Source organism: Protopterus annectens, chromosome 1.part0 (genome assembly GCF_019279795.1).
Source record: "Protopterus annectens isolate FY-2018-M chromosome 1.part0, PAN1.0, whole genome shotgun sequence".
NCBI classification, from domain to species: domain Eukaryota; kingdom Metazoa; phylum Chordata; order Ceratodontiformes; family Protopteridae; genus Protopterus; species Protopterus annectens.
Window position 1 is genome coordinate 626,758,414 of NC_056725.1, and position 72,089 is coordinate 626,830,502.

The window sequence follows — 72,089 nt, forward strand, 5'->3', positions numbered from 1 at the left end:
TATATATACAGCATTATGTAATGCTGTATCTGCTTACCCTTGGAGCTTTTCTCCCCGGGCCTCCGCTGAAAATGGACATGCATCCAGTCGGACTATCCCGGTCAACAAATATAAAATAAAAATAAATAAATAGAATATATATATATATATATATATATATATATATATATATATATATATATATATATATATATATATATATATATATATATATATATATATATATATACATAATATATTTATTGATATACCATTTTAAAAGAGAGTGTTTGCTTGATACCAGTGTAGTAATGTAGTAATTAATTTGTAAGTAAATGTTTTTAACTAGATATGAAGTCATTCAGAACTATGTTTAGTTTGTCACTATTAAGTATAGAATACATAGGTTCATAGGTTCATACTAGGCTATCTGCCCTAGGGCATTTATAAGCCTAGCCAGAGTGTGTTTGGCTTTCGCCACCCATTTTAAATGAATTTTGCTATGCCCTTTTTCGAGGTTAGTATACTGTGCCTCTGTCTAACAGTGACACAGAAGTGATACCCGGGGTAAACCTACTATCTCCCATCCACTCATCAAGATTCCTCTTGAAGAGAGTCAATGAGGGACTCTGCCTAACCTGGACTGGGATTTTATTCCAGGGTGAAGGGAGCCTCTGGGTTATGAATCTGTCCCTCCAGCATGTCCTATTTATTTCAGTGCTGAGGTTCAAGTCTCACGAGCGCGTAGCTCGATGGGATTTGGATTTTCTGAGGTGCAGCATGTCCATTAATTCCGGGTTGGACATGGCTTTATACGTCAGGCACAGATCGCCTCTGAGCAGGCGGAATGCCACTGAGTAGAGCTGGAGTTTCTTTAACCGGGCAGCATATGGCATCTGTTTGAGCCCTTTGATCCTCTTGGTGAGGTACTTTTAGGGTCTTTCCAGTTGCTGCAGGTGTCTGGTAAGGTACATCCCAAAAGGAGCATTGTACTCAATTATGGGCCTGATGAGGGATGAGTAAAGAGGCACGATGACCTCCCCTGATCTAGATGTGAATCCCTTCATGATTAGGTGGGCTATATAAAATGTTTTTCTAACCACTTTGGCCACGTGGTTGTCAAATGAGAGATTGCTATCAACTTGGGTCCCCAGGTCCCTAATTACTTCTTCCATACTTAATGGATTGCCACCTATGTGGTAATTTGTGGGCACTTTGTTTTTGCCAAAGGGGATGACTATACACTTTTTGGCGTTTAGCTTGAGGCTGTGGCTCTGGCACCAGTTGTCTGTTTCTATGAGGCCCTTTTGTAGGATGCTTGTGTCGGCTGGAGAGTCAATTATGGCATCCAGTTTGCAGTCATCTGTGAACTTGGTCAGCCACAGTCCTTCCGTGTTAGCCTGTACCTCCGAGAAATATATACAGAACAAGAGAGGTCCCCGGACTGAGGCTTGTGGGACACCACTTGTAACTGGTTTGGAGTCTGACATGGCTCCAGCAATTCTAACCATGTGGGATCTGTCCTTGAGCCAGTTTGCAACCCATCTAGTGACATAGGGGTTTATATTTAAGCTGGTGAGCTTATCTATAATGCCCGAGTGGGGTATTGAAGGCTTTTGCAAGGTCCAGGTAGGCTGTGTGGACTACCTTCCCCTCATCAATGGCCTTGGTGACTGTTTCAAAGAAATCACCCAGGTTTAAGAGGCAGGATCTGCCCTTAACAAAGCCAAACTGGGTAGGATCCAGTGTCTGTAGGTCCCCAATATCTTTATTTATGAGGTCCATGATGATCCTTTCCATAGCTTTGCAGACCAAGCTAGTCAGGCTTATGGAGCAATAGTTTCCAGGATCCGTTGAGGCACCACTTTTGTGGAGAGGGACCACTGTTGCTGTACGCCACTCTTTGGGTACATATCCTGTAGTAAGGCTGAGATTGAACAGTAGTTTTATGTTTGGGTTTAGTTCTTCTTGGAGTTCATGTAGGATGCAGCCCGGGACACCGTCTGGTCCCATTAATGCTGTGTTTTTTGCTTTGGAGAGGGCGGCTCTTACCTGAGCATCTGAGATGTCAGGGGGGCAGCACTCTGCTAGGATAGATATTTGCCCTTTTGGTGGGGAAGGGGGGAGAAGTTTGCACTGAACCTGTCAGCTAGGATGTTGGCAATGTCTGTGGGTTCGGTGTATTTTTTGTCATTTTGGACTAATTCTGAGCATATCTGGGAATTCCCACCCAGGTTCCTAACATAACTAAAGAAAGCCTTGTGATTATCCTTAGTGTCCTGTGCAATTTTTCTCTCGAAGCTGGCCTTAGATGATTTTATGAGTGCCCGTAGTTTTTTGCTAATACTGATCAGAGATGCCTTCCCTTTTTGGGATTTTGCTCTGTCACGTAGTAGCTTCCTCCTTCTATTGTATAGTTTGTTTATGGCTGGGGTCCACCAGACAGGATGCCTAACTTTGGAGGATTGGGTCTTGGTTTTATTTGAGATTGCATGATCCATGCATTCCTGAAGGTGTTCATAGAATGCGTTTATAAAGGATTCTGCCGTCTGGGCCATATTTTCCACAGACCCGGGGTTTTGAAGGATTCCACCTCGGTTTTGAGGAGTGTGAAATTTACTTTAGAGAAGTTTTTCACTGTGTTTTTCTGGGCAGGGGCTGGGGTCGGGATGTGAATATCTAGTGAGATTAGTTTATGGTCTGATCTTACCAGTGAGGGATACACTTCTGGTCTGGAGCATAGAGTCCCCATGTTGGTGATGATCAGGTCCAGTATATTTTCCCCTCTTGTGGGAGTGGCAACAAGTTGTTCCATAGCATTTGAGTTTATAAATTCTAGGAACCTTCGGGCTAGGGTGTTGGAGCTAGAGTAATGCTCCCAGTCTATGTTAGGGTAGTTGAAGTTGCCCAATATAATGGTGTTTGGAGAGACCTTCATATTTTCCAGTGTTCTCAGGAAGGCCAAGTGGGGTTCGTGGGTTTGGGAGGGTGGTCTGTAGCAGGCTATAAACTGGAAGGCAGTTTTACCCACTGTTAGTTGCACATGGATAGTCTCTGATGCTTCGTGCTGTGCCACCATGCTGCAGGTGTGGGTATCTTTGATGAATATTGATACTCCCCCTCCTTTTGTGGTTTGGTCCAAGTTTTGGGGCCGAAAAACATGGTATGAGGTATAACCTGGTAGTGCTGGGGTGCTCTTGGGAGCCTTGAACCAGGTTTCTGTTACTGCACAGATATCGATGTTCTCCATGCTAAGGAGAGTTTCGAAACGTGCATCTTGAGGTTTAGACTTCTGGCGTTGAGTAGCATTACTCTTAGTTTCTTATACCTTGTGATACCTATGGAGGTGGGTTTGTCTTTTGAGTCTTGCCTAAAAAAGGCACCATGGGGGTGGCAAGAGCCTTTGCCAATATCCGAAAGCCCAGGGGTGACAGGTGCAAGCCGTCCCTAGCGAAGCATCGTGGCTTGTCGAGCATGTCATCCAAGGCAGACAGGCATTGGATCCCCTTTGAATGACACCAATACTTAAGCCAATTGTTGAAATTGATCATCTTGTCTTCATATTGTGGCATCATTCTTGGTGAGGGTAAGATGCTACTCAAGGTCAGGGTCATACAGGCCTGGGCTACATGCTCAGAGAGCTCCTCTATGTCTCTTTTCATGTAGTCCAGGGAGGAACGTCTCAGGTCATTCACACCAGCATGGACAATGACTGAGTCATATTTGTACTTTTCTTGGAGTGACCTGAGTGCTTGTGTTATGTGGCGGATCCTAGTGCCCGACAGGCAGCTCACCGTGACCTTCTCCTTGTTCAGCCTGGTGAGCGGGACGTCAGTGTGCCTGATGATAGAGCCACCTATTACAAGTGTATCAGGTGTGTTGTTTAGCCTTAAGGGCTGTGACTGTTCAGCACACTGGCTTTGTGAGCTATGTGTTGCACGTGTTTTGTTTTGGGGTAGCGGTTGCTTGGGTGTCTGCTTTGGAGATCTCTGCTGCTTAGGCAGATTTTTATTTAGAGCCTCCGAGTATGTTTTTGTGTGTTTATGTGTTTGGTTTGCTGTCTTGGTAGGTCTATGTGAGACTGGAATTGTAGTGAGTGTGGTTTCCTTCTCCTCCTGACTGGTTACACCACTACTGAGTTGAGAGAGCTTAGCCTCCAATTTGGCTATATGGTTGCATCTCTCACATGTGTTGGAATTTGTTGGAAGGAGGAGAGGGTTGTCTGTGTACATGAGGCAGTTGTAACATTGCCTCAAGATTCCCAGATTCACCAGCTGGACCGGAGAGGAGATTGACAACTGACCTTTGGACATGCTAGAATAGTATTGGGAATTCCTTTATAATTGAAAAAAGGGCCAATGGGGAACAAAGTACTCAAGGGGAGTTTGTGAGGGTGTAGTGCTTTTAATTTTTAGTGCTGACTTATATAATTGCTTTAGTGAGCAAGTGCCAGGCTTTAGAGTGGGAATAGGGTGTTTATTATGAGAACTAGATCAGTTCTAAGGGAAAAAGTGAAGAGCAGACTTTGTGGAGCCGAGAATGGTTTAAACCCAATTAAGCAGCACTGCCCGATGCTGCGCTATCATGAAAATCCACGCTAAAGCCGCTTTTATACAGGGGACTTGAAAGAGCTAGAAATTGGCCCAAAACGGCCAATAGACTACCAGATTCTTGTGCTGGGAACACTCCTCCAGGGATAGATAGGCTGCTCCAAGCTCCCCACTGCCACTGGTGAACAAAGAAGCCTCCCTTTATCCAAGAAAGGAAATGGGCAACACAGGAACTTTCCAAAAGTCCAGAATACAGCAAAGCCTGTATTTGGACTACTCTAGGTCAGGAAAGATGGGAAACAAGGAATTTTTTTTCTTTTTTGCAACAAACAGCAGGAAAATGCAATAAATATGTAACACAGCCTAGCGCACTTGAGTGTGTAGCCTCAACAGGAAAATGCAACAAACAGGACAAACTTTAAAAGTGCAGGTGCAAAAACAACTTTAAACAGTTTAAAACAGTTCCAGAAGCAGAAATACTTGCAGTTTAGCTAGATCGGACAGTCGCCCAGGTAGTAGTAGGAAAACAAACACTTTTATCAAGTTAGCAGTCACTCTTTTAGCCTCTCTGCTGCTAGCACCACTCTGTAGGACCACAAGGAGCTTGGCTGAGTAGTAACAAGCGCAAAACCCGCGCCAAAGTGGGTTTTATACAGGGGGACTTGAAAGAGCTATAAATTGGCCCAAAACAGCCAATAGACTACCAGATTCTTGTGCTGGGAACACTCCTCCAGGGATAGATAGGCTGCTCCAAGCTCCCCACTGCCACTGGTGAACAAAGAAGCCTCCCTTTTTCCAAGAAAGGAAATGGGCAACACAGGAACTTTCCAAAAGTCCAGAATACAGCAAAGCCTGTATTTGGACTACTCTAGGTCAGGAAAGATGGGAAACAAGGATAATTTTTTTTTTTTAGAAACCTCCTTTTATAAAAATGTTCTGGAAGTTGGCTTTAACTGTGTACCCAATATGTTAATATGAATTTCATTCATAGTTTATCATAAACTTGACAGTAATAACAGTGACAGGCAGGTAATTTAGAATATATGTGTTACATTCTTGAGATGAATTGTTCAAGTCTTATTAATATTTTTGAGTGAATTTACCAATCAATGTTACAGTAAGCTTATATAGGAAGTGATTTTAAAAGTATTAACTGTCTGATGAAGTTTAACATATGGTTTAAATGAAAGTGCTAACTTGATTTTTTTATTTTCAGCAAATAAAGGATTTTATGTGATTATTTAACACTTTGGGTTCATTCCTTAACCTAAGTTTGCTGCCGGTGGAATCCGTGAACTGCTTTTGCTTTTGTTCTGAGTTTATACTGTGTTTTTTTCGTTTCTTGAGTATGGCGTCTGGTAGTTTGATGGATCTCTTTTCAGCTGCTCTTCCACCAGGACAAGATCAATAGGATTCAACAGAAAAGAGTATAGGCAATTTAACTGCCTTAATCTTGCAACTTTTCCAAAGAGTCAATGGATTATATCAACGTTTCAGTGAGCAGTGTGCTTCAGGAGCTCCTTTCACCATCCAACCACCGGGAGGAGCTGTTTCTTCAGTTACAGACTTTTCCAGCACTCTGCTTTGCCTAGCTACTACAGAACAACATTATTCACGAGAACAAATGGATTCTCTTAACAGAAGTGAATCATTACAGCCAGCAAAAGATGTTAACAGGCCAGCAGGGAGACTACTTACTAACCACAATGCTGGAGGGATTGGTTTTGCTTTCAGAAATGAAGTCCCTCAACTTAATGACTGGTTGGATGCAACTACAACTGATGGTAAGCTAAACAAATATTATCTAAAATTAATGAGATGCAAAAAGCTCAAACTAGAAAATGCTTATCTTAGGGAATGCATTAATTTAAAAATTATCCCTAAAGGCTTACGGCTATGAAAGTACCCAACAGGTTTAGTACTTGACTCGCCTTTACACGTTGACTTGCTCAAATTGTTTGATAGGTTTGGATTTGAGTTGCTAGAGTAGTTGATAAAATATAATGATAACGAAATCAGCACTCTGAGCAATGCGTCGACTTTACTAGATAAAAGTATATGAGATGATGTTTTATATGATAACTTTAAGTATGAATATCTACGCATCTTTAACAGTATTGACCACTAGATAGACAACTTTAAAAAAGGAAAGACTAATAAATAAAATAGAGACCTGAATGACTACGCTAGTGGGTTGGCATACCCTAAACCACCTGGTTCTCAGTTCAAAAGAAAAAAAATTAGATTTGCTCAAAAAAAAAAAAAAAAACATCCCTTTGACAACTTAAGACAAGACACTGAGTGTGCACTGGACATTGACTCCAATGGTGGCGGTGAGCCCATACATTCTGATTTAGAATATGCTGGTCCAAGAAGGCCTGAGAGACTCAGAAATAAATCTGACTCCCAGCCAAAGCAGAGTCCACAAGGTGGCTATAAAGAGATGGTTTATCAGGGCCCGGGCCCAAGAGGAAGAACTGGAGGACATACATGTGGCATTGGGCTTGCACCCCAGTGAGACCTGCCTCCCTTATTTTCACCAAAAGGGAGAACCTCACTTTCCAGAATTCACAAATAATGACTGCACCATTGTTTTTAATAATGAGAAAGATTTTAAAGTGTATAATTACTCTGATGTGAATAGTGACATAGAAATGGCAGACTTATTAGCTAGAGGCATGACTTTTGTGCCGAGTAGACCTTTTGACTTTACTACCTCTGTCATAGATCTGAAATTGTTATTGAGGAAGGTGAATTCTTCCCTATTATACCATGATAATTTGCACAGAGTTAGTGACAACTTATGGAGCATAAGGTCAATTCATAATCCTCCCCTCCACGCCAACCTTGTCTTGTATGAGAAACTATGTGAATTAGACCTTAAGAGTTTGCAGAAACACAAAAAGGGACACTCCATGAATAATTTGAAAGAAAGTGAGTTAGCCATTCTAGAATCACTGCAAAGAGAAAAAATAAGGGTCATGAAGCCTGACAAGGGGGTGGGGTGGTAATCATGAGAGTGGAGATGCACCAGAAAAAGATGCAGGAGATTTTAGATACTGTCACATGCAAGAAAGTCTCGTTAAACAAATTGAATGGTGCATATAAGAAGATCCACTCACAATTGAGCGACATTTTCATGGAAAAGAGAATTGATATCCACCTTTACAATTACTTAAACATTATCAGACCTAGAGTACCTGTGTTCTTCAGCATTCAAAAAATTCACAAAGGTCTCTCTAATCCCCCTATGAGACATCTTGTGGATGGTAGGGACTCCATTACTTCATTCTGTGCACAATATTTAGGCTATGAACTAAAGAAAATTATAGCGAAGGAACAACAGATTTGCAAACATTTGTGTTGTTTTTTAGCACATCAGTGGAATTCCCTATGATGCCAGTGACATTTTAGTAACCATCGATGTTAAAGGTCTTTATACCATCATTCCACAAGATATTGGCCTGGAATGGGTGAATGAGATGCTGTTAGAGCACAAGGTAACTCATGACACTACCACTTTAATATTAGAACTTTTAGAATTGGTAACCAGTAACAACTTTATCTCTTTTGACAGCAACTACTATCTACAGAGCAGAGGGGTGGCCATGGGGTTGCCATGTGGTGGAGCTTTCGCCAACATTGTATTGGTGTATTGGGAGAAAAAGTTTGTGTTTCAGTCTAGGTATTTCTCAAACATTGGGTTATTTCTCATTTCAAGATGACGTGTTTAATCTGGAAAGGTTCAAATACTGAATTGGAGAATTTTTTGAAACACATTAATGAAACCACCACTTTCCTTCAATTTACTTGGAAACATAGCACCCAATCTATTGATTATTTAGACATTTCTTTATGCAAAGATCAACTTAACAACAGGTATGTGGCTGGAATTTTCAGGAAGGAAAACTACTCCAGTTCCTTCCTTCACTTTAGTAGCTCACATCCATTTCATCAAAAGAGGTCTGTTGTCAAGGGACAACTTGCTCTAGCAGCTTGGGTGACCACCACTTTTGAGGATTTGTTAGATGAGTGCGATTTTATTAAGTCCCATGTTTCTTAGAAGGACCTACCCAGGCAAACTCATTGATAAATTGGTAGAAGAAGTCAAAACAAAGAGACTGAATGGCCACTTTAAAGCAATACTGAACAAGCAGTATACACCTTTGGAACTGAATGACAGAACTGATTGACTCCCACATAGAGGTAGGGTCCAATGAGGTTAGCCCCCTGAATGTTTGTCTGAGTAGAACAAAAGAGGTTCCATCAGATTTCTCTAAGGCACTTGTCATTACTTATAGCAAGGAAGCCTATGCTTTAAAATCTATTTTTGAGAAAAACTGGCCCATATTGCTAGAAGATTCCTACATAAGACAACATGTGGGAGATAAACTCATGATTATATATAGGAAAGGGCTTAACGTTAAAGATTTACTTAAAAAGAAACAATCAATTGAAACCCAAAATAGACAGGGAATGATTAAGTGTGGGGCATGCTCATCATGCTATAAAGTCTAAGTAGCCAACAGCTTTACAGTGAGAAACACCACATATTATGTGAACAGTAAATATTCTTGTTGTTCTAAAGCAGTGGTTAACTTGTCATCTTGTACTTCCTGCCCATGTTTCTACGCTGGCAAAATGGAAAGAAAACTCTGGCAGAGAATCTACGAGCATGACTATGATGTAAAGAAACAAAACTTAAATAATGCTTTGGCTAAGCACATCAACTGTAAGATCGATCACAAATTTAGCTTTATGCCCATAGATTCAGTGCTTGTACAGGACAACAAACCATGGAAGCTTCTTTTAGAATTAAAAGAATTAAAGTGGCATATCCGTCTACAAGTGGACAGTTGGCCAGGATTGAATGAGCGGAGCTCAATTGCCCCAGTGTTGAAGTTGAAAGCTCTTGAAAGGAAAAAAGTCAACATAGCAGTATCTAAATAAACTAAACTTATTGTCCTTTATTCACATTTTATATACATACTTTTCACATACATATTTTTAACATGTATTTTTCATACACATTTTTTATACATATTTATTATATACAGCTTATTTAATATACATATAATATATTTATATTTATTGATGTACCATTTTAAAAGAGTGTATGCTTGATACCGGTGTAGTAATTAATTTGTAAGTAAATGTTTTTAACTAGGTGTGAAGTCATTCAGAACTATGTTTAGTTTGTCACTATTGAGTATAGAATACATTGTTTTTAGAAACCTGTTTTTATAAAAATGTTCTGGTAGTGGTCTTTAACTGTGTACCCAATAAGCTAATATGAATTTCATTCATAGTTTATCATAAACCTGACTAATAACAGTGGCAGGCAGATACATTAGACTATATGTGTTACATTCTTGAGATCAATTGTTCAAGTCTTATTAATATTCATAAGTGAATTTACCAATCAATGTTACAGGAAGCTTATATAGGAAGTGATTTTAAAAGTATTAACTGTGTGATGAAGTTTAGCATATGGTTTAAACGAAAGCGCTACCTTGATTTTTTTATTTTCAGCAAACAAGGATTTTATGTGATTGTTTAATACTTTGGGTTCGTTCCTTAACCTAAGTTTGCTGCCGGTGGAATCTATGAACTGATTTTGCTTTTGTTCTGAGTTTATAATGAAATCTGTTTCTGCTTAACTTAATGAGACCTATTTCTGCTTAACTCTAGCACCTTTCAATAAAAGCTGCAAGAAAAACCCAAGTCATGGACATTCAGAAGCCATGTAGCTGATAGGTTTGATGTCCTTAAGGGGTCATTTGCATATATCAAACGGGCCTTCATTACATAGGTTTAAGGTATCACACAGTGAAACATCTAGCTTGGCTGGATTTGTCTTGTATTTTTTACTGAAGGGCTTGTCTGTGTGACTTTTTTCCCCTTTGGGTTTTTTATTCCAGTACCAGATATCAGTAAAATGCTTCATAATATTCCATAACATTGTTTCATATTGTTACCTTATAGCGGGTAACTTCATAGGTGTTTTGTTAATATAAAGAGCAGTAAAGCAGATTTTCTCTTTCACAGTCAGCATGATACTGTTTTTCTTAAGGCACACTACATGACAGAACAAACACAGAGCAATATCAATGCATGCTGGAGACTGTCTACAAGGTTCGCATGAGCAAAATAATAGCATGCTGCTCAAGAAAAAGACTGGAATACCGAGCAAGTCACTCATAGACACAATAAAGTAAAGTAGACGCAATATTGTCCAGGGTTTTATAATATGGAGAGGGCAGTGAGTCATTGTGAAAATGTTTTATTTCTTCTAAAAAGTACTGATAACATGTACACAAAGTCATAACACCCATGGGAACTTTGTTGAAGAGCTAATACATACATAAATACCAGAAAGGGCACACTTGGCCTGCATCAAGTATGTTTATAATTTTGTTCTGTAAAGCATTTATGCTCGTATCATCTTTACTCTGTTTTAGTAGCATTATATAGAATAGCCAGTAATACACAAAGGAATACTCTTTAGTTTATATTATTTTGACTCTTAAAAAGCAAGGAAAACAATGCAGCATTCAATATCATTGAAATCAATGGGTGACTACAGACCAAAGGGGAGGCAAGCTAGATGCTTTTACCTTAAAAAGGAGGCATAGCTTCAGCATGCAGGTGGGAGCTGGAAAGAATTTCTGGGAATTCTATCTAAGGCACAGGAAAGGAATACTGGCCTGGGCTGAGGTAATGCAGACAAGAAAAAGTCAAAGAAAGGTATTACCTCTAGCTAAGGAACATGGCTATAGATTACTAACCTTGAATATAGAAGGATTTTCCCACTCTATCAAAAGAAAGGGCTTACTTCACAAAATAAACAGGGAGAAGGAGCAGATAATTCTATACTTATAATTGGTAAAGCAATACGCTAAACTATGGAACTATAGACCCATTTTTTATTATTTTATTATTAGATATGAAAAACTTTAGTTCTAACTAATGGTTCGGATTTCTATCACAGTGAAGGTCCACAGGGCACAAACAAAGATGCCAGATTCTTGTGCTGGGAACACTCCTCCAGGGATAGATAGGCTGCTCCAAGCTCCCCACTGCCACTGGTGAACAAAGAAGCCTCCCTTTTTCCAAGAAAGGAAATGGGCAACACAGGAACTTTCCAAAAGTCCAGAATACAGCAAAGCCTGTATTTGGACTACTCTAGGTCAGGAAAGATGGGAAACAAGGATAATTTTTTTTTTTTTTAGAAACCTCTTTTTATAAAAATGTTCTGGAAGTTGGCTTTAACTGTGTACCCAATATGTTAATATGAATTTCATTCATAGTTTATCATAAACTTGACAGTAATAACAGTGACAGGCAGGTAATTTAGAATATATGTGTTACATTCTTGAGATGAATTGTTCAAGTCTTATTAATATTTTTGAGTGAATTTACCAATCAATGTTACAGTAAGCTTATATAGGAAGTGATTTTAAAAGTATTAACTGTCTGATGAAGTTTAACATATGGTTTAAATGAAAGTGCTAACTTGATTTTTTATTTTCAGCAAACAAGGATTTTATGTGATTATTTAACACTTTGGGTTCGTTCCTTAAGCTAAGTTTGCTGCCGGTGGAATCCGTGAACTGCTTTTGCTTTTGTTCTGAGTTTATACTGTGTTTTTTTCGTTTCTTGAGTATGGCGTCTGGTAGCTTGATGGATCTCTTTTCAGCTGCTCTTCCACCAGGACAAGATCAATAGGAATCAACAGAAAAGAGTATAGGCAATTTAACTGCCTTAATCTTGCAACTTTCCCAAAGAGTCGATGGATTATATCAACATTTCAGTGAGCAGTGTGCTTCAGGAGCTCCTGTCACCATCCAACCACTGGGAGGAGCTGTTTCTTCAGTTACAGACTTTTCCAGCACTCTGCTTTGCCTAGCTACTACAGAATAACATTATTCACGAGAACAAATGGATTCTCTTAACAGAAGTGAATCATTACAGCCAGCAAAAGATGTTAACAGGCCAGCAGGGAGACTACTTACTAACCACAATGCTGGAGGGATTGGTTTTGCTTTCAGAAACAAAGTCCCTCAACTTAATGACTGGTTGGATGCAACTACAACTGATGGTAAGCTAAACAAATATTATCTAAAATTAATGAGATGCAAAAAGCTCAAACTAGAAAATGCTTATCTTAGGGAATGCATTAATTTAAAAATTATCCCTAAAGGCTTACGGCTATGGAAGTACCCAACAGGTTTAGTCCTTGACTCGCCTTTACACGTTGACTTGCTCAAATTGTTTGATAGGTTTGGATTTGAGTTGCTAGAGTAGTTGATAAAATATAATGATAACGAAATCAGCACTCTGAGCAATGCGTTGACTTTACTAGATAAAAGTATATGAGATGATGTTTTATATGAGAACTTTAAGTATGAATATCTACGCATCTTTAACAGTATTGACCACTAGATAGACAACTTTAAAAAAGGAAAGACTAATAAATAAAATAGAGACCTGAATGACTACGCTAGTGGGTTGGCATACCCTAAACCACCTGGTTCTCAGTTCAAAAGAAAAAAAATTAGATTTGCTCAAAAAAAAAAAAAAAAACATCCCTTTGACAACTTAAGACAAGACACTGAGTGTGCACTGGACATTGACTCCAATGGTGGCGGTGAGCCCATACATTCTGATTTAGAATATGCTGGTCCAAGAAGGTCTGAGAGACTCAGAAATAATTCTGACTCCCAGCCAAAGCAGAGTCCACAAGGTGGCTATAAAGAGATGGTTTATCAGGGCCCAGGCCCAAGAGGAAGAACTGGAGGACATACATGTGGCATTGGGCTTGCAACCCAGTGAGACCTGCCTCCCTTATTTTCACCAAAAGGGAGAACCTCACTTTCCAGAATTCACAAATAATGATGCACCATTGTTTTTAATAATGAGAAAGATTTTAAAGTGTATAATTACTCTGATGTGAATAGTGACATAGAAATGGCAGACTTATTAGCTAGAGGCATGACTTTTGTGCCGAGTAGACCTTTTGACTTTACTACCTCTGTCATAGATCTGAAATTGTTTTTGAGGAAGGTGAATTCTTCCCTATTATACCATGATAATTTGCACAGAGTTAGTGACAACTTATGGAGCATAAGGTCAATTCATAATCCTCCCCTCCACGCCAACATTGTCTTGTATGAGAAACTATGTGAATTAGACCTTAAGAGTTTGCAGAAACACAAAAAGGGACACTCCATGAATAATTTGAAAGAAAGTGAGTTAGCCATTCTAGAATCACTGCAAAGAGAAAAAATAAGGGTCATGAAGCCTGACAAGGGGGTGGGGTGGTAATCATGAGAGTGGAGATGCACCAGAAAAAGATGCAGGAGATTTTATATACTGTCACATGCAAGAAAGTCTCGTTAAACGAATTGAATGGTGCATATAAGAAGATCCACTCACAATTGAGCGACATTTTCATGGAAAGGAGAATTGATATCCACCTTTACAATTACTTAAACATTATCAGACCTAGAGTACCTGTGTTCTTCAGCATTCAAAAAATTCACAAAGGTCTCTCTAATCCCCCTATGAGACCTCTTGTGGATGGTAGGGACTCCATTAATTCATCCTGTGCACAATATTTAGGCTATGAACTAAAGAAAATTATAGAGAAGGAACAACCGATTTGCAAACATTCGTGTTGTTTTTTAGCACATCAGTGGAATTCCCTAGGATGCCAATGACATTTTAGTAACCGTCGATGTTAAAGGTCTTTATACCATCATTCCACAAGATATTGGCCTGGAATGGGTGAATGAGATGCTGTTAGAGCACAAGGTAACTCATGACACTACCACTTTAATTTTAGAACTTTTAGAATTGGTAACCAGTAACAACTTTATCTGTTTTGACAGCAACTACTATCTACAGAGCAGAGGGGTGGCCATGGGGTTGCCATGTGGTGGAGCTTTTGCCAACATTGTATTGGTGTTATGGGAGAAAAAGTTTGTGTTTCAGTCTAGGTATTTCTCAAACATTGGGTTATTTCTCATTTCAAGATGACGTGTTTAATTTGGAAAGGTTCAAATACTGAATTGGAGAATTTTTTGAAACACATTAATGAAACCACCACTTTCCTTCAATTTACTTGGAAACATAGCACCCAATCTATTGATTATTTAGACATTTCTTTATGCAAAGATCACCTTAACAACAGGTATGTGGCTGGAATTTTCAGGAAGGAAAACTACTCCAGTTCCTTCCTTCACTTTAGTAGCTCACATCCATTTCACCAAAAGAGGTCTGTTGTAAAGGGACAACTTGCTCTAACAGCTTGGGTGACCACCACTTTTGAGGATTTGTTAGATGAGTGCGATTTTATTAAGTCCCATGTTTCTTAGAAGGGCCTACCCAGGCAAACTCATTGATAAATTGGTAGAAGAAGTCAAAACAAAGAGACTGAATGGCCACTTTAAAGCAATACTGAACAAGCAGTATACACCTTTGGAACTGAATGACAGAACTGATTGACTCCCACATAGAGGTAGGGTCCAATGAGGTTAGCCCCCTGAATGTTTGTCTGAGTGGAACAAAAGAGGTTCCATCAGATTTCTCTAAGGCACTTGTCATTACTTATAGCAAGGAAGCCTATGCTTTAAAATCTATTTTTGAGAAAAACTGGCCCATATTGCTAGAAGATTCCTACATAAGACAACATGTGGGAGATAAACTCATGATTATATATAGGAAAGGGCTTAACGTTAAAGATTTACTTAAAAGAAACAATCAATTGAAACCCAAAATAGACAGGGAATGATTAAGTGTGGGGCATGCTCATCATGCTATAAAGTCTAAGTAGCCAACAGCTTTACAGTGAGAAACACCACATATTATGTGAACAGTAAATATTCTTGTTGTTCTAAAGCAGTGGTTAACTTGTCATCTTGTACTTCCTACCCATGTTTCTACGCTGGCAAAATGGAAAGAAAACTCTGGCAGAGAATCTACGAGCATGACTATGATGTAAAGAAACAAAACTTAAATAATGCTTTGGCTAAGCACATCAACTGTAAGATCGATCACAAATTTAGCTTTATGCCCATAGATTCAGTGCTTGTACAGGACAGCAAACCATGGAAGCTTCTTTTAGAATTAAAAGAATTAAAGTGGCATATCCGTCTACAAGTGGACAGTTGGCCAGGATTGAATGAGCAGAGCTCAATTGCCCCAGTGTTGAAGTTGAAAGCTCTTGAAAGGAAAAAAGTCAAGATAGCAGTATCTAAATAAACTAAACTTATTGTCCTTTATTCACATTTTATATACATACTTTTCACATACATATTTTTAACATGTATTTTTCATACACATTTTTTATACATATTTATTATATACAGCTTATTTAATATACATATAATATATTTATATTTATTGATGTACCATTTTAAAAGAGTGTATGCTTGATATCGGTGTAGTAATTAATTTGTAAGTAAATGTTTTTAACTAGGTATGAAGTCATTCAGAACTATGTTTAGTTTGTCACTATTGAGTATAGAATACATTGTTTTTAGAAACCTGTTTTTATAAAAATGTTCTGGTAGTGGTCTTTAACTGTGTACCCAATAAGCTAATATGAATTTCATTCATAGTTTATCATAAACCTGACTAATAACAGTGGCAGGCAGATACATTAGAATATATGTGTTACATTCTTGAGATGAATTGTTCAAGTCTTATTAATATTCATAAGTGAATTTACCAATCAATGTTACAGGAAGCTTATATAGGAAGTGATTTTAAAAGTATTAACTGTGTGATGAAGTTTAGCATATGGTTTAAACGAAAGCGCTACCTTGATTTTTTTATTTTCAGCAAATAAAGGATTTTATGAGATTATTTAACACTTTGGGTTCGTTCCTTAACCTAAGTTTGCTGCCGGTGGAATCTGTGAACTGATTTTGCTTTTGTTCTGAGTTTATAATGAAATCTGTTTCTGCTTAACTTAATGAGACCTATTTCTGCTTAACTCTAGCACCTTTCAACAAGCTGCAAGAAAAACCCAAGTCATGGACATTCAGAAGCCATGTAGCTGATAGGTTTGATGTCCTTAAGGGGTCATTTGCATATATCAAACGGGCCTTCATTACATAGGTTTAAGGTATCACACAGTGAAACATCTAGCTTGGCTGGATTTGTCTTGTATTTTTTACTGAAGGGCTTGTCTGTGTGACTTTTTTCCCCTTTGGGTTTTTTATTCCAGTACCAGATATCAGTAAAATGCTTCATAATATTCCATAACATTGTTTCATATTGTTACCTTATAGCGGGTAACTTCATAGGTGTTTTGTTAATATAAAGAGCAGTAAAGCAGATTTTCTCTTTCACAGTCAGCATGATACTGTTTTTCTTAAGGCACACTACATGACAGAACAAACACAGAGCAATATCAATGCATGCTGGAGACTGTCTACAAGGTTTGCATGAGCAAAATAATAGCATGCTGCTCAAGAAAAAGACTGGAATACCGAGCAAGTCACTCATAGACACAATAATGTAAAGTAGACGCAATACTGTCCAGGGTTTATAATATGGAGGGGGCAGTGAGTCATTGTGAAAATGTTTTATTTCTTCTAAAAAGTACTGATAACATGTACACAAAGTCATAACACCCATGGGAAATTTGTTGAAGAGCTAATAAGTAGATAAACACCAGAAAGGGCACACTTGGCCTGCATCAAGTATGTTTATAATTTTGTTCTGTAAAGCATTTATGCTCGTATCATCTTTACTCTGTTTTAGTAGCATTATATAGAATAGTCAGTAATACACAAAGGAATACTCTTTAGTTTATATTATTTTGACTCTTAAAAAGCATGGAAAACAATGCAGCATTCAATATCATTGAGATCAATGGGTAACTACAGACCAAAGGGGAGGCAAGCTAGATGCTTTTACCTTAAAAAAGAGGCATAGCTTCAGCATGCAGGTGGGAGCTGGAAAGAATTTCTGGGAATTCTATCTAAGGCACAGGAAAGGAATACTGGCCTGGGCTGAGGTAATGCAGACAAGAAAAAGTCAAAGAAAGGTATTACCTCTAGCTAAGGAACATGGCTATAGATTACTAACCTTGAATATAGAAGGATTTTCCCACTCTATCAAAAGAAAGGGCTTACTTCACAAAATAAACAGGGAGAAGGAGCAGATAATTCTATACTTATAATTGGTAAAGCAATACGCTAAACTATAGAACTATAGACCCATTTTTTATTATTTTATTATTAGATATGAAAAACTTTAGTTCTAACTAATGGTTCGGATTTCTATCACAGTGAAGGTCCACAGGGGCACAAACAAAGATGCCCTTAATCTTCTAGTTTACTTCTTTTGGTAGTAGAAGAATAAATCCTAAGAATTAAAAGTGACCTGAAAGGAATGTATGATCAAAAATGAAATAATACGTAAGATCTGTGGATATACAGGAATAAAAACAGAGTTTCAAGTCTCATATGCAGATCATAGGCCAGGAGGTGGTGAGAAAGTACTTTACTGTTTGCCATAAATGAGTATCTGTATGTACATTAGAGGCATTGAGTACATATTCAAAGAGTATTTCAGAAAGAACAACGAAAATACAAATTCTCAAGAAATTCAAGAAATGTAGCAATTCAAGCAAGCAGACTGTACTACTTTGTTTGTATAACAGAAAAATGTATAGACAAGCTTTCAGGGATAATACACACATGCACACACACATACTCACACACACCCACATGCACACACACTTCTATAAAACTATATTTAATTTGGTCTAAAGTTCATTTTATCAACAAAAAAAAGAACAGAAACATTGTTTCATTTGATCAAAAACTAATTTCATCTAAACCACAAAACATCGAAACTTATTTTATTGAAAATACCACTTACACTAACTATATATCCAAAAGCTTTTGTTGCATGGGGCAAGCCCCCTGCACACGTCCCACACCCCTGAACTTAAATATACTAATTCCACAGTCACACAACAGTGGATAAAGGTGAATACTCCTGACACACTGAATTACTGCTTACACACATACCCAACCTTCTAGGCATGGAGGTAAAACTTAACAGTCGGCAATAAAAAGGAACTAATACTGATTAACATTAATTTGCATTTTGATTTCTGTTCTCCAAAACCAATCCAGCAGTAATTTTCTACAAGCTAAGATAGTTTTCAATCAAATACAATTCAGTCACTTGGTGTTTAGATCAAATGAACAACTGTTTTTTTTGTTTTAAATCAAATGAACCATGTATTCATTTCACATCAGAGAGAGACAGAGAGAGTGAGCTGATCATTCATTCAATTTGGATATAAAGATAATGAATCAGTATAACCAGAAAACATGGAAGTAAAGCCACTACAAATGTAGAACTCAGGGCAAACAAATCCGATTAAAAGAAATAATAATGCAGGTAATCCAAGATAATAAACACTACAAAAAATAAATGGGAGTCATCTGGTAGGATGGAGTTAAGGCAGCCTTTAGCTTTCAAATGATGACAAAGGCAGGGGAAAAAAATATATAATATAGAATATGGTGTCTGAAAAAATGAAAATATGAAAGAATATATGAAAAGAACTTGGATGACTGAAACAACATACACAAAAAACACTTGAATCAAATAAGTTAAAATGTGAATTAGAGTAGCTTATACTTTCACAAGTGGAAGCAGAATGTCTAAGCAGCAGAAACAACTTCTGGGTAGCTTCAGGATGAAAAATCTGCCAAATATATGATGTGAAAAAGGAAAACAGCACAAAAAAATAAGACAGGCATTCAAATAATTCTATCTAGAATAGAGACAGAAAGAGAAAAGGCATATATAGTTCACATTATAATTCTGACAAAATACAATAGATACTGCACACGGGAAATTTGAATAAACCAATTACAAAGCTAAACGTTTTGAGGCATAGAACACAAAAATGGTAAATCCCCCAGACTGGATGGTTTCTCTCAGAATTCTACAAATGGTCTGGATACACAGTATTGGAAACATTGGCTTATCTCTTTAATTATGTAAATAAAAGTCAAACTCTTACCTCCTCTGTGGAACATGGATAAATCACTATAATTCCAGTTGGTAAAAGGCAATAAGTGTAGTCTAGGAGACTACAGGCCCATTTTGTTATTATTTTATAATTACATACAGAACACTGGAGTTCTAGCTAATGGTCTGGATATCTATTTCAGTGAAGATATAAAGAGGTACAAACAAGGATTCCCATTCTTACACAGTTTACTTCTCTTGGTAGTAGAGGAGTAAGTCCTAAGAGCTGAAAGTCAGTTGAAGGAAATGTAGAACCAAAAATGAAACAAAGTTTAGTTTAGACTTCACGGTGACAATTGTTTCTTCATAGCAGACAAAATATATTTTATGAACCATCGATTTATTAAATGTTTTAGGGAATTTTTGTAAGGCTCATGTTAATTTGCAATGAAAAGAAACTGGTGTTTGTAAGAAAATGCTCAGACAAAAAGGATCTTCATTTGTGGAATAAAAGCAGCTAACACTATGGTAGCACCCATATTAGGGTCTACATTAGAACATCAAAGTTTTAAAACTTCGAATGTTCTAATATCGAACCCTATTTAGCGAAAGCTGAAAATATCAAAGCAACAGAAAACCAAATGTTTTCCTAGGGAAAGAATTCGGTTGTCCGTTTCTGTTGCTTTGGTATTTTCAGCGCTGTGGTGGAAAGTTACGGGTCGAGTTCAGGTAATTGTGTGATTGAGTGCAGATAGTTAGGGTTAGGGTGCGGGTTAGGTATGTATGCGATTGTGTGGATGTGAGTGTTAGGGCGGGTTAGGTGAGTTAGGGTTAGGGCATGGGTTAGGTATGTGTGTGATTGTGTGGATGTGAGGGTTAGGGCGGGTTAGGTGATTTAGGGTTAGGGCGTGGGTCAGGTACGTGTGCAATTGTGTGGACGTGATGGTTAGGGTGGGGTAGGTGAGTTAGGGTTAGGGCGTGGGTGAGTGTGCAATAGCATTAGGGTTTGGGTTAAGGTAAGTGGATAGTTAGTAGTGTGTGTATAGTTTAGTGTAAGGTTAGGTGTACGATTTTAGGTGTATGTGTGTGGATTGCTGTTTGTTTGGTGTGCTTGTGTTGTGTGTATGTATTTTGGAACAGCAAATTTTTTCCCTAGGAAAAAAATCACTGTTTTGTATGTTCCATGTTTTCAGCTTTCGCTGAATAGGGTTCAATATTAGAACATTCGAAGTTTTGAAACTCCGATGTTCTAATATAGACCCCCCCATATTATTACACTTAATATTGAATATCACTATGCCCTAAGACAATCTAGGATTAGTTGTTTTACAACAAATGATCCAGGAATATGTAGTAAGTAAAAGGAAGCAAGGATAGTGAAACAAATAATTTGTATAGCACAAAATTATGGGAGATGAGGCTTAGTACATATGTCAAAAGTATTACAACTGCTACCTTGTGACATAGTACAATGCAATGGACTGAAGAAAGTAGGTGGGGGAATTGGGTGCTACTGAGATTCTATCAACAAGCAAGCAGAGGCAAAAAGAAGACTGGCTCACTAATGGCAAGTGCAACCTTTTGTACACAAGGAAGTAGTTTTGGGGGAAAACACAATTATCATCAATATGACAGTATAGCTGCAGTCAAAAAACAAGCACAGAATAAGGCAAAGGGCTGTAATTAAAGAATACAGCTTCTCAGATAGCCAGTGGTTCACTATATATAATCAGACAGCAAAGCAAACAGCACAATGTTACAATGTTACTTACAAGGATCAGGACCTCAGAAAAGATCAAAGTAAGCCATAGTCCATGTAAAATAAGTCATGTAAGCTTCTTCATCAAAGTATCACTATGGCTTTCAAAAAATGCTCAGGCAAGATGACTTCATAACAGAGAAAAGTAACGAATTCCCTGCCCTGGCACGCCTACTTTTGAAGTATCTTTTCTTACTTTTGAGCAGTCTGTCTGTGACAATTATGCTGATAACATGCAAAGAGAATCTAATACGAATTGTCACTTTCAAAATGATGTCTTGAGAATATTTATTTGCCCAAATCAGATCACCTCTAAATAAATTGTATAAAAACAAAAAAATGTATCATTTGACCCTTCAATTTTTATACAGAATCTAATCACCTGACGAATGGCATTTGTTTTGGATAACACTGCTGGAGCCACTGTTCAAAAAACAGCCCCATACTCCATCACTGGTCTAATAAAGTTCTTAAACAAGGGGGGAAGGACATCTCTGTGTTTAAAGAAACAGATTTCCAAATATATTTGATGATGCAGTAACCCCTTTAAAGCACCATGGTAAATGCCAAAGTTTAGTTGATGGTTGACTGTAGCCCCACTGTCTGTAAACTCAATGAATCCATCAAAGAGTCTGTGCTTAAGAAAATATGGATTCTGGTTGCTAAAACACCCTAGACGCAATACTTTGCTTTTGCAAGAATTAAAGCATCCTTGGTGATTACTTGACCACTAGTGTAGCTTATCCACATAAGACAGAAGTTTTTTTTTTCTTTCATAGTTCATGCCCAGGTACCACTCTGTAGGTATTGGCCCCTTCTGTCACATTCCATTTAAGTGGTCAAAGTTGCATATTGGAAAATGCACAGGCATTATACATTTTCTAAGTTCTGACAACAATGTTTACTACAGTAATGACTGAGTCTTGGCCAATAATATTTAATGAAATAACTTCTGAGTTATTGCTGTTATAAAACAGAATAGAGAATATTTCTTGTCTCATAATAGCACCTGACCTTGTTCACTCTTCTGCTAACTGAGAACTTGGAATGGAGAGGCATAGCTGGAGTAAACACTAAACAAAGAAGGGCACCCTGAAAAAATTGAGTAGCTTAAAGAAAGTAAGGAGAGGTACCATACTTCAGGAATTAAGTTCTAACAAGAGTCTGCATGTCCTCCCCGCGGTCAAGTGGCCTCCGAAAGACATGCATGAATGGGCTTGCCTTCGCTGAAGGTTGGACATCGGGCTGGCAACTCGGCACCATAAAAATCGTCTGCCAATCATTAGAGGACTGGAGTTCCGCTGTGGCGACCCTAACCGGAAAAAGCCAAAAAAGACAAAGTGGAAACATCTGTAATATAACAGGAAATATGATGCAGATGAAATGTGTAATATAACACAGACAGCAACCACAGCAGGTATGGTCCTGGTGTTTAACACTTAAGAAAAGGACTTATCTCCGGGATCAGTAAATGTGAATACCTCACTTTTGGTATCTTACCACAGATGTGTGAATTCTGTAGACTGAAGATAGGAGAGGAAAAAGAGATTTGGCATGAAGAAGAAAATCTTATAAGGATCGTACTGTCATTTGTTTCTAAAATTATGTTATCCATGGAATGAAAATCTTCAACAAATAACACTTTATATGACATTAAACTTCATTTCAAATTGTTAAGAAGGTTAGCCACATTCTTTAAAGTGTATCCCAACTATGAAAGAACTTAAACATAACAAAACATGATTTCATATTTTGCATGCAAACTATATGATTAAATAATTAAATGCATTTTACAAAATACTGTTTAAGTGCATTTGTATATCACAGCTACATCAGTGCTTTGATATGTATAAATAATTACTTCAGGTGATTTGTTTGTTACTTTCATTGTCCTCAGTTGTTATACTTTGTGCAGTATTTATATTTAAATAATATGTTTTAAACCAAAAAGCTACACAACCAAAGGTCTCTTCAGAGCTCTTGTATATCACCAAAAGGCTCCCCAAAAGTTAGAGTTTACCAAGGGGATACCTTGGATTGGGAAACAGCTGAAGTGTCCTGTGCATATGGCATACAACAAAAATCCCTAGTGGTAATAACTTACTCTTAGCATAGTCTACAAAGAAAGGTTACACTTTTCTAATAGTTTCCTGGATTGTATAATTGTATGTTCTAGATATAGGTAATTGGAAAATAATGTAAGGACACCCTCACACACACCCTTATACTGCATAGCTGCAATTTGCCCTTCCTAGCCTCTAAATAGGGCCACTACCTTGAGAACTGGCATGCCTGACCTAAGCTGAATGACTACTCATCTCCATTCCCAATTACATTAAGCCAAACATATCCAGCAGGTATAAAGATTCATAACTACACTATTTTTTCAGGAACTATTTCACTGAATCCAAGTTGAAATATATATACATGGATCCCTATTAGCCCATTGAATGTTCGGAGTGAAACAGCACAATACTGAAGTGCTGTAATACTGAGAATTAAAAAGATTGTACAGTGCAGGTGGGTGATTGTGAGATATAGCAGTTCATCTGGGTTTGGGGATTTGCCCACTCCCAGCTGTAGTGCAGTCTCAGAGTTAGTATTTATAATTAGTAGGGTGTACAGAGGAGCCCCCCCTCTCCAAAATGTATGCATTTGATGTTTTGTATGTTAGTGCATCAATACTTCAGTTTTGTGCTGTTTCACTGTTTTGGGGTCGCTGTTATGAATGTCGATGTTCTGAACATTTGGCATTCTAAATTAGACCAATATAATATATACACACACACACACACACATATATATATGTATATATATATATATATATATATATATATATATATATATATATATATATATATATATCAATATGGATCTACTTCAGAAGCTCAAAGTTTTGAAACTTTGAAAACCTAATAAAAGAATACAAACAAAAACCATTTTTTTTACATTTTTGCATGGGGGCAAGTCCCCCTGCACTGCCCACACCCCATGCTAACTAAATATACCAACTCCAAGATCACACTACAGTGTAACATTCAAAGTTTCAAAACTTCGATCTTATGGTCTCGGCCTTTTGAAGTTAGAAATTTTGAAACTTTGAGGTTCTAAAGGTGATCCATATATCTCTATATAAATATGTATATATATATATATATATATATATATATATATATATATCACAACACCGACACGCCACAAACCCGACACTCAAAACAACGACACCAAAACACCGAAAACACACAAAAGCGGCAACTCACAAAACCGAACACCATAACACCGACACCCAAAACACTGACACACAAAACGTAAACTACACATAACACACAACTGTACATGCACTAACCCTAACCCAAACCCTAACCCTATGTTCCGACACTACTGCACACTTACCCTAACCACACCCTAACCCTAACTCTAACTCACTTAACCCGCCACTAAACCTACATTCCGTCACTATCGCACACTTACCCTACCCGTACCCTAACCCTAACTCACTTAACCCGCCACTACACCTAAAGTCCGTCACTACCGCACACTCACCTTTCCCACACCCTAACCCTAACTATCTGACACTTACCTGTCCGCTCCCTAATGCTAAATCCCTCACTATCGCACACTTACCGACTCACGCTCACATGTTGCCCATGTCGGTGTTTCGGCTGTTGGGATTTCACATTGTCGATCATCTGTCTCGTCGGTCTTCTCGTGTCGGTCTTCTTAGCGTCGGTGTTTCGGCATGTTGATGAAGTCAAGGGGACCCATATATATATATATATATATATATATATATATATATATATATATATATATATATATGGATTCACTTTAGAAGCTCGAAATACTGAAACATCGAATTTCAGTATTTTGAGCCAATAAAGTGGAAACCTGAAAAGAACGAAAACTCAGAAGCACGAAATTCAAAATCTCACATACCGGAGATTTTGAATTAGTGCTGCTGGTGTTTCGCTGTGGTTATGGATTCAGGTAAGTGTTTATGTGTTAAGGGTTTTGGGTAGGGGCTGTGGTGTGTGTTGGTGTGCTTTGTTACTGTGATGTGTGTGTGCGAGGAGAATGTAGCTTGTGTGGTGGAGTTGTGTGTGTTTTTGAATGTAGTGCAACCTCAGAGCTAGAATATTTAAGTAGGGGGGTATGGGGGGGGGGCGCCTCTGCTTTTATGTAGGACAGAGCTTGTGTTTGTGTGTGGGGAGGAAGATGTGTATTTGTGTAGACCAGAAGCGGTAATTAAAATCTCCGGTATGTGAGATTTTGAATTTCGCACATCTGAGTTTTCGTTCTTTTCAGGTTTCCACTTTATAGCCTCAACATACTGAATTTCGATATTTCAGTATTTCGAGGATATAAAGTGAATCCATATATATATATATATATATAGAGAGAGAGAGAGAGAGAGAGAGAGAGAGAGAGAGAAAAGAGATATATATAAATATATATATATATATATATATATATATATATATATATATATATATATGTGTGTGTGTGTGTGTGTGTGTGTGTGTGTGTGTGAATATATGTGTAAATATGTAAATACTGTATATATATATATATATATATATATATATATATATATATATGTGTGTGTGTGCGTGTGTGTATGTGTGTGTGTGTGTGCGCATGTGTAAGTATATATGTGTGTAAAATATATATATATATATAAACACAAACACACATGCATACACGCACACACACACACACACACACACACACACACACACACACACACACACACACACACACACAAGCACACAAATGCACTAGGCATCCTTCAGTTCCAAAGGAATATCGGTTTTACCCATGTTGGACTGATTCAGGCAGAGTCTTCTGTGGATGTGCAGTCCATTCTGGGAGTGTCAGTCCTCCTACCCGCATTCTGAGCAGCAATAGGCAGATGCTGGAGTCTGGTATCATGGGCACGGATTTTCCTGAGGGCTCTCTTATCCTCTGCTCTCCTTGCCAAGGTGGTTTCTTACATAGTGAGAGCTTTCTTCACTTCCCATTTCCAGGCATACTTGTCTGATATGAGAGAATGCCAGGTGTTCATGCTGATGAGAGAACACTGAGGTCATGCTTGCATATGTCCTTGTAGCTTGATTTGGGTCACTCTTTTGCCCTCTTTCCAGACTCCAGCTCTCCAAAAAGGAGGCTTTTTTTTTGAGTATTTGCCATCCGTCAGGTGTGAGACATGACCCAAGCAGTACATACGCCTCTGTTTCAGGGGGGTAAACATGGAGTTGGTGCCCATCCTCTCAAACACTGTGCTGTTGGGGATCTTGTCCTGCCATGAGATGCCAAGTATGTGCCTGAGGCAGCACATACAGAATGCACTGAACCACTGCTCCTGTTTTGAGCACAAAGTCCATGTTTCACTGACATTCAGTAATGTGCTTGAAACATAGACTGTGTAAACCTGCACCTTGGTGTCCACAGTGAGCTTATTATTAGCCCATACTCTCTTTGGAAAATGTTGTGGCAGCTTTTCCAATGCACTTGTTGATCTCGCTATCAAGCAACAAGTTGTCAGAGATAGTAGAGCTCATGGTCGCTCATCCTGACAGATGGCTCTTTGCCCATATTTTGATTGCGAGGCTAAATTCCATACATGTATCTGCAAAGTGAGTCATGAGTGACTGAAGTTCCTGCTGAGAGTGAGCCACAATAGCTGCATCATCAGCAAACAGGAACTCCCTTAGATGCTTCCTAAGCACCCTGGTCTTTGATTTAAGCCTTGACAGTTTGAAGAGGTTGACATCCATTCTGGTCCAGAGAGCAGTTCCAAAAGCAAATTTCAACAGAACTGAAAAGAAGATAAACAATATTAGAACCAGTACTGTACCTTTCAATCTCTTAGCACCAGAAATCTGGACATAACGGGGGGACAATGTCACAAAAGTAGGGACAAATTGTAAATATTGCTCTCATAGATTTAGAAAGTTGCTAAAAAAAGGTTTTTGTGTTAGCATGCATTTTCTGAAGGATATGAAATCTGAAATCCAAATGTGTGTCATTATTTAGTGACTTCAATCCTCAATGAATTGTCAGAAAACCACAAATTGTATGAAAAGAAGACCAGAAATATGAGGCAAAAGTCTGGACATTCTGCCAAAAGCTGGAAAATTGAGAGCTATGGCCAGTACACACCATTGCTTTATTCCAGTGAGAATCTCAAAATGTTCGGATGTGGATTGTACATGATGGTCCCCTCCATGCCTTCATGGAAGGCTCTGATAATGTTAGGCAGTGTTGGAGGACAGCCAGTCTTTGCCAGCATCGCAAACAGACTTTATCTACTGACAAAGTCAAATGCATTAGTCAAATCAATGAAGGCAATATACAGATATGTATTCTGTTCCCTGCCCTTTTGTAGTTGCCTAACAGAGAAAACCATGTCTATAGTAGACCATTCAGCTCTGAACCGACAATGAGACTTGTGATGCACTCCTCTGCAGGAACATGGAGCCTCTTCAGGGCAACACATGCAAACAGCTTCCCCACAGTACTGTGAAGGGAGATGCTGCAGTCATTGTTACAATCACTTTGTCACCCTTATTCTTATAATAACTATGTTAGCATCCCTCATATCTTGTGTTACACTGCTTTCTCTCCATCATTGCCAAAGTATTGCATGCAGCTGTGAGATTAGGATACTGTTGCCATATGTAATGATTTCTGAGGGAATACCATCTTTCCCAGTGGCTTTTCCAAAAGAGAGTGCTTTTAGCACATCAATGACTTCCTCCAAGGTGAGCTCAGGATTAAGGTTAGTCATAGGTGGCAGAGGCTCAATAACATTCAGGGCTCTCTCCATAACTATTGTCTCTCTAGCATACAGCTGCAAGTAATGTTCTACCCAGCATTCCATCTGCTTGGTTCTGTTCTTCAAGATCTCACCCATGACTGACTTAAATGGGGTGATCTTCCTCTGTGATAGACCGATGGCTTGCTTGATCCCATCATACATTCCTTACACATTACCAATATCCATGGCCTACTGAATCTTGAAGCAAAGTTGCTGCTAATAATGCTTTGCACACAACCAAGCTACCTGCCACACTTGACTATGAGCACACCAAAGTGTTTGTAAGTTCTCTTCACTGAGAGAGGACCTGTATGCAGTCAGAGTCTGTCTCTTCTTAGTCAGGGTTGTCAGCATTTCAGTGTGGGCTTCAAACCAATCAATACACTTGACTGTTTTCTTCCCAAAGATACTGTAGATACTGCAGTGTTATAGACAGCATCCCATAGTTTCCCCCATCTCCTACTAGTGTCAGTGTCATCCCAACAGGACAAGGCCTCTTCACGTGCTTGAACAAACTTACATACTTTTGAAGGGTCATGAGCCTTGCCTCTGTTAATGTGAGGCCTGTCTTACTTTTTAGAGTGAAAGAACATTTGCATCTGGATGTTCACCTTACTACACATGAGCAAGTGGTCAGTATCAGTCTGCACTTTGCTAACTGCAAATTATCCTGACACTACCTTAACTGCTGAGTTTGTGAGGACAAGATCAAGCTGGTGCCAATGTTTCGATCTTGGCTGATGCCATGAAACTTTGTGCTGGGGCATGATGTTGAAGAAAGTGTTGATTATGCTGAGGTCATGTTGGGAAAAAAGTTCAAGGAGGTGCTGTCCATTTTTGTTCATCTTTCCTGTTCCGAACTGCCACAGACGGGATTGCCAGCTGTGGTGGTCATTGCCAACTATGGTATTAATGTTGCCAAGAATGAATAATGGTTCATAAGAAGGGACCTCACTGATGGAAGCACTAAGTTCATCATAGAACTTGTCCTTGACTTCATGGGTAGAAGATGTTGACCATGGCCCCTGGCGTTTGTAGCTGAATTTTCAGCATTCTCTCACTTCCCAAATTTTGTGGTATGACTGAGCCAGTGATGTTGTTTCTGATTGCAAATCCAACATCATGTTTCCTGGTCTCTTCTGGAAGCTTCCCATGCCAGAATAAAAGTAAAGTCCTGCTCCCTGAGACATCCAGTGGATGGCAACCTTGTTTCCTTTAGAGCCTCAATGTCCATCTGCAATCTATTCAGTTTGCTGTTAATGACTCCTGTCTTCTGAGCATCACTGATGTTGTGTATCTACCTGTTGGGAGGTCACTAAAACCCAACACATCCAGTAGAGCAAGTGGACCATAGCAAGGCAACACCTATTTGGCTGGGACTGCCCAACCTAAGGTGGGTGTTAGCTGTCCAATGAGATCAAATGATCTCTCCCACTGTCGGAAGCAGCCCCTGGCACCTCACTCCATGCCATTTGAGTGCAGTGGCTTATTACCAATGACTGCTTCTTCCTATGTTGTGTCAACACTCACAAAGTGATGCTGGAGTGTCCTCCGCAGGGTGCATGCCTGGGCAAGTGAGTTCTGAGGAAACAAATGATGTCCAGCAGCAGGTTCCCTCTCTCCATGCCACTGATGTAATCCAAGGGGAAAAGGTAAGGACAGTACAACTTGGCATCAGTCTCATTGCAGGAACTGTCAGAGTGAGGTTCAGTACAATCTTAAACTGCATTAGGGGCTGCATCTCCACATTTTTGCTAAGGGTTTACTCCTGAAGCCTTCACCATAACTAAGTATTGCCACAAGGAAGCAGAAATTTTAAATCAGAGTTGACCTCCTACTAAGTGGGCTGCTTTCCCAGGCTGACGAGCCTCACCTGCCCAAAGCAGATGGTTTTAAGACACCAGTCACCCAGCCTTGCCCTTTCTCCTGTCAGTGCAGATATGTTTTCTGGGCTTAGAAACTAAGCCACTTGTGAAGACCAGGAGCTGGACTTGGGTTGTCAAAGGCTATTAGAGACACATGGTATGGGAGCATTTTATAGATAGTGAGAGCTTATTCCCACTACCACCCCCCAGCTATGACAACCTTTGAAACCACACACACACACACACACACACACACACACACACACATATATATATATATATATATATATATATATATATATGTATACACACACACACACACACACACACACACACACACACACACACACACACACACACACACACACACACACACAATGTAAATAAATGTCAAATAATATTTACTGTAAAGGCAACATCATTACTGTAAATGTTATTTGACATTTGTTTACTGGGATATTCTGACTGGGCCAGAAAGTACCTATTTTCAGTGGAGGCTGAAGACTTAAATGGGATCTGCACAAATTGAGATTTTTTTTTAAATGGGTATCATGATGATGCCAATGACGTACAACTGTTTTTAGTACTATTGATAATTCAGTCTAACCCGTCCTTCCCCTTTAACACAAACTTTGGCATTAGGTAAGTACTTTTTACAGCTGAAATGGGTTTAGTTTAAATATATTTAATATGCTTGCTTCATTAATCGCATGAACATTTTCAGGTGGCAAACTGTTTTGGGTACCTTTGCAGATGAAATCTACTTAATTTACCTAATGGCCCAAATATAACTTGATGAATAAATATAAAAAAACACAATTTTATTGGGTGGGGGTGTTTAGGACATAACACTTTATATACTTAGAAGTTTTGTAAAGTAATGTAATTTAGATGGGCACTATTATGTTCCATGAAATTGTATTTACATCATAAAACTTGGTAGCTTCGACTGGTTACGTAAAGGTGTCCATAGACCTTGGTTTACTTGATAGGTTGTGTGGTGTTTTGCATGGAAGTCAAGTTATTTTTTAGCTGTTATGCCAGATGGTGGCCTTATTTTATACTATGCTGCTAAACTTGTCTAGAGGTGCTGACACCAGTAAACAAAGCTACAAATCTGTGAGAGTGACCATGAAGGTGTGTCTGTATTTGTGCTGGCTTCGTAGACTTGGAGAGATTCTGGTGGAAGGTGCCTAATGTCTTTGTAACTTAAACAAGCACCTTTTCCACAACAGCCTTGACAGACAATAGGTGTATAGAGCAAACAGAGATATTTTCCACGAGTCTATATTAGATTTTCGAAAATTTCGTACAGCGAATCACTATAGGTTGACACCTAGTGATCGATCTACGAAATAATTGAAAATCTAAAAAAAAAAATAAATAAAAACACAGAAACATAAAGTAAAGGGTGTAGGCAGGGGGGCAAGCTACCCTGCACCCCTCACACCTCCTGCTACTTAAATATACCAACTCCAAGATTGCACTTCAGTGCAATATAGTGCAGAAACAGAAGATTTCCATTTCCTACACTGTAGCGCGATCTCGGAGTTCACAACAGTATGTCGACATTATGGCATCCTGGTTCATTATATGTGCCTTTGTTTTGATCTTTCACTATCTGTTTAATTAACTGTATAGGCATAAACACACTCATCATTTGTATTATTGGTCTCTTCAGCTTCCTTTTAGGGATATCTGAGTTATGCAATACTTATGGTTAAGATTTTTTTTTTTGCATGTTGATGTCAGACATATATTTTCTGAGTTGAACAGATTCTGTTTAGTGTTTGCATACTTCAGCAAAATGACTGATCCTTTTACAAACAGAGTAAGGCTTACTTATGGCTGGAAATTTTATTTTATTTATTTTACATGTGTTGACCGGGTAGTATCCGACTGGACCATGCAGCCCGTTTTCAGCGGAGACCCAGGGAGAAAAGCTCCACACACAATAACATTGTAAAGATAATACAAAATACAAAATCATAAAATCATAAAATCTCATACAGATAATAATATACTTGATATAAAAGTTATACATGCATAATCGAGAAAACCAGAGGTGAACAAGTTATGATGTGAAACAGTATTGCAGATTATGAAGTATCAATGAGGGAAATTGATTGACAGAGATGCATCCAAGGTGACATCAGTTGTAGCACACTTAGAATGTACATTGTTTACTGCATAGTAACAAATTCTAAAATGGGCTAGAGACAGAGATAACGTTACTTAAAGAAGTAAATAGGGAGGGAGATCGATTATCCAGGAGAACAGCAGGAGCAGATCCAGCTGGATTTGAGATGTTCTCTAATTTTAGTTTTAAAGGAGGAGTAGCTGGAAGTGTTTTAAATGTGTGGGGGGGAAAGCATTCCAGGCCTTAGCTATTTTATTACAGTAGAGGCAATCACTATGGTAGTTGTGTGACTGGGTTATTTTTAGCATCAGTCTGTCTGAGGATCTATCAGAGCTTGCATTGATTTCAGGTTGTACTAGGGAGGAAAGTGATGTGCATCGGTTGGGGTTGTGAATGATTTGGTAAGTAAAGGCGAGATGGTTTAGTGTTAACAGGTTGGGAAGCTCAAGCCATTTCAGTTGGAGAGCAGAGCAGTGATAAGATTTATGGGGATGATTACTGGCAAATTTTGCAATTTTATTATAGCATACAGATAGGTTGTTTAGGTCAGTTTTGCAGAGGTTTGTAAATATGTGTGAGCAGTAGAGTAAGGTAGATAGAAGTTGGGCTCTAGCAGTGGCTAGTCTGGCTTTATTTGTCAGGAAAGGTGTTGCACAGCAGAGAGATCCAAGTTTGATGTGGACTTTTTTAATTGCCAGGGAAATGTGAATGTCAAATTTCAGCCTGTCATCCATAGTTACACCTAGGAGTTTGGTATGGTTTGTGGGTTCAATTGTGGTTCCATTGGTGGAATGAATAGTGAGGGATGGAGAGTGGTTACTGGATGGTTTGTTGGTGAAAAACATCAGTTTGGTCTTATTGGGGTTTAGAATGACGTGGAGGTTGGATAGGTAGGTTTCTATTTCCTGAAATGATTTTTGATTCTTATCTTGAAGTTCTTGGAGGTTTGGGGCAGAGCAGATAAGGGATGTATCATCTGCGTATTGTATGATCATACCTAGTTGGGTTGCTGAGCTTATACTATTGGTAAATAGGATAAAAAAGAAGAGGGCCGAGTATGGATCTTTGGGCTACACCAATGGACACTGGTAGCTGAGGAGAGAGATTTTTCTCCTATTTGGTGGCCTGTTTATGGTCATATAGATAGCGAGATGATAGGTGGCACATATGTTTAGGAGAAGCTGGTGGGAGACAGTGTCAACTGCCTTTGTCATGTCAAGGAAGATTGCTGAGACTAGGAGATTATTGTTCATGAGGTGATGAATGGTGTCAGTAAATGATATGGCTGTGGTAGCGCTATGCTTGGGCCTAAAACCATGTTGTGAGTGGGATAATAAGTTGTTGTTGATGAGCTTATTTTGGAGTTGTTGGTGAGCACATTTCTCTAGGATTTTAGCTATGGGTGGGAGGATGGCAATGGGACGATAGTTGGTGATTTCCCTGGAGGGGCCGCCCTTGTGGAGGGGGGTAATATGTGCGATTTTCCAGAGGTGAGGTACATATTGTTCAGAGATAGAATGATTGATAAAAAGAATTTTGAATTTTGTGTGGAAATTTAACTCCAGTGCTGTTACTCTATATGACAAAAGCATTTGTTGTCAGTCTAGCTCTTTAATTATTTATTTTAGTTTTATTCCTTTTTCCATGCAGCCCTTTCTTTTATGTCTTCATTGCATGCAATTCTGACAGCTCAAGGGAACTGGAATAATCAAGCAGATTTTCTAAGGGTAAACCTAGAAAAAGTGGTGCCTTTCTTCTGATGGTTTCAGCAGTAAAACTCTGAATAATTTGTATCATGTGGTCTTACAGTATTTATAAGACTATATTTTTTCACAAGTTTTTTTAAGTTGTGCAGTACATAACCATTGTTTCATATTCATTTTGTACAGCATTTCTAAATATAGGTATATTTTTCTTTGTTTAGAAATATTTTAATAATCTGTTTTGCACATTAACAAAGCTATCACTTTCATCTGACATTGCCTTATGCATCTGGTACATATTCCTATATGCCATATATAAGAATAAGCCTTTTAATCTGTATAATAATTGATACTCTTTTATCATTCATGATCTCTAACACACTAACATAAGTAATAAATCTTGCAAACTAATTTTAAAAATGTGGACTATAAGAATGTACATCTCTGTCAATAGGAAAATGGAGGAGTCTCTGTAAATGTAGGGCCCTAATAGATTCATAGGTAAGTACTAGGCTATCTGCCTGAGGGCATCTATAAGCCTGGCCAGAATGTGTTGGCTTTCGCCACCCCCTTAGATTAGTTCCCTATGCCTCTGTCCAGCAGAGCCATTAGTTTCCTGTGCCTCTGTCCAGCAGAGTCACTGCAGTGATCCTCAGGGTAAATTTTCTGTTTCCCATCCACTCATCAAGGATTCTCTTGAAGAGTGTTAGTGAGGGGCTCTGTCTAATGTAGATTGGAATCCTGTTCCAAAGCATGAGGAGTCTCTGGGACAGGAATCTATCCCTCCAACACATCCTATTTATCGTTATGGTGAGGTTTAGATCCCTAGAGCGTGTGGCTCTCAGGGATTTGTTTTTTTTAGGTGGAGCATGTCCATCAATTCTGGGTTGGACATGGCCTTGTATGTCAGCTGGAGTTTCTTCAGTTGGGCTGCATAGGGCATCTGTTTGAGGCCAGTAATCCTCTTGGTGAGGTACTTCTGTGGTCTTTCCAGCTGTTGCAGGTGTCTTGTAAGGTACATCCCAAATGGGGCGTTGTACTCTGATAGGTCTGATGAGTGATGAGTAGAGGGGCACAATAACCTCTTTTGTTCTAGATGCGAACCCTTTTGTGATTAGGTGGGCCACATGAAAGGATTTTGTAACCATCTTAGCAATATGATTATCAAAGGAGAGATTACTATCTATTTGGACCCCCAGATCCCTTATTACATTTTCTGTATTTAGGGGACTACCACATATGTGGTAGTTTGCGGGTACTTTGTTTTTTCCAAAGAGGATGACTATGCCCTTTTTGTCATTTAGCTAGATGCCATGATTTTAACACCAGGTATCCGTCTCAGTGAGACCCTTCTGGAGGATGTCTGTAACAGCCGGAGAGTCAATTATGGCCCCCAGTTTGCAGTCATCTGCGAACTTGGTCAGCCATAGTCCTCCTGTGCTTGCCTGTACCTCTGAGAAGTATATACTGAACAGGAGGGGTCCCAGGACTGTGCCCTGGGGGATGCCACTTGTAACCAGTTTAGAGTCAGACCTAGAGCCTGCAACTCTCTCCATGTGGGTTCTATCTGTGAGCCAATTGGCAACCCATCTCTTGACGTAGGGATTTATGTTCAGGCTGGTGAGCTTGTCTATAATACCAGAATGGGGAATGGTGTTGAAAGCCTTTGTGAGGTCTAGGTAGGCTGTGTGGATCTCCTTTCCCTCATCTAAAGCCTTGGTAACTGTCTCAAAGAAGTACACTAAGTTTAGGAGGCATGATCTGCCCTTAAAACCAAACTGGGTAGGATCCAATGTTTGGAGGTTCCCAATGTCTGTGTTAATGAGTTCCATGATGATGCGTTCCATAGCCTTTTAGACCAGGCTAGTCAGGCTTATAGGGCGATAGTTCCTGGGGTCCTCTGTGGCTCCACCTTTGTGGAGTGGGATAACTGTTGCTGTGCGCCACTCTATGGGTATGTAGCCTGCAGAGAGGCTGAGTTTGAGCAGTGTGTTTAGGTGAGGGGTTAGTTAATTTTGGAGCTCGTGTAAGACACAGCCTGGGACACCGTCTGGTCCCATTAAAGCTGTGTTTTTAGCTTTGGATAGGGCTGTTTTAACCTATGTGTCAGTGACTGCCATGGCTTTACATTCTTCTGGTATAGTTATGGGTCCTTTAGGGGGTGAGAGAGGGGTGAAGTTTGAACTAAACCTGTCCGCCAGAATGTTGGCAATATCAGTTGGTTCAGTGTATTTTGTGCCATTCTGCACTAACTCAGAGCAGATCTGAGAGTTTCCACTTAGGTTCTTGACATAGCTGAAGAACGCTTTGTGGTTAACTTTGGAGTCTTTGGCAATTTTTCTTTTGAATCTAGCCTTGGATGATTTTATGAGGGATCATAGTTTCTTGCTGATACTGATCAGGGATGTCTTTCCTTCTTGGGATTTTACTCTTTTCTGTACCAGTTTCCTCCTTCTATTGTATAGCTTGTTTATGGCAGGGGGTCCTCCTGACTGGTTTCCTTTTCTTGGAGGAGTGAGCCTTGGTTTTGCTTGGGATAGCACAGGCCATGCATTCTTGCAGGTGCTCATAGAGTGCCTTTGTAAGGGATTCAGCAGCTTGGGCAGCATTGTCCTTTAGCATGGGGCTGTGAACCATTCCACCTCAGTCTTGAGTAATGTGAAGTTTGCTTTTAAAAAGTTTTTCACCATGGTTTCCTTGATTGGGGGTGGGGGGGGCGGAATGTGGATATCCAGAGTGATTAGTCTATGATCTGATCTAACCAGCGAGGGGTTGACCTCTGGTGTGGAACATTGGTCACCCATGTTGGTGACGACCAGGTCCAATATGTTGTCACCTCTGGTGGGGGGGTGTTGACCAGCTGATCCAGGGCATTCAAGTTTATAAATTCTAGGAAGCATTGGGTAAGTGAGTTAGTACTTGAGTAGTTCTCCCAGTTAATGTTTGAGTAATTGAAATCACCCAATATTAGGGTGTTTGGTAGAACCTTCATATTTTCCAGTGTCTCCAGAAACGTGGAATGGGGGTCCTGGGTCATGGTGGGTGATCTGTAGTAAGCTACAACTTGAATTGCAGTTTTGAACATTGTTAGTTGCACATGGATGATCTCTGAGGCATCATGCTGTGCTACTAACCTGGAGGTTTCATATTCATTATAATTATGTTATTTATTTAGAATGAGTTCTTAAGTTTAAGCTTCTGGTTTGCTATTGGGAAATTGTTTTAATGTATTATACTGGATATAGCTGGATATTCTGTGACAATGTTGCACCTGTGCTTAGTCACTCTCTGACAATGTTGCAGTTACGTTGAGTTATTTTGCTTAAAAAAAACTTCATTAGGTTAGATTAATTTTAATGGCCTAGTGTAAGGATTCTGACTGCTATATCTGTATAAAAAATGTCATTCTGTTAGATAAAATAGACCAAAGTGTTTGTATAAACTGATGTGATAGATAAAATAGTATATGCCTATGAGCAGGGACACAAACTTATTCACTGCAGTCTATAGAAGGAGTTAATGAAAATGCAAAGGCTATAAATCATTAAAAATAACATATTTCAATTTATCCAACCTCCAACTTTATCCATCTCCTTCAAATACTCTACACTATTCTCTTATAGACAAGTTCTATGTCACTATATAGATAGCTAAAGATGAGGAAAGAATCCAACTGTGCATTTTTAGACTGAAGAAGCTAGAGATCAGGAAAGAGTCCAACCAGGCACTCCTAGTCTTGGAGAAATTATATGACAAGGTCCCAAACAAACTGATTTGAGAAGTTCAAAGTCCCAGAAACATTGTTAGAATTAGTGCAAGCTATGTACAAGGACCCAATGACTCAAGTACGAACAGTGTTTGGTCTGATAGAGGGGTCCCAGTGAGAGTGGGTGTGCACCAGGATTCAGCTCTGAGCTCACTACTGTTCATACAGGTGATGGACTACATTAATAAACAGGTCACAGGGAGCAGATCAACAAAGTTGCAGTATGCAGACAATGGCATTACAGGCAGACTCCGAGTAAGAGCTTCAGCAAAGGCTATGGGAATGGAATGCAAAACTGAAGACACATGGGATGAAACTGAGTACAGATAAGATAGTTGTAATGGCAGAGAATGGTGGAGTTCAGAAGAAGCTGAGACTTGAGATAGAAGGGAAAATAGTGGAACAGATTAACAGCTTCAAGTATCTGGGAGGGGCAGTTGAGGAGAAGGGAGGTCTGAATGACGAGGTCAAAGCTAGAATCAGAGGGACTGCAGTCAACTGGCACAGAGTGTCAGGTGTAGTATATGACAGAAGAATGCCAAAGAAGTTGAAAGGTAAGGTGTACTCAACAGTGATGTGACCACTACTGCTATATGGTACAGAAATCTGGTCAGTAAAGGCAGAGCAGTTCAGAAAGCTAGAGGTCATGGAGATGAAGTGCCTGCGATGGGTGGTAGGATGCACACTGTGGGTCAGATGAAGAAATGAGGACATGAGAGCAGAAGCCAAAGTGTTGAAGAAGGTAGGAGAGTGCCACTGAATAGAGAGAGATGGCAACAGTTGACAAGACACCCCAAGGCCATGTAGAAAATGGAAAACAGGGTTGTTGATGATGACTATGTCACCATGTTACCCTAATATTCTTAAACCCAACATCCTTGATTCATCAGCTGTAAAATCTACCTACCAACTAATGTTTTACAATCCTTACTTCAATTTTATTCATTCCTAACCATCCTTACCTATGTCTTATAAGTCATATCTAATGTTTGCTTGCATTGTATGTAAACTGTTTGCATACTAAATGCTGTATATTCAGAATTTAATATAATGTATAATATCATCACAGAAGAAATACACGTTATCCTTACACACTGTCACTGCAGAACAATTATCTATTTGCATCTAGATGTCTTTAGAACTATCAAAGTAATATATCTTTGCAAAAAATGTTTTGTCATGAGCTTCTTAAATGTATCTGCTGGAGCTTTTATTCCCCAGGCCACTGCTGAAAATGTACTTTACCCAGTGGATGTTTCCAGTCAATAAAGATACATAGATATATACATGCCATACATACATGCATACAATTTTCTCTTTGTATATATATATATATATATATATATATATATATATATATATATATATATATATATATATATATATATATATATATATATATATATATATATATATATAGATATATCCACACATATATATATATATATATATATATATATATATATATATATATATATATATATATATGTGTATGTGTGTGTGTGTGTGTGTGTGTGTGTGTGTGTGTGTGTGTGTGTGTGTGTGTGCATGTCTGTCACAGAACAGAATAATAAGAACAGAACCTATTTTCCCAATTGGTGAAAGATTTGCTTAGAATGTGCAGCTGACTCTAATATATCAGGAACTGAGTATTAATGAAATCTCATGAAATATTCATAAGGCATTAGCTATTTAGAATGCTCACATCGCCTTGGCTAGCCATCGTTGAAGTTCTCATTCTAGTCAGTGACAAAGGAACTTCCAAATGTAAGAGGGAGAATCTCAGTCCTTCCAAGCCAACAAGACAGTTCAGTCCCTCCAAGAAGCTCAAGAAGGAGATGATGCTGCCTTTGCTCCACAGGCAGCTCCAAATGTGGTATATATTCACCAGAATTAGCAATCACAGCTCTTGTACTTTTAGTTACTTATTGTTCCTTAATGGGCTGCCACAACACTATCAATAAATCTACAGGAGGCAGCAACCACAGAACATGAACACAAATGAAGGACTGCAGCCAACCGGCAAAACAAGGGCATCCAGCAAAGAGGTGGATAGATTGTTTGAGAGACAACCTACACTAAGACAAAAAAAAAATAACATTTTTAGAAGCAAGTCCTTTCTTAAGAAGCAGTTTAACAAGATACTTTCTAAAGTAACATAGATATTAAAACTTAATTACACAGCCTTATTAAGTAATAAATAACATCAGAGATTTAAAACAATCAATGAAAATGTTAACATTTGAAAGCATTCTTAAAGACATGCTCATAAAAACGATATCAAATTCACTATTAAATATGTCAATACATTTATAATGGGTAGACTTCTCATTTTATACATGCAGGGGTTATAAGAATGTCATAATTTACAAAATGCATCAGTCCACTTCCTTTTAATACATTAAGTTTAGAAGTCCAAAAAGTGTCCCATTTGTTCTAACAGAATAAGTCTATCGTCACTTCCTTTTTACCTTTACCAGCTGCTTAACTTGCCAATGTATTATATCTAAGTAATGTATACGTTTTTATTAACAATGTTTACTTTCTGTTAAGAATTAAATGCTGCATTAAATTACGTGCCGCTCTTGACTTAGATCTTGTCTGGAAAAGGGTGTCAGGAGCAGACCACTTACTTACTTACTTTCCTTTGATTTATAAGTATTTTTCTGGCTTTCTTTTTTTGACCGCTGTATTTCGACTGTATTTCGCCTAAAAGCATTTTTATATTGCTAAACTAGCTCTGCAAGTTGATTTACTGTATTTGTGTTTGCTTCTGAACTGTTTGCACTTTAAAAAGTTTGTTTTCTGCTTAATTTAACTGTTAGGCTAACACACTCAAGTGCGCTAGCCGATTTAAAGCATTTACTGTTTGTTACTGTATCTTTTTGTCTGTTTGAAACAAAAAAAAAAACAAAAAACAAAAAAAAAATATCCTAGTTTTCCCGCCTTTACTGAACTAGAATAGTTCAGTCTTCGGATTTTGCTGATCTCTGGGCTGTGTCATAGTTCCTGTTGTCCATATCCTTATTTGGATAGGAGGAAGCTTCTTTGTTCATCAGTGGGAGTGGGGAGCACTGAGCAGCCTATTTGTCTCTAAAGGAGTGGTTCCAGCCCAGCAACTTGTAGTTTATTGGCCATTTTGGGCCATTTCCTAGTTCTTTTCAACCGCCTGCTATAAAGCCCGCTTTAGCATGCTTTTGCGCTTGTATACGACTCAGCACAGCTCCTCGTGGTGTCCTGCAGAGTTCTACAAGCAGCAGAGAGTGAAAGAGTGACATTCCTTTGATTTATAAGTATTTTTCTGGCTTTCTTTTTTTGACTGCTGTATTTCGACTGTATTTTGCCTAAAAGCATTTTTATATTACTAAACTAGCTCTGCAAGTGGATCTACTGTATTTGTGTTTGCTTCTGAACTGTTTGCACTTTAAAAAGTTTGTTTTCTGCTTAATTTAACTGTTAGGCTAACACACTCAAGAGCGCTAGCCGATTTAAAACATTTACTGTTTGTTACTGTATCTTTTTGTCTGTTTGAAACAAAACAAAAAATATATATATATCCTTGTTTTCCCACCTTTACTGAACTAGAATAGTCCAGTCTTCAGATTTTGCTGATCTCTGGGCTGTGTCATAGTTCCTGTGTTGTCCATATCCTTATTTGCATAGGAGGAAGCTTCTTTGTTCACCAGTTGGAGTGGGGAGCACTGAGCAGCCTATTTGTCCCTAAAGGAGTGGTTCCAGCCCAGCAACTTGTAGTTTATTGGCCGTTTTGGGCCATTTCCTAGTTCTTTTCAACCCCCTGCTATAAAGCCCGCTTTAGCGCGCTTTTGCGCTTGTATATGACTCAGCACAGCTCCTTGTGATGTCCTGCAGAATTCTACAAGCAGCAGAGAGTGAAAGAGTGACTTTCCTTTGATTTATAAGTATTTTTTTGTCTTTCTTTTTTTGACTGCTGTATTTCGACTGTATTTCGCCTAAAAGCATTTTTATATTACTAAACTAGCTCTGCAAGTGGATCTACTGTATTTGTGTTTGCTTCTGAACTGTTTGCACTTTAAAAAGTTTGTTTTCTGCTTAATTTAACTGTTAGGCTAACACACTCAAGTGCACTAGCCGATTTAAAGCATTTACTGTTTGTTACTGTATCTTTTTGTCTGTTTGAAACAAAAAAAAAAAACAAAAACAAAAAAAAATCCTTGTTTTCCTGCCTTTACTGAACTAGAATAGTCCAGTCTTCAGATTTTGCTGATCTCTAGGCTGTCATAGTTCCCGTGTTGTCCGTATCCTTATTTGGATAGGAGGAAGCTTCTTTGTTCACCAGTGGGAGTGGGGAGCACTGAGCAGCCTATTCGTCCCTAAAGGAGTGGTTCCAGCCCAGCAACTTGTAGTTTATTGGCCGTTTTGGGCCATTTCCTAGCTCTTTTTAACCCCCTGCTATAAAGCCCGCTTTAGCGTGCTTTTGCGCGAATTTACGTGAAGTTGCTCATAGAGCAGCATCGGGCAAAGCCGGTTAATCAAGTTTAAACTATTTTTGGCTCCGCAAAGTCTGCTCTTCAATTTATCCCTTAGAACTGCTCTACTTGCAATCTAAACAGTCTATTTTCTATCTGAAAAGCCCAGCACTTGCTCCTAAAGTATTTTTATACAGATAAAGCACTTTTAAACAAAAAGGAAGTACTTCATTCACCTAAATCCCCTTAAGTACCCATTTCCCTATGGGTCCGTTCTGACTCAGTTACACAGCAATCCTATACACTATTCTAGCATGTCGAAGGGTCAGTTGCTGGCGTCCTCTCCTGTTCAGCTGGTGAATCTGGGAATCTTGAGGCAATGTTACAACTGCCTCATGTACACAGACAACCCTCTCCTCCTCCCAACAAATACAAATATATGTGAGAGATGCAACTATATAGCCAAACTGGAGGCTGAGCTCTCTCAATTCAGTACTGGCAAAACCAGTCAGAAGGAGAAGGTAACCACGCACACCACAATCCCAGTCTCACATAGACCTGTCACAACTGCAAACCAAACACATAAACACACAAAAACGTACTCGGAGGCTCTAATTAAAAATCTACCAAAACAACAGAGGCCTCCAAAGCAGACACCCAAGCGACCACTACCTCAAGACATAGCACATGCAACACATAGTTCACAAAGTCAGTGTGCTAAACAGTCACAGCCCTTAAGGCTAAACAACATGCCAGATACACTTGTAATAGGTGACTCCATAGTCAGACACACTGACGTCCCACTCACCAGACTGAACAAGAAAAAGGTTACAGTAAGCTGCCTGTCAGGCGCTAGAATCTGCCACATAACACAAGCACTCAGGTCACTCCAAAGCAAGTACAAATATGACTCAGTCATTGTCCATGCCGGTGTGAATGACCTGAGATGTACCTCCCTGGACTACATGAAAAGAGACATAGAGGAGCTCTCTGATTATGTAGCCCAGGCCGGTATGACCCTGACCCTGAGCAGCATCTTACCCTCACCAAGAATGATGCCACAGTACAAAGACAAAATGATCAGCTTTAACAATTGGCTTAATTACTGGTGTCATTCTAAGGGGATCCAATATCTGTCCGCTTGGGATGACATGGTTGACAAGCCACGCTGCTTCGCAAGGGACAGCTTGCACCTGCCACCCCTGGGCTTCCGGATATTGGCCAAGGCTCTTGCCACCCCCATAGTGCCTTTTTTAGGCAAGGCTCAAAAGACAAACCCACCTACCTAGAAAACACAATTGAAAAATAACTAAGGGTAATGCTGCTCAATGCCAGAAGTCTAAACCTCAAGATGCACACTCTCGAAGTCCTCCTCAGTATGGAGAACATTGATGTCTGCACAGTGACTGAAACCTGGTTCAAGGCTCCTGAGAGCACCCCAGCACTACCAGGTTATACCTCATATCATGCTTTCTGGCCCCAAAACTTGGACCGAACCACAAAAGGAGGGGGAGTATCCATATTCATCAAAGATACCCACACCTCCAGGTTAGTGGCAACACACGAAGCATCGGAGACCATCCAGGTGCAACTAACCATAGGCAAAACTGCCCTACAGTTTGTAGCATGCTACAGACCACCCTCTCAAACTCAGGAACCCCACGCAGCCTTCCTGAAGACACTGGAGAGTATGAATGTCTCTCCAAATACTATCATATTGGGAGACTTAAATTACTCAAACATAGACTGGGAACATTACTCAAGCCCCAACATCCTAGCCCAAAGGTTCCTAGAATTCATAAACTCAAATGCGATGAAACAACTAGTAACCACTCCCACAAGAGGAGATAATATACTAGACCTGATCATCACAAACATGGGGACAAAATGCTCCACACCGGAAGTATACCCCTCATTGGTGAGATCAGACCATAAATTAATCTCACTGGAAATCTACATCCCACCCCCACCCCCTGCACAGAAGACCACAGTGAAGAATTTCTCAAAAGCCGACTTCACACTTCTTAAGACTGAAGTGGTATCTTTCAAGGCCCCTGGGCCAGTGGAAACCGCAACCCACACCGCTGAATTCTTTATAAATGCCTTCTACAGACACATTCAAGAATGCATGGATCATGCAATCCCTAATAAAACCAAGACCCATTCCCACAAAGGCAGGCATCCTGTCTGGTGGACCCCAGCCATTAACAAACTTTACAACAGGAGGAGGAAGCTACTACATGACAGAGAAAAATCCCCAAAAGGGAAGGCATCTCTGATCAGTACTAGCAAAAAACTTCGATCACTCATAAAATCATCCAAGGCCAACTTTGAGAGAAAAATCGCAAAAGACACAAAAGACAATCACAAGGCCTTTTTTAGCTATGTTAGAAACCTGGGTGGAAACTCCCAGATATGCTCAGAATTAGTGCAAAATGACACAAAATACACTGAACCCACAGATATTGCCAACATTCTGGCAGACAGGTTCAGTGCAAATTTCTCCGCTCCCTCCCCCCAAAAGGAGAAATATCTATCCCAGCAGAGTGTAGCCTCCCTAACATCTCAGATGCCCAGGTGAGAGCCGCCCTCTCCAAAGCTAAAAACACAGCATCAATGGGACCGGACGGTGTCCCGGCTGCTGCTACATGAACTCCAAGAGGAACTAAACCCGCACATAAGGCTGCTGTTTAATCTTAGCCTTACTACAGGATACGTACCCAAAGAGTGGCGTACAGCAACAGTGGTCCCACTCCACAAAGGAGGTGCTTCTATGGACCCTGGAAATTACTGCCCCATAAGCTTGACGAGCCTGGTCTGCAAAGCTATGGAAAGGATCATTATGGAACTCATAAACAAAGACACTGGGGACCTAAAGACATTGGATCCTACCCAATTCGGCTTTGTCAAAGGCAGATCCTGCCTTTTGAACCTAGTCGACTTTTTTGAAACAGTCACTAAGGCCATTGATGAGGGTAAGGCAGTTCACACAGCCTACCTTGACCTTGCAAAAGCCTTCGACACAATACCCCACTTGGGCATCATTGACAAACTCACCAGCTTAAATGTAAACCCATATGTCACAAGATGGGTTGCAAACTGGCTCAAGGACAGAACCCACAAGGTCAGAATTGCTGGTGCCATGTCAGACTCTAAACCAGTCACAAGCGGTGTCCCAAAGGGCTCAGTCCTGGGACCCCTCTTGTTCGGCATTTATTTTTCCGAGGTGCAAGCAAACATAGGAGGATTGTGGCTGACAAAGTTCGCAGATGACTGCAAACTGGGCGCCACAATTGATACTCCAGCGGACACAAGCATCCTTCAGAAAGGCCTTATAGAAATGGATAATTGGTGCCAGAGCCATGGCCTTAAACTGAACGCCAAAAAATGTATAGTCATACCCTTTGGGAAAAGCAAGGTACCCACAAATTACCACATAGGTGGTAATCCATTAAGTATGGAAGAGGTAATCAGGGACCTAGGGAACCAAGTCGACAGTAACCTCTCATTTGACACTCACATTGCCAAGGTGGTTAGGAAGACCTTCTATATTGCCCACCTTATCATGAAGGGATTCACATCTAGATCAAGAGAGGTCATTGTGCCCCTGTACTCTTCTCTTATCAGGCCCATGATGGAGTACAATGCCCCATTTGGGATGTATCTTACCCGACACCTGCAGCAGTTAGAAAGACCCCAAAAGTTCCTCACCAAGAGGATAAAGGGTCTCAAACATATGTCATATGCTGCCTGGCTGAAGAAACTCCAGCTCTATTCAGTCACATACTGCCTACTCAGAGGTGATCTATGCCTGACGTACAAGACCATGTCCAATCCGGAATTAATGGACATGCTCCACCTCAGAAAATCCAAATCCATCAGCGCCACGAGAGCAAGAGATTTGAACCTCAACACAGAAATAAATAGGACGTGCTGGACAAATTCATAACCCAGAGGCTCCCTACACTCTGGAACAGAATCCCAGTCCATGTTAGGCAGAGCCCCTCACTAACTCTCTTCAAGAGAAATCTTGACGAGTGGATGGGAGATCGTAGGTTTACCTCGGGGGTCATCTCTGTGTCACTAGTAGACAGAGGCACAGTAAACTAAATTGTAAATGGGCGTAGTATTCTCATCCCAAGGGGTGGCGAAAGCCACACACACTCTGGCTAGGCTTATAAATGCCCTAGGGCAGATAGCCTAGTATGAACCTATGAACTGGTTAACAAATGCAAACTTAATGGAATTAGCTGAAAGACCACAAGTATTAACTACACACATTAGTAGTACTAGATATATAAATACTCCCCTACCGGACATAACGTGAGATGATGTGTTCGTTACATTTATCTCTTTACACATTAACATTTCTCCCTCATGTTTAATTTCAGTACCTGTTCGAATTATATTTTCATGATGTAATTAATTATATTTTTGCCTTTGGCCAAGGTGGTGGCTGAAAAGGTTTTCTGACCAGGCTGATTACCCTATCAAATTAAAAAAAAATAGATTCATAGAGAGACAGCTAGAGATAGATAGATAGATAGATAGATAGATAGATAGATAGATAGATAGATAGATAGATAGATAGATAGATAGATAAACTTTTTAACTTACATTGTCACTGGAAGTCCCATTATAGTGTGAAAATTCGCCACAAAGGGTTAAGGCTGTGAACTGTTAATGAACATCATCCTGCAGTCCTATGTTTGATTCTAACCATATCTACTTGCAGACTGTATGACACTGAACAATTTGCTTAGCCATTCAGTGCTTCAGAGTTTTTAGCCATGAAAGGAGACAGATAGAGTACATAAACTTGTATTTATAGGATTCCCTATCAGAGCTATGAAAGCACATTATATAAGCCTCCAAATTTTTGCAAAATTAACTATGATTTTAACAGAAGAGTAGTGAATTAAGAAATTCACTGGTATAATACTGATGCATTTTTGCAAGGGGCAAGCCCACTTCACCCCCATCTTGAAGGGTTGCACCTTCCATGTCCGTGCTGTCTATGTAACACTCATGTATATTCACACACACACACACACACACACACACACACACACACACACACACACACACACACAATCCACACACACACACACACACACACACACACACACACACACACACACACACACACACACACTGCAAATGTTTATTCTGTCTACCAACTCCAGAGAAAACTGCACCATCCACATGGTTGGTGCCATAAGTGACCATTTAATGTTCCTATCATTAATGCCAGTCTTGGCCAGGGTTTGCACTCTGATACTAAAGAGATTGATATCCTCCAAAGGCATAACAAGTGATGAGGTGTTACTGACTTGAGTCAGTTTTACATGTTTGGTCTTAAGAATGAAGAATGTAAGTAAAGCAGTCCTATCAAATAATGCTACTTATCATAAAAATAATTCTTTACACTTACTTTTTACTTAGATATAAATGTGCAGCAGGCATGAATCACATGTTTGAACAATTCCTTTTAAAACGTACAGAGGGAAGACAGAAAAATAGTAAAGGTTCCTCCTAAGTTTGTATCACTACTTCTCCTCTTTTGCGTGCTTGCCAAGTAAGTCAACAGCATAGAACAGACAATGATTTTTGTTCTTATGTTACACAGCAATGATGTCAAAAGTAGGTTTAAAGAAAGACTAAATGCTTTGCAAGCCATATAAATCATGTAACTATTAAGCTATCAAACTACACAAGCATATCACTATGCACTTGGAAAAAGTAACACATCTTGCTAAATCTCTTTACAACTGAAAGATTTTGAATGAAACAGAAAGATTCTCCCCGGGATTCATGAAGCTCGGCGCAAGGACGGCATTAGCCTTGCACTGACCGTGCGGCGTAGAGATGGAGCAGCAGCACCACATACATATTAATGAAGGTGTGCTGCCGCAACGTCCACGTGCATAGGAAACATGCGCAAGTGCAGGGGGCGTGTCTAAGCACTGCACGGAAGCGGGAACATGTCCGCCGCAGACGTGCAACCTAAAATGCTGACTAGTACAGCCTGCCACTAATAGTAATCACTCCTGTCAGTGTCTGTGGATATTGAAATGTATGCAAAGCATACAAGACAGCTTTGTGAACACCCAAAAGAAAAAGTAAACACAAAGGCACGTAGCTGAATATTGAGCCCCCGTCCCTCGAACAAATAACATTTAAAACCCCATGCCCGTATTCCATTGTAGTGTTGATTGTTATACCAAGTGGAAGCAAAACGCAGCATGTTTGCACTTCGCTGCCTTTGCTAAGCCTAGCCCAATGTTTAGGGTTACCACCTGTCCCACTTTGTGAAGGACAGTCCCTCTCTGAGCAGTTGTGTCCTTACCAAAAATATTACAAATGGCAAATGTCATGCGATTGTAGGACATAATTATGTCCCATATTTTATGTAATAGTTCCAAAAAATAGTTATTTCTGTATCTAAAATACCTAAATGTTACAAGAAACAGAATAAGCAACTAAACTGCTACAAGAATAAGCTTTCACTTAGGCATAAAAGTAAAGCACTATCCTTTATACTGACCATGGGTATGTGTCAGCCTGTAAAACCTGTAAAATCTGATGTGTGTCCCGAAAATGTCCCACTTTGGCCAATTGAAAAGGTGGCAACTCTACCAATGTTCAGAGCATTCGCTCAATAACTGCCCATTTGCGTTCCAAGTCATCCTTGTCTGGATGGCCCAAAGATGAATGGGTATTACCCGGGTCTACCTACCATGTCATGAAAGATAAGTATTTGCGTGTACCTATGTGCGTGAAGTACAGCATGTGGAAGATCAAATATGCTAGGGTTGTCCTCACAACCATATTGGTACTAGAGATATGTAGAATACGCAATGTGTTCTGTTGTCTGTGCCATGGGCCATCAACCAGAGAAGGGATGAATGGTGTGTAGAATATGGAGGGGTGACGGGTAATGTAATAATTCGCCAAGGGGAGACTGGGTCGGATGTACAATAAGTGAACTGGAGGTGTACGAGGGAGCAGTGGGTGAATCAGAAAGGTAACCAAAGAACATACATTCACATCTGCAATACACCCTGACAGGCCATACTGCAGAACACAATCCCACAAACATATGAATATTAAAATGTGCGCTACACATGTACAGAAATGTTACCGGCTCACACCCACATAATGGTCTGGCCTGAAGTGAGCCATCCAAACCCAACACATCTGGATACATAATTGAATACCCATCATCCCCTCCACAGCACAATGCCCCCCCTTGCTGAACATCCACCAAAACCACCCATACTCCGGCTGCTAGCATGGAACAGCCATATCTGCACTTAGTGCCCCCTACCCATATCTATTATAACCCTCCCTCATTTTTGTAAAGCCAAAAGAATGGGAGTCATTGGTGTCCACAATTTTTGGCCATCCCTCATGGGATAAGTGCCTGTTCTAAAAATTAGACTTGGTGGCATGACACAATGTCCAACCCCGTAGACAACTGGACACAAGTTGCATTAGCAGTAGTTGTTCACAACCCTGCTCAGCCTCCAGCCAGTCCTGCAGACCCTATGACCCGGGATTAAACCCCTGACCATGATGCATGTCTCCCCACGTGCATTATCGGGAATTTATACCATTCACATGTTCCCATGAAGCTTCCCCATAGCCATCTCCCAAATAGTACATGTCCACAAATTGTATACCCCGTCCAGGTTCCTCGTCGTAATGATGCACACAACCCCTGTATACAAACGGTACAGGTACCTTCCATATGCTGTTGTTCATATACATGGCCAGATATGTAGTCATATATCTATAAATGTACATACTTATATTCACATAGCTACACATCACACATACATGCATATAAGTGGTTGTCAAGTATGTGTCCATTTCATAAATATGTATACTTGCAAATGTATACATATGCCTCTCAGAAACATATGAATAGTAACATGTACTATACATATGTACACCACCCGACTGTCACATTTGTTGCCAGTACTGTGGAATGGCTGTAGTAAAGTCATATATCCTAATTACCATCCATACAGAATGTATCACGGATGGTTTAGTGGTAAAACCAGTGACCATGGTGTTCCTATTCCCGGGTTCAAGCCATGCAAGGGCTAATTGTATATGATGGCCACAATAATGGCAGTCAGATATAGGGTGATTAAGGAGATTTAAACCAGATGTAAGTGGGAATGCGCGACAGTAAGTGGCGGTCATTCAACAGTATGGGAAATGTAAATAAGCATGTAGGTGTATATGCATGTGTATGTACAGACATATATATATATATATATATATATATATATCCATGAAGAATGAACATGGTCACAATAAAGCAGTCATAACAAATGTGAAGGGAAACAGCACCGGAACCCCCCCATAATATTTAGTGCTGTCATATCAAGTTGCCCATAGGTGAGCAAACCTCCTGCATCTCCAACCACAGGTAGGATGCTAACAGTGGAACTAACTATGTCCACGTGCTAAGTCTGACTTTCAAACAGGTACAGGGCAGTCCCAGTTACTAGTCAGATGAGCCAAAAACTGGAAGACTAATTGAACACCCTGACTATTATATGAACGCATGTCCCAGGACTATAAGCTTGGAACGTCTGAATATACTTGGAGTGAGCCAACATACGGGATGTGTCTGGAGCAGTAGGGAATGGCGCATGTGTAGTAGTGCAGTCTTCCCAACAAGAAAATGGATGCCTGCTGTGTTAGTGAAGTGTTGAGGCGTATGTTCGGGTAACTATGAACCATGGGTATACATATAAATGAAGCAGAACACCAATAGTGTAGTGGTTAGAGCATCTGCCTATCGAGCAGACATTGCCGGTTCGACTGCAGCACACACCATTTATGACGCGTAATCCGTATACGAGCATATCTTGCTAATTTTATGCTGTATAATGATATAATACCATTGAAATGTGAACTGGGGTGACGTATCACAGTAAGAATGCAGAAGGTTTTTGCGTGACGTGAATTGGCGGTTGAACGGAAAAATGCAGCTTAAAAGTGTTGTTCTCACCCTTTGTCCAACGGCCCTTGTTCTGCCCAGCAACACAATAAACCGCATCGGCCAGGCCTGATGCCAGGACCCTACACATCGCAATCAGTGTGATTTACCACTAAGCCGTGGCAGTTATACTTAACTTTGATGTTATCACAAACATAGCAGAAAGTGCAGTCATTCAACAGTATGATCAAAGTAATTAAATCATATAGATGTATATGCATGCGTATGTACACAGACACACACACACACACACACACACACATATATATATATATATATATATATATATATATATATATATATATATATATATACATATATATATATATATATATATATATATATATATATATATATAGGGTTACCACCTGTCCAACTTTGTGAGGGACAGTCCCTCTTTAGGCAGTTGTGTCCTGTAAAAATATTGTAAAATGGCAGATGTCCTGAGATTTAATGACAAAATTATTTCCTATATTCATGTAATAGTTGCATAAAACAGTTATTCTGTATCTGAAACACCTAAATGTTATAAAAAACAGAATAAGTAACTAAAATGCTACAAGAATAAGCTGTTAATTAGGAAAAAAAAGTGAGGTTCTGTCCTTTGTACTGGCTGTGGGTATGTTTCGGCCTGCAAAATCTGATGTTTGCACCAAAAATGTCCCACTTTGGGCATTTGAAAAGGTGGCAACCCTACACATATATATATATATATATATATATATATATATATATATACACATACACACACACACACACACACACACACACATATTATATATATAAATATATATATATATATATATATATATATATATATCTGCAGAACGAACATGGGCACAAGAAAGCATTCATAATGAATGCGAAGGAAAACAGCAGCAAAACACCCATATTATCTAGGGCTGACATATCAAGCTGGCCAGAGGTGGCCAAAATCCCTGCATCTCTAACCACAGGTAGGATGCTAACAGTGGGAGTAACCTTGTCCACATGCTAAATCTGACTTTCAAATGGGTACAGGGCAGTTCCAGTCCCCAGTCGGACAAGTCTAAACCAGGATGACCACATGTCCACCTTGACAATCAAACACACGTATGTGCCATAGGCTTTGGAGGTCTGAATATACTTTGAGTGAGTCAACATGCGGCACAGGTCCAGAGCAGTAGGGAATGGTGCATGTGTAGTAGTGCGGTTTTCCCAACAGGAAAATGGATGCCTGCTGAGTTAGTGAAGTGTTGAGGTGTGTGTTCGGGTAACTATGAACCATGGGTATACATATAAATGATGCAAAACACCAATAGTGCAGTGGTTAGAGCATCTGCCTAATGAACAGGCATTCATGGTTCAAGTTTGACTATAGCACATATAATTTTCCTTGTGGAATGAATGTCGTTCTGCTGTAAAACCGACATTAAAACATGTAAAAGTGAATGTGAGTATCGCATGGGACTATTAACCAGATCCCTTCAATCAAAGTGGTACTGGCATAATGAATAAGGCACAAGTAAGCACAAATAAGTGGCAGTAACATATGTAACACACAGTAAGCATATACAAGTGTGCTTGCTCGGGTGTAAGCAGCGCCCAGCATAGGAAATGTATATACGTATGTACAGATGTAATATACAGATATATACACACATATATATATATATATATATATATATATATATATATATACACATACACACACACACACACACTCACACACAGAGATATATATATATATATATATATATATATATATATATATATATATATATATATATAAAGAATGAACGTCGTAACAATAAAGCATAGACAAGGGATGTGAATGGAATCAAGAGCAACTATGGTATTATATAGTACTGTCAGCGTATTTCATAAAAAGCTGCCCAGGAGTAGGCAGAGCACTGCTACTCACACCACAGGCAGGGTTTTACCAGTGGGAGTAACATCGTTGAATTGCTATGTCTATTTTACACACAGACAGAAAGTAGTCCATGCTGAGACTACCAAAAATTGTAAGGCGCAAATGGCCATAATCTATAACCCTAGCAAGGGCAGGTATGTTCAAAGATTAAATGGCGGGAGAGCCTGTAAATACATGATGCGGGAGAACATATGTGTAGGGCTCCTAATGCTCTGGAGAGGGCAATGTGTAGAGGTGTATCATGGTTGCGATAACAAGTGGCTAATGGAAGTTATGCATGTAAGTTGAACATGGGTGGGGTGGAGGAACTATGGGTATGAAATTATGGATCCAGGCATGCCATGGTTGGATGGCCTGGTTCTAATTGGACCGCCCAGTGGCGGTCAGTGAGTTCGTAATAGGTATATATGCATACACACATGCAGACAACAATATGTAGACGTACATTCTCTGTAACACATGCATTCCATTTGTAGACATAAATAATAGGAATGTGCACATACAAACATTGACAGTAGATGGAATAGGCTGTGCAGAAGAGGGATGGGATGAAACTGCTAGAACGCGGAGGCATGTACAGTGTCCAAAGTCAGTGCTGTGCTGACAATAATCCAATGTGAGGGCTTTCCCACACATAGAATCCTTCCTGTGATCTGCCCAGTATGGCAATGACAAGTACTTAACCAGTCTGGCCTACACAGGGGTATTATTGACAGCTGCAGAATGTGCCGGCCAGGTTTTACAGTTCATGGTGTATGGCCACGGCCACATGACCTGTGCCTGTCAGGGGTTGGACAGGTACTACCAGGCAGAGGTGCAGATTGGGTACTGTCTGATGACACATGTCCACTGGAACCGTGTCCCTGTTGGGACCGTCTAGGGCCATGTGCACGTGGCCTGCTATGTCACGGTGTGGACAGCATAGCACCAGCTGCACTGCTGCTGCTACTGCCACTATGGGAGTGGGCATGTGAGGTAGCTCATTCACGTAGACCTGAAACAGGTGATGTAGCAGGCCTACATCCACGTGCTTGATGCCTCAGTCCTACCAGATGTTCCAACACAGACAGCTCACGCTCGCAGATTGTCATGCCACAGTCAAGGACTCCAACCATGTCTCCCAATCGTCTATCCAAAGCTTCAGCAATCTGCTGTTGAGCATTTACCATTGCCTGGATGTTGTTGTTTAAGGAACGGACAGCAACCCTCTGAAGCCTCTGATCTTCTCTGTTGTGCCATTCAGCACATGCCTGTGCCTCCATTACAGCCTGAAACATGCATCTGGTGACACCAGCTGCTGTGCTCTGTCTTGCAGGGGCATGTTGGCCAGAGGTCCTCCTACAAGCAGCAATGGTCACGTGCCTGTGTGGGGCATCTCCAGTCAGTTGGCTAACACCATTGTCTGCAGGCACACCTTCCATAGCTCCCGCACTTTCATGCTCCAAGCTACCACACGCCAACTGTCCTTCCTCTATGGCCACTGGTGATGGGGTATGTGTAGGCATAAGAACTGTGTGTGGGGATGAGGGGGATATAGGTGGAATGGCAACCAATAGCACAGATTCAGCCCCTGACAACCCTGCCTGTGCCTAAATCATATGTTCATCATCACTGCTAGAGTCTGTGGGGACACTAACATCAGATGGACCGCAGTAGGGGAACGCACCTACATCACCTTTGAGGGGCAGACAAGAGCTGTACATTACAATCTATACAAGAGACACATACACACACAGACACATGCTATGGTACCTAACTTGCATGTGATATGACAGAAGGCATGCAACATGCATGTGATACGGCAGACGGAGTGCAGCTCAGACAATAATAGTGGTAGTTATCATACATCCCTGGGTTGCACACAACAGCATGCATGTGTCATAGCAGAAGGCATGCAAATTACACAATCATAGTAGTAGTTAGCATACAACATGTGGTACTCCATGTTGACCAGCACAGGTTAACAGTACACCTGCCTGATGTGTGGTATATGACCTTGACAATCACATGTAGTATGACATGTGATCTGCTGATGTGTGCAATGACATGCATACATGTTTAACACAATGGTGTCCTGTCAAATATACAGTGGGGTAATGGTGTCCCAATGCAGTGTCGTCTGTCCACCTTACAGATATACTGCGCATTTAGCTGATGTGCATGGCCATTGCAGGGAATCATGAGGCATCTCTATTGCTATACAGTGTGAGTTACAGACACAGTTCATAGCCATGACTGTATTCAGATACAATGCATATATACTGTGGAATGTGACCCACGTCATTGAGGTGTATACACACTAAACCATGATGTGGAATGTGTAACACAGGTCACTGAAGGGTATATGGATGACACCCCTGCACATCTGCAACCATATTGCTGCTGCCTGGCAACTATGGCCAGACATGGCAAACTCGTCGGTACACCATGTCCCACATGACATCTGTGTACCACACACACACACACACACACACACACACACACACACACACACACACACACACACACACATGAGGAGCAAGGATGACATTGATGTCTGACACCAGCAAGGGGAATGTACTGTATCTGTGGGCTGATGTGGTTGTCTGTGTATGTATGTGGATACCGTACAGGTGACTGTTATCATGTCGTGACACACTTAAGATGTTCAACACGTGTTATGTGGTGGATTGATATCATGCCTACACAAGATGTGCACAGGCCTGTAGGATGTCTAGTGTTCCACATCTGTAATATAACCATTACGCAAAGGCCATAGTTGAATCATATGGAGCCAATGTACGACAGGGTGTACACACAAGCACATCACATCTACTGTGTGTGTTGCTTCATGTCTCTGGCCATCTTCCATGGCCATGTGTGTACATGTGTTGACCAAATGGTTGCGACGGGAGTCTATTTCACATGTCTGTGTTGTCCCATATGACATACACCTATAGATGTCATATGCTCCACTGACGACAGGGTCATGCAGACAAAGGGTGGTATGTTTGGTATGTGGGATATGTTTTTCAGGATAGTTAGGCAGTGTTGCAGCCAGCCCACTAGATGTCATGGACATGCCAGATAGCACATCCCATTGTGTGACATTCATAGCAGGGGTATGATCCACACCAGTGAATCCTCTGGGCTGACCATACTCCAGCTCACTGTGTAGTACTGTTTGTATTCCCCACATGTGTAGTTCTGATCTGTAGTACATGTCCCTACAGTGAACAGCACCTCCACCATTGTATGCACAGCTGTCCACACATCTGGCAATGACTGTTTGTGAGATTTCATGTCGGTGTTTCACATAGTTTGCAAGTATTGCACATGTGTAGCCATTGTGATGCATTGCAGGTCCGACCTGTATATTGTGACAGGACCATACATTATGTGTACATGTGGTAAATGTCCACATGGCAGATAGATCTGTGCATTAACATGCCTGATAAATAATAACAGTCTCACCTGCAACGGGCTGCTGTCACAGCAGAACACCAGAGGTACCTAAATAGGAGTAACACAGCAGTATGATCATTATCCATGCCTGTATGATAGCTACAGGGTGCAATGTGCATGTTAACACATATGCCAGTACAATAGACTATACTATGGAGTATGCACATGTGTGCATACACAGAGTAGCATACTATAGTATGAGGCATATGTGTATACATGCCTTGCATATGATGTTACATTACATATTGTACAGTGACACATGTAACTATATGGAATATAGTTGTTATAGGTGCAGTAGTAACTTACCAGGCAACTCCAGGCTCGGTGGTTGAGAGACACCCACCTCCATGATATCAGCTAAGGCTTGTGGATGTTGTTCTGCAGGTGTCCCCAGGTTGGCCAGTAGCTCCTTGGTACGTGTGAGTGGGGGCTGGGTTGGTGGCCCATCACCTGTTGCACCTTGTTCCCTGGTGATTGCATTCACATGCTGTTTCGGCCATCTAATGAGGTCTGTACAGTGTCTGCGCACCTACTGGAATGTGCGGATGTGGCCACCCACATCATTAACCCTCCTGCGAAGTTTCTGCCACAGGGCATCCCGCTGCTGTGCATCCTGTGGCACATGGCTGAACAGGACATCATGATTGTCATGTAGGTATGGGATGAGTGCCTCATCCTCCAAGCGGGTATAAGGTGGTAGCCTTGCATGCAGCATACCTGGAAGACATAATGATGGAGACAGGTCACAGTAACTCACAGAGATGTACAGAGCTACAGCTGAACATACATGTGTATCACATTTATTACGATTAAATAGTTGTCTTTGCAAATCTACTTGACACTGACACCACTGACATGTTTGTATCACACACATGTGACACTCAATGGTGATTGGATATTATCACCATATATGTGTGTGTGTCACCTGATTACATTACTCATACTCCATGTGGATGCTGTCTTGATGTGGGCATGTCTGTTTGCCTGTACTGGCATTCTTACCTATCAGCACATGGCTGGATGTGTCCACATTAATGCAGTTGACCTTGATGCTGTGTATATGTCACATATAAAGTCTTACTCTGCCTTAATGGACATGACCTGTGACCTTGCAGACTTGCTCACGGAAGGTTTTATATGTATGTGTTTTGCCATATACATCTACACGGCACTGTACAGCAGTTCAACATCTTGCCATGTATCACCTGTGTTGCACATGTGATACACATGGGACACTGGCTAGCCAGATGGTATTTGCAGGGAAGGATATCAACTATAGCATGTGCGGTCAAAGTCAACTAGTAGGCTATATGCCCTGGGCCATGTATGAATCTAGGATTAAAGGTTACCTAGCTGTAGCCGATAGGCTGGTTTCTGGGGCCAGGTGAAGCAGTGCCACATAACTGATCCACAGGGTTAATGATACATTTACCATGCGATCATCACACCATGTCTGAGAGTGGGGCAATGTGCAGCTTTGCTGGACAAGAATACATAGTATGGCAGGAGTATGTAAAGTGTATGGGACAAGGATCTGTCTAGCATGTGGTGATCCTTGTACTAGGAAGGTGGATGTCCATGAAGTATGTGTTTGAGATCAAGATGTGTACGTGTAGCATGTCCAACATCACTGGGTTGGACATGGCTTTATTCAGGGCAAGCATCATGCTACATAGTGGAGATAGGGATTGGGAAGGCTGGTGTAGGCCATTTGAACATGGGAAATACCCCTTAAAGGAAATATGGGATCGGATATGGATCACTTGAGTGTTGAGTATGACTGGACAATGATCTCTATATTCATGGATGGCACCCTGTCATTATTAGGGTTGCCACATATGACTACCTGACAGGTGTGGTGACGTAACTATCACAGGAAAGACAACTGCCCAGCTGCATCCCTTACACACAGTGTCCATTATGTTGACCACTGCCTAGGTGGTAGTTCATGGGTACAGGGTTATTAACATAGGGGTGACAATGCAATATGTAGCTGTCAAATGGTGCCCATATGTTACACACCTCACCCACAAAGCCCCTTCTGTATGTTGTCCACAACACTCTGAGTCAGCTATTGCTCCTAGGTCATAGTCATTCGCATACTTCAGTAGGCAGATGCCTTCTGTTAGTCTATGTGGTATAGACTACAATGAGGGGAGTACAATGAATTAACCCTGTCTTACTGTAGCTGGCACTGGTGTGATGTGCATGGATTATTCAGACACCTTCTGTAGTGTTGGTTCTGCCAGCAGTCCCATTGCAAAACACTCCTGTGACATAGGAATGTACATCTAGTATACTGAGTATAGGTGGAACACAGTATGTGTGATGATGTTCTATGACCTGGCAAGGTTATGATATGCAGTGTGAAATCAACCTTACTGTCATCTACAACTGTACTGCTGACATCAAATAAGTTGATCAAGGTTCATGGCCTTTCAGACCAGACTCAGCAGTGTAGTAGTGCAGTACTTCCCATTATCAGTGGTGTCTCCCCCTTTGTGGGTTGTGATACCTGTTGGTGTGCACCATTCAGTGTGTACACAGCCTGACATGAAGCTATGTTTTACATGATGTGTATGTGGAGAGCAACTTGTTTTGCCATATGTGTATGATACAACCTGGGATGTGGACAGGTCCCATGCAGCCTGAGTGCAGCTTATACCTGCATAGTTGTAGTTACAGGGGCTCTGTAGTGTACATCGATATATGATTGTGTACCTGTTGGGGGGTGCAGTGTGTTTATGTTATCCAAGACCCTATCTGGATTGCTTATTCATGCTCAGCACTTGTAAGCACTATGTAAGCTACTAATTACTATGGCACTCAATCTTCCTCATTACTTAGAGGTAAACAGTGTTTGTACGTACTTTTCTCACTTGCTTAGAGTAAAACAGCTCTTGTACTCACTTTCCTCACTTATCTAGGGGAAAATATTTTTATATTCAGGCATGTCCAAGGGTCAGCTCCCAATGTTCTCTCTTGTCTATCTGATTAATCTGAGCATCTTGCGGCAATGTAGAAATTGCCTTATGTACACAGACAACCCTCTCCACCTACCATCCAACACTACAACCTGGGAGAGATGCACTTATCTAGCCAAACTGGAGGTAAAGCTCTTTGCAACCAAGACTGAACTTGACAGTCATGTAAAGAAGGCAAACATTTGCACCACACCACACTCATCACATAGTCTCACTAAATCTACACTACCACAATCCACAAATAGTGACACAGAAACATTCACAGAGGCTCTCAGTAATAATCTGTCTAAGCAACAGAGACCTCCAAAGCGGAAATGCAAGCAGCCTCCATCCCCCAACACAACCCCAATGACACATAGCCCACTGACTCAGAGTGCCACTCAACCACAGCCAATAAGGCAAAACAAAGTACCCAACACACTAGTCATTGGTGACTCTATAGTCAGGCACACATATGTCACACTCACCAGGCTAAACAAGGAGAAGGTTACTGTCAGCTGCCTGTCGGGTACCAGGATCCACCACATAACCCACACACGCAGGTCACTCCACAACAAGTACAAATATGACTCTGTCATTGTCCATGTTGGTGTGACTGACCTGAGATGTACCTCCCTGGACTACATGAAAAGAGACATGGAAGAGCTCTCCGATCTTGTAGCCCAGGCAGGTATGACCCTAGCCCTGAGTAGCATTCTGCCATTGCCCAGAATGAAACCGCAGTACAAGGACAAAATGATTGACTTCAACAATTGGCTAAGCTTCTGGTGTCATTCTAAGGGAATCCAGTATCTGTCTGCTTGGGATGACATGGTCAACAGACCACGATGCTTTGCCACAGATGGCCTGCATCTGTCTCCCCTGGGATTCTGGATACTGGCTAAGGCTCTTGCTGCCCCTATAGTGCCTTCTTTAGGCAAGGTTCAAATAACATATTCACCACCATAACAGGAACCGGCAAGCACAAACTGAGGGTAATGCTACTCAATGCTGGAAGTCTAAATCTCAAAATGCACTTACTCGAGGCACTCCCTGTAATGGAGAACATCAATACTTTGCAGTGACTGAGACCTGGTTTAAGGCTCCAGAGAGCACCCCTGCACTACCAGGCTATAACTCATACCACACTTTTCGGCCATGTAACCTGGACCGTAGTTGCTTAGCACAATGCATTTGAGGTTATCCTAGTGCAACTACCTCTGGGCTAAACTGAAATCCAAATTGTAGCTTTCTGCAGATCCCTTGCCATGTCCCAAGATTCCCACTCCTCTTTTCTTGATGTACTGGAAATTATTAGGGTTCAACCAAACACCCTACTAATGGGCGACTTCAAGCTACCCCACCATTAACTGGGAAAACTACTCATGTACCAACTCATTAGCTCAACACTTTCTGAAATTCATGAACTCCAATGCCCTGGATCAACTTATCCACACCCCCACCAGGAGCAACAATATCCTAGACCTAGGCATTACCAACATGAGTGACCGGTGTTCCATGCCTGAAGTCAACTCCTTGTTGGTCCGATCCGACCATAAGCTAAACACCCTTGATATCCACATCTCGCCCCCACGCCCCATTAAGAAACCACAGTATAATATTTCTACAAAGCCAAATTCATGCTTCTTAAGACAGAAGTGGTGAACTTCATGACACCCATGCAGATGGACAATACAGTTACAACTGCTGAATCCTACACAAATGCACTCTGTAAGCACTTACATGAGTGCATGAATTGTGCTATCCCAAACTGAACCAAGATGTTATCCTCCATAATAAGGAAGCCAGTATGGTGGTCCCCTGCCATATACAAGCTGTACAACAGAAGGAAGAAAGTGTTGCAAAAGAGAGTACAATCCCATGAGTGGAGGAGCTCCCTGGTCAGCCTCAGTAAGAAGCTGAGATCCCTTATAAAATCCTCCAAAGCTAGCTATGACAACAAAACTGCCACTAATTCCAAGGACAACCACAAAGCATTCTATAGCTATGTCAGATATCTCAATGGCAACACCCAGATATGCTCTGAATTACAGCACAAAGGCATGAACATTACAGATCCAACTGATATTGCCAACATCCTGGCAGATAGGTTCAGTGCTACCTTCCCCCCCCCTAAAGGGCCCATATCTATACAGAAAGAATGCAGAGTCCCTGTAATCACAACTATGCAGGTAAAAGATGCACTCTACAGCCAAAATCACAGCATCCATGGGACCAGACAACATCCCAGGCTGCGTTTTACATGAACTTCAGAACGAACTGGCTCCCCACTTATGCACCATGTTCAATAATAGCCTCACATCAGGCTTTGTGCCCCCTGAATGGTGCACAGCAACAGTTATCCCACTCCACAAAGGTGGCGCCACAATGGACCACGGGACCTATTGCCCTATAAGCCTGACTAGCCTGGTCTGCAAGGCTATAAAGCACATCATCATGGATCTCATTCACAGAGACATTGGGTACCTCCAGACCTTTGACCCCACCCAGTTTGGCTTTGTTAAGGGCAGACCATGCCTCCTAAACCTGGTAGACTTCTTTCAGACAGTTACCAAAGCATTAGATAAGGGTAAGGAGGTCCACACAGCCTACCTTGATCTCTCAAAGGGTTTCAACACCATTCCCCATTCTGGTATTATCGACATACCCATCCACCTGAACATTAACCCCTACGTTACGAGATGGTTTGCAAAGTGGCTCACGGACAGAACCCACACAGTGGGGGTTGCATACCCTAGGTCCGACTGTAAACCAGTTACAAGTGGCGTCCCCCAGGGCTTAGTTCTAGAACCCCTCATGTTCGGTGTATACTTCTCTGAAGTACAGGCAAGCACAGGAGGACTTTGGCTGAAAAGGTTTGCAGACGACTGCAAACTAGGGGCCATAATTGATTCCCCAGCTGATACAGACACCCTCCAGAAGGGTCACACTGAGACGGATACCTGGTGTCAATATCATGGCCTCAAGCTGAATGCCAAAAAGTGCATAGTCATCCCCTTTGGATAAAACTAAATACCCGCAGACTACCACATAGGTGCTAGTCCCCTACATACAGAAAAGGTAATAAGGGATCTGGGAACCCAAGTAGATAGCAATCTCTCCTTGATTAACCATAATGCCATAGTGGTTAGAATATCCTTCTACATGGCCCCCCTAATCTCAAATGGGTTCGCATCCAGAACAAAGGAGGCCATTGTGCCTCTCTACTCATGACTTATTAGACCCATTAAAGGATACAACACCCCATTTGGGATGTACCTTATAAGATAACTGCAACAAGACCACAACAGTACCACACCAAGAGGATTACTGACCTCAAACAGATGATCTACACAGCCCAACTAAAGAAACTCCAGCTGTACTCGGTTGCATACCGCGTACTCAGAGGTGATCTCTGCTTGACATACAAGGCCCATGTCCAACCCAGTATTGCTGGATATGCTCCACCTAAACAAAAGCCCCTGAGAGCCACATGCTCTAGGGATATAAACCTAACCACAACGATAACTAGGACGTGCTGGAGGGATAGATTACTGACCCAGAGACTCCCATGCTTTGGAACATGATTCCAATGTACATCAGGCAGGGCCCCTCACTAGCACTCTTCAAGGGAAACCTTGACGTGTGGATGGGAGACAGACATGTACCCCGGGGATCACTGCAGTGGCTCTACTGGCCAGAGGCACAGGGAATTAATGGCTCTGCTGTTCAGAGGGATAGGAACTAACCTAAGGGGGTGGCAGATGCCAACACACTCTAGCTATGCTTATAAATACCCTCGGGCAGACAGCCTAGTACCTACCTTTGAATCTATTACATGTCTTATGTGCATGGATAGTTAACTAGCTCTTCCATTTTACTTTGCTATCATGCTGATAAACTGTCGGGTGACTACAAGTCATGTGTATCCTCTTATTGTGCATTGTAAATGACAATAGACATAACTAATGTTTGCCTAACATAACAGTAATGATATGTAAAATGTAATACATATCTGCCTACAATACTGTACATTACATAGTTAGTGGCACAATATCCAACAATGCAAATCATAATTGCACAGTAGGCCCACCTTCGACATGTTATTCTCAGTATTACACCCATACATATGCCTACTCTTGCAATATATCAACATATACTATCTCCTGTTATAGCACATACTTGTTGGACCAACCCTGCCACTGACAGCAGCTGGAGAGGAATTGTTGGGTTCAAAGCCCTTATATAGCATCCCTTGTGGTGTATGCGGTGTTTGCCTTGTGACCTACAGCAGTACACACATAAATACTACAAGCATTACTATGCTCAACAATACATCACTACAAGATAACTATTTCCACTATATGGATTGCGTGCACTTTAATTATTACAGAACAAGTACTACATTCACAGACATACTGAGTGTTCTACATACCTTATTAGTAACCCGAGGTGTCATTGACTGTTATTTCAATCCTTTTCAGTTTGTGTTTCAATCTTCTTTGTAATGTTCTGCTGGTATATACAGATGGTTTGAATGTGTGTCAAGCCATCCTTTTATAGTTAAATATCGGTAACATGTGCTATCCTGACCACCAATTGGTGTTCCAAAATAGTTAATTACATGCACATCAGCTGTGCAGCTACTCCATTAGCCACTACCATGGCAACAGTGGTGTATAATTGAGTACTCCACTTGGGCTTTGTCCCTTTGCCTTACGTTCGAGGAAGACAGTCTGGATGTGTTGTTTGTGATGTATTGCAACAGCTATATGGAGACAGACAGAGATATATTAGCTTCATGACTCCCGTGGATTGTATGTAATGGCTAGAAGATGTTGTTCTACATGTGAGTACAGCTGTTATATTTCAGAACATTGCTACTTATGCAGGGTTTGTTTGTACATGATACTTCTGCAGATGTTTCAGTCTGGCAAGGATGTTTGGGCAGCTCAAGGCTGTATGGCTATGCATGAAATGTTAGGTGGCTTACAGTGTGCTCACTGGACAACTTTAGTTTGGTGTGCATGTGTATTATGCTGTGCTGTTAATCAATAATTGGTAACACTTCCTGGTGTACACACAACCCTCTGAAATGGGATTAGTGCAAACAAACCCTTTAACATCAGCAGCTGTTCCATTGTATAACAGCAACTATTTCACATAGGGCCATGTTAGTGTGTCTCTGACAAGGTATGTTAAGGCTTTTGCAGATGTCATACAGTGAGTGAATGATTTGTGATGTTATTACAGTTTGTATTGTAATTGGTTTGGGTGTGGGGGAGATGTTGGTGGGTGTACATAGCAAATGCAGGTGTGTAGGAACTGCTTTTATACATAATCGATATGTGTGTGAGGGTTCCTTCCCTATTTGAACACCTATCCTTTAGTGGACTAATACTATGGTAATTGCAGGCTGATTCATTAAGGCACTGTTAATTGTTTCCTGTATAGCATGCAGGTGATGTTAGTCCTTGAATCCTTTCGGCAATACATTGGAATGTAATAAAGTGTTGCTACATGAAAGCTGTCTGTGTATTTCTATCGTGGGTATTTGCAGTCATTGGAGTTGTGTTGGTGACTGACCCTCTTTGGCTAGGGTTGCCACCTTTTTAAATGGCCATAGTGGGACATTTTCGGGACACACATCAGATTTTACAGGCTGACACAAACCCACATTCAGTACAAAGGATAGAACTTTCTTTTTTGCCTAAATATAAGCTTATTCTTGTAGCAGTTTACTTGCTTATCCTGTTTCTTGTAACATGTAGGTATTTTAGATACAGAAATAACTATTTTATGCAACTATTACATTGCAAATGGGACATAATTATGTCCTACAATCTCAGGACATTTGCCATTTTTAATATTGTTAGTCAGGACACAACCTCCCAAAGAGGGACTGTCCCTTGCAAAGTGGGACAGGTGGTAACCCTATCTTTGGCTCATGTCCATAGCACATATTTGTAATAGTGTATAGGCATATACTCTCCATATCCTTTGTTCATAAAGTTTGGTCATGACAGAATGTGTGATTGCTATGGTCCATGTTATACTCATATATGAACACTTCAACCGCTGTATACGGGATACCTATGGATTCCCGAATGCACACAATTCTGACACCCACAGTACCAGGCCCAGACTCCCATACCTCACATTACCAAACTCTCAAACTCACGACAGTCAAACTTGTGAAAGTAACACAAACACGGAACACACACAAGCATACACAGACACACTGCTACCCACCACATCCAAACAAACCATCCTACACTATGTATGAGCAGGTGGACAAGCCCCCCTACACCCCCTATGTAGGTGGCTGTGCCCCCCACACCCCCCCACTTTAATATTTTACCTACATAACACATGAATTGAGAGACTATACATTAACATCCTAACTACATTTGGCATAACCCCTCACCGACACACTTCGGGGGAAACCTTGATGTGTGACTGGCCAACAGTATATACACCCTTGGGATCATGGGTCCCAGAAACATACAGCCAGGGTGTGGGGGAGCCACTCAAAAGTTATAGATGCAAGACCTGTTGGGGAAATTGAATGCTGTTGGGTTGTCATGTTAACATGCCCTTTTGAGATCACTATGTGCCCCTATCACCCTACAGCACCCTGGTCTTCAACAACTTCCAGCAGTTCTGCCTGGAATCACTTAATTGGCTATGCTTGACAGAGGCTCAGTTACTTCATCAATGGTGCAGGTAAAGCCACCGCACTGTAGCTATGCTTCTAAATGCCCTTGGGCAGATAGCTTACTACCTATCTCTGAACCTCTACAGTGCAGGCCATCTCCAACATCATATGTGATTATACAGAGTTTTCTAATCATAATATACAGTGTAAAATCACCATGTATTCAGACAACAGTTAAGTACAGCAATAGCATACAGACTACTGATACATAATCACTCCAAAAGCCTATCTTCGAAGCTAGTGGACTTGTATAGGTTTCAGGCTTTGTATTGCTTACCAGTAGGTTACCTACAGGAAAGATGGGACACAAGCACAGATGGGATACATGCCTGCAACAATGCCATACCAACTTGCATGTGTCAGCCTAAGGCTTTGGAATGCTGTGCAATGCTATTGGCTCCCCCATGGTGCCATTTTAGGCAGGTCTCAGAGGTGAATCTCACCTCCATGAACTGCACAATAGCAGAATCAATGAGAGTTAGGCTACTCAACACCAGGGGTAGTACTCACAACATGCATGCAGTCACAACACCCCTCAATATGGACAACATCTGCATCTGTTCTGTGACTGGGACCTATATAAGGCTCCTGTGATCACACCGGCACTACCAGACTACAACCCATAACACATATTTCAGCCACTGAACATGGACTGGCACAGACATGGAGGGGATGTAGCCGTATTCATCAGGGATACCTACACCTCCAAGTTAGTGGGGCAGCATGATACGTCTGTGATCATCCACGTGCAGCTAACATCAGCCATGACTGCAATGCAAACTGTGAGCTGCTACAGATAACCCTCCATGACCCAAGAGCACCACTACAACAATCTGGAGACAGTGGTAAACATGACAGTCTTACCAGACACCCTGTTATTGATCACTGTCGGCTACCCTACACTTAACTGAATAACCCACTTGAGTATTCACTTCCAGGCCCAGCACTTCCTGGGATTTATCACCTCATATGGCCTGTATCAGTTGGTAGATGGACTAACAAGAGGTGAAAACATACTAGAAGTGGTAATCACTGACATGTGCAATAGGTGCACTACAGCAGAGGTAAACCAGTCACTGTTTAGATCTGACCATGAACTATTCACTGATGATTTCCAGTCCCAACCATCTCCCCCACCCAAGGAACACACAGTGAATACCTTTCCTACAGCTAAATTCACAGTACTAATGACAGAGGTGGGAGGGTTCACAGCCCCCACGCTCTGGGATGACACTGCTCAAGATACAGATGGAATTACAAATGCACTCTATAAGCACCTACAAAGATGTATGGGTCATGCCATCAATGGTAAACCAGGACTCGCTACTCCTACACAAGGACACTAGTCTGGTGAACCCCTGCATTATACAGGCTATACAATAGAAGTAGGACAGTAGCCCAGAACAACAGCAAATCCCAAGACATGCAGACATCTGTGACCAGTATTAGCAAGATACTTATGTTACTCATGTAATCATCCAAGGCTGACATCCACAGGTAAATAGGCATGGATTCGGAATATGACCACAAAGGCTTCTTTGCCTATGTCAAGGATGTAAGCAGTAAGACACAGATTTGCACTGTGCTGGTGCAATATTGCTCTGAATATACTGACCCTACTGATATCACCAACACACTTGATGATACATTCCGAGCAAGCTTCACCCCCTACAGGGCCAACAACAATACCCAATACGTACAGTATCCCAGACATCAGAGACATACAGGTAGTAATGGCCCTTTCAAATGGCATTACAGAGTGTTAATGGAAGCAGATGTTGTCCCAGACTGCATCCTGCGGACACTACAAGACAAAGTGACCCCCCCCCTGCCTAATATAGCAATTCAACATCAACCTTTACACAGGCTACATGGCCATTCACTGGCGCATGGCAACAGCTATTTCACTCCACCAAGGTGGTGACACAACTGACCATGGTAACTACCACCCCATAAGCCTGAGTAGCCTGATCTGCACGGCTATGGAGTGCATCCTCATGGCACTCATTAACATAGACAATGGTAACTTCCAGACACTTGACCCAACCCAAGTCAGTTTGATTGAGTGCAGATCATGCCTACTGAACCTGTTTGACATCTTACAGTCACCTAGACTTTAGGTGTGGGGTGTGGTAGTTCACACATACTACCTGGACCTTGCCAAGGGTTTTGACACCATTCTCCACTCAGGTATTATTTCTACACTCACCAGCCACTACATACACCCATACGTCACAGGTTGATTTATCAACAGGCTTACACACAGAGCCCACATGGTAAGCCTAGCAGCCTCCAGGTCCAATTCTTGACCAGTCAAAACTGGTGTCCCACAGGACTCAGTCCTGGGGCCCCTACTGTTTTCCATATACTTCTCAGAGGTACGGGCTAACACAGGTGGACTACAGCAGGCTGTGTTTGGCGATTACTGCAGACTGGGAGCCATAACTGACAGTCCAGTTGTCACAGACGTCCTTCAAGGGGCCTCACATAGACCAACATAGGGTGTCAGAGTCATGGCCTCCAGTTAAAGGCCACATACTTCATGGTCATTCCATTTTGGGAAACTACACACACAAATATTAACACGAGTGGCAGACACTATAATTTAGATGACGTAATGGGAATGTGGGGACTACATTACATAGTGATCTCTCCTTTGACAGTCCTATCTGCGAGGTAGTTAGGAAATCCGTCTATGTAGGCCATCTGATTACTTAATGGTTCACATCTAAACAGACTTAGGTGATTGTGCCCCTTTATGCACCACTCATCAATCCCATCATTGAGTATGATAACCCATTTTGGATGTACCTTAGAAGACACATCTGACAGCTGGAAGAGCCACAAATGTACCTCGCAAAGAGGGATAATGCCCCCAGACATGTGTCCTATGTTGCCAGACTGCATAAACTCTTGCATTACTCAGTGGCATCTCGTTTACTCAGAAATGATATTTGCTGACCAACAAAGCCGCATCCAAGTCAGGCTTAATGGATATGCTCCACCTTTGGGAATCCATGTCACAGTGAGCCACACACTGTAATGAGCTACACCATGCCACAACCATAACTGGAAGATGCTGGAGTGATAGATTCCTGTCACGGGTACTCCCCATGATTTGGAACTACATCCCTGATTACATTATACGGAGCCCCTCACTAACACCCAAGGGAATCCTTGCAGAGTGGGTGGGGAACAGTGGATACACCCCAGGGATTCTGCAATTGGGTCTGCTCCACAGAGGGACAGTTAATCAATGGGGGGCAGCAGCAGACACATTTTGGGTACACTTATGAATGGCCTTGGGCAGTTAGGCATGTATCTACCTATGTACCTTTGAACCTATACATACAGTATCGACACATGCTGATAGCTTAATTTACTGTTCAGGTATTGACTTACCTTGTGCCAGTGGCAATTGTGTGTACAATAGTAGAGGGTTGCCTATATAGGATGCACACAGTAGACCACCTATACATGACAATTTACAGGTGGTCATGTATGTGTGTGCCATCCATGTTTGCTGTGTGTGCAGGTGGAGAAGGGTATCAGTCCATAGGTGCCTACGCTGTCAGAGTGTGTGCTATACGTTCCCTCTTTGCCAAGGCATGGGCATACAGGGCATGCCTCCGTCTGCCTACTAGGGCTGGCACAGGATGTTTGTGGTCTGAGTCCCCCTGTACCTGTGGGGCCCTTGGCAATGGTGGTGGGCTATGAGGGCCTTCACCATTCTGTCCCTGCTGCAGCTGTTTCTGCAGGATCATATTGTGTAGCATGGCACACATGCCTGGAGAGTACTGCAAGGCTCCACCAGATATGTCCAAGCAATGGAACCATGATTTCAGCATCCCAAACGCATGCTCTATGATGATTCTGGTTTCTGCATGTGCCTCATTATGGCGTTCTTGCATGGGTGCGTGTGTATTTCTGATGGGAGTCATCATCCATGGTTCCAGTGCATAGCCAGCATCCCCCACCAGATAGCCATATGGGATGCCCCCCTGGCAAATACTTGATACAGTTGTGAGGCATGCCAGATGTGGGAGTCATGGTAGCTTCCAGGGCTGCCAGCACACACATCCATGATAATGCCCTGGGCATTGCACATGACCTGGCATTTGATGGAGGGGTATCCCTTGCGGTTTATGTAGTGCCTACCCTGCTCACCGGGTGGTGTCTTGATGTGTATGTGAGTGTAGTCTATTGCACCCAGTACCTCCAGGTAGTCTGCTACATGGTGGAACAGACACATATTGCTGGCCAACTCCTCCTGCATTCGGGTGAAGTATATGTGCTCATTGGCATGTGGTAACATGGCATCCCGGAACTGGTGGAGTACCCTGGATGCTGATGCCTGTGAGATCCTTATGATATCCCCAGTTGGCCTTTGAAAGGTACCTGTGGCTAGTATTCTCAAGCTTACACATACGTTCATGTCCACTGAGATGGGTTCCCCTCTGTTATTTCTGGCTCTGAGGCATGGCCGACACAGCTCAACATGTTGCTGTATGGTGTCCCTGTCCACCCTGTAATGCTCTACTATGTCCAGATCATGTAGTCCCTGGCAGGTTACCCTGGGTCTGAACACTCTTCTCCTCCTCCAGTGCCTGAGATGGTTGTCAGCATCATCGTCCACACCACCGTCAGTCTCCAACACATGCTGGTGAATCAAAGCTATGGCAGTCCCTAACATGTACATATTAAAGGTTCCCCGTCTGTATACACCAATGGTGCAGAGTGTCTGGGAATGCACAAGTGTGTGTGAGGTGCTTTCACACTTTATACTATTGTGCAATGGATGCTGCTGGTGTAAATGGGTGTGTATGTGCAATTCCAGCTGCATTGTATCTTAATTATGGGTTTTACAGCAGGTACTACTATTGTGGGGCCTTTGGTGTTGAATTACGCTTGGCTGCCATGACTCATCTGTTGCCCTTTACTTCACTTTTTTACCCGATACCCCTCCCATTGTCAGGCATGCATCCAGCTGCCGGCTTTCTTGTTTGGTACTTTCCCAACCCAGGATTGTGTAGCGAAATGTGTTATGTAGCTGATCTACTGCAAGTTTGCTTTGTTCTGCTGTGATAGGTCTCTTTTCTTTGCAGTACGGCACCTCCCCTTTTCTTTTCTGCAGGTAGGTGCTAGCAGCCTTGTTAGCTGTTGTCAGTGGCCCACTGTGAGTTCCTAGGTGTTAATTACTCATTTGTACTCCAATTACCATGCTGCAGCATTTCCTTTTTGTCTTCCCATATCCTTCCTGTTTCAGCTGTAGTGCGTGCCCCTCACAGCCATTTACTGGGTCTCGAGCGCAGTTTCATCCACGTTCACATGTACTTTCGGTTATCTTGTGTGCTCTCAGCTAAGCAAAGCTATGACTACTTCCACACCCTTATCCTGCGGCTTTGCTTAGCAACAGGCAACCTGGATTAGCAATGCTCCAATGTGCTTACAGCTAAGGTGGTGCACCCTTCTCTTGATGTCATCTTTATCTCCAGGCCACACCTCAGTGTTCTACTGCTACACTGTGTGGTACATACTTCCTGCAGGGGTTTTGTGATTCAGTGTTACTTGTCTCATTTGCATGGCATTGACTATTAATTCCTAGTTACCACGCAGAACACTGTAACAGACCCTTAGCAACCCTTGCAGCATGGTTGTGGTGTAGCATGCATGCCATTGGCTATTATGGGGAATTCATGAAATGTGTTACATTGCTGTTTTTTTACATATAAATATATTTTCATTGTGATCCTGTTTGCGCATTGATGCACTGCAATTTTACTTTGCGTTAGTGTGGCCATGACATTAAATGTACTTTTTTATGTGTTGTGCATTTTTTTTATGCCAATGGCTATATATTTAGCCATTGGTATATATTAACAGTATAGTACGTGAGTTTGGTCCGCTGCCATGACTCCGATTTTATGTTTGAAAAAATGTAAACTTTTTTTTGGTTTACATTTCTGTATGCTTACGCTACACCTGCACCACTTC